The 65,991-nt window shown below is 38.4% G+C and overlaps 1 protein-coding gene across 2 annotated transcripts; it reads left to right on the forward strand.

Annotated features, from left to right (window-relative positions):
- The first annotated feature begins 19,684 nt into the window (after window positions 1-19,684).
- Window positions 19,685-57,349, forward strand: LOC127831821 (neprilysin-like). Of its 2 annotated transcripts, none has more exons than XM_052356896.1 (22): window positions 19,685-19,842; window positions 25,277-25,422; window positions 26,417-26,449; window positions 27,821-27,982; window positions 29,469-29,552; window positions 30,616-30,830; window positions 31,413-31,592; window positions 32,791-32,901; window positions 33,184-33,323; window positions 34,547-34,640; window positions 43,874-44,002; window positions 44,484-44,582; window positions 44,985-45,062; window positions 45,493-45,596; window positions 45,869-45,927; window positions 46,260-46,311; window positions 48,683-48,750; window positions 50,568-50,698; window positions 51,781-51,846; window positions 53,932-54,030; window positions 54,492-54,568; window positions 56,571-57,349. In XM_052356896.1, exons 1-22 carry the CDS (start codon window positions 19,781-19,783, stop codon window positions 56,668-56,670), a joined length of 2,289 nt encoding a protein of 762 aa, XP_052212856.1. In that variant the 5' UTR covers window positions 19,685-19,780; the 3' UTR covers window positions 56,671-57,349. The 2 variants fall into 2 exon arrangements, with proteins under 2 accessions (XP_052212856.1, XP_052212855.1); XM_052356895.1 differs by lacking the exon at window positions 19,685-19,842 and adding an exon at window positions 20,969-21,088.
- The last annotated feature ends 8,642 nt before the right edge of the window (window positions 57,350-65,991 follow it).

Here is a 65,991-nt window from a genome sequence, read left to right on the forward strand (position 1 = left end):
GTGTTTCTGTTTATAGCATAAGTGTAAATTTCAATAGCCCAATAATCTGTGTTGCATATGAAATATGTAGCCCAATAATTAAACAATTAAACATAATTCAGGAGGTCGCCATGGTGTAATGGATATGGTGTCTGCCTAGCTACCCTGAGGTCATGGATTTGATGCCCACTGTGGGAGAATTCTTTAGATCTTCCCAGAGACAACAAGTACTGTTTCTAGGCCCAGGAAACGGACTTGAGAGCGTTTCAATAAGCCTGGGGCTTTCAATGCAATGGAGCTAAAATAAATAGGTTTAAACTAATAAACATACTTTGTCCATTTTGTTAAGCAAAATCTATAATTTTTCCTTTGAAAACAAACTTTTTCTCTTTATTTTCTACGTTATTTGTGAATGTAGATGAAAGTCAGGTTAATGTGTCTAAACAACTTGATCCATCACTGTTGCTAAGTAGCATTGTACTTTCACTCTCACTGGGTATTCATGTTATTAAATCCCCCCCACTGTGAAGTAGATGGGGTGTATACTGGACTTACCATGAATGTCTGTCTGTTTGTTAGAAGACAAACAGGTCTGATAAAACTCATTACAAATTTCAACCTTTAATCTTTTGTAAATTGTTTCTTATGACATGATGTTTTGCATTTACTCATTTCTATCATCATTTCTGATAGATGGCTTTAATTTGTTTGTATAAATGATTTTAATTTAATTTGTGAAGACTACTAGGAAAATAACTTTGAAAAATCACTTATCTGAAACCACATTGTCCAGGTGGTGTCTTTTTTGGCCCCATACAAGGGTTTTTCTAGAGAAATACTGAGACATTCTTGTAGAACTGTACCAATAAAAAAGTAAATTGAGGAACTGTTCTTGAATACAGCACAGTTCAAACGTTCTTATATGAAAAATTAATTATTATTTGATAATTTTGACTCCCCTACATAGTGGTTTGGAGACATATTTATGAGCCACAGTTTGGATGTTGGTTGGTGAGTTTGTTGGTTGATTTGTCCATATTTTATAATCTTATTGTTCATATCAAGACAGCTAAAACGTGTCAATTGCTTAAAGCTGGACAGTTGGAGCTAAGTATGTGCATATTGCTTATATGAATATAGTAAAAGTCGTATTTGTGTCAAAGGTAAAATCTTGTCCATTTTTTTATTGTTATTTTGTAAGACAACAAGTTCACCACTAAATCTCCTGGACCAGTTTCACTTGATCCCTTAGACCAGTACCACTAGCTCCCCTGGATGAGTACCACTAGACCCCCTGATTGTCTACCACTAGATCCCTTGGACTAGTACCACTAGATTCCGTGTACCAGTATCGGTAGATCCCCTGGACCAGTACCACTAGATCCCTGGACCACTACCACTAGATCCTTTGGACCTGAGTACCACTAGAAATCCTGGACCAGTACCACTAGACATCCTGGACCAGCACCACTAGACCCCCTGGATCACTATTACTAGATCACATGGACCAGTACCACTAGATGCCCTGGACATGTATCATTAGACCCCCTGAACCACTACCATTTGATCCCTTGGACCAGTTCCACTAGATGCCCTTGACCAGTATCACTAGCTCTCCTGGACCACTACCACAAGATCTCTGATCTAGTACCACTAGACCCCCCTGACCAGTACCACTAGATCTCTGGACCAGTACCAGTAGATCCCCTTGATCACAACCACAACATCCCCTGGGCCAGTATAACTAGATCCCCAGGGCCACTACCACTTGATTCCCTAAACCAGTACCACTAGACCCCATGGACCAGTACCACTAGATCCTATGGACCAGTACCACTAAACCCCTGGACCAGTACCAGTAGATCCCCTTGATAAGTACCACTACATTCCCTGGGCCAGTATCACTAGACCATTGGACCAGTACAACTAAATCCCCTAGACCATTAACACTAGATTCCATGAACCAGCACCACTAGACCCCATGGACCAGTACCACTAAATCCCCTGCACCAGGACCACTAGACCCCTGGACCAGTACCACTAAATCCCCTGAACCAGTACCACTAGATTCCCTGAACCAGTACCACTAGACTCCTGAATCAGTACCACTAGATCCCCTGGGCCAGTACCACTCGACTCACTGGACCAGTACCACTCGATCCCCTGGAACAGTACCACTAGATCCCCTTGGATCAGTATAACAAGATCAACTGGACCAGTACCACTAGACCCCCTGTACCAGTACCACTAAATCCAATGAAACATTAACACTAGAGCCCCTGGACCAGTAAAAGTAGACCTGCTGGACCAGTACCATTAGAACTTGATCCACTGGACCAGTACCACTAGATCCCCTGAACGAGTTCCACAAAATCTCCTTGGCCAGTAACACTACACCTCCCTAGAACAGAACCACTAGACCCCATGGACCAGTAACATAAGACGTCCCTAGAACAGAACCACTAGACCCCCAGGACCAGTACCAATACACTCCTACATCAGTGCCACTAAATACCCTGGACCAGTACCACAAAATCCCCTGGATGAGTACCACAAGATACCCTGGAGCATTATGACTAGATCTCATAGCCCAGAACCACTAAACCCCCTTGAACAGTTTCAATAGATCCCCTGGACTAGTACCACTAGATTCCTTCATCCATTACCATAAGATCCCCTGGACCAGTACCACTAGATCCCCTGGACCACTACCACTATATGCCCTGAACCAGTACCACTAGATCCACAGAACCAATACCAATAGAATCCCTGGACCATAACCACTAGATCCCATAGCCCAGACCCACTTGACCCTCTGGAGCAGTTTCAATAGATCCTCTGGACTAGTACCACTAGATTCCCTAAATAAATACCACTAGATCCCCTGGACCAGTACCACTAGATGTCAAGGACCAGTACCACTATATACCCTGAACCAGTACCATTAGATGCCAAGGACAAATACCACTAGACCCTCTGGACCAGTACCACTAGATCCCCAGGACCAATGCCACTAGATCCCCTGGACCAGCACAATTAAATCTCCTAAACCAGTACCATAAGACCCCCTTGACCAGAATATTAAACAGGACCCCTGGACTTAACCTCCAAACCAGTACCACTAGATCCCCAGCACCAGTACCACTAGATCCACTAGACCAGTACGACTACACCTCTCTAGACCAGAATGACCTGACCCCCAGGACCAGTACAACTAGACTCATACTCAGGGTAGTCTGTACTGCATACCAAGTTTAGTCTGTACTGAATACCCTCAGTTTTCTCTTCCGCCTACCCAGATTTGTCTGTACTGCATACCCAGAGTAGTCTCTTCTGCATACCCAGAGTAGTCTGTACTGCATACCAAAAATGGTCTGTTCTGCAAACCTAGATTAGTCTATACTGCATACCCAGATTTTTCTGTACTGCATACCCGGAGTAGTCTGTACTGCATACCCAGAGTAGTCAGTACTGCATACCCAGAGTAGTGTGTACTGATTACCCAGAGTAGTCTGTACTGCATTACTAGAGTAGTCTGTACTGCATACCCGGAGTAGTCTGTACTAAATACCCAGAGTAGTGTGTACTGAATACCCAGAGTAGTCAGTACTGCATACCCAGAGTAGTCTGTACTGAATACCCAGAGTAGTCTGTACTGCATACCCAGAGTAGTGTGTACTGCATACCCGGAGTAGTCTGTTCTGCATACCCAGAATAGTCAGTACTGCATACCCAGAGTAGTGTGTACTGAATACCCAGAGTAGTCTGTACTGCATTACTAGAGTAGTCTGTACTGCATACCCGGAGTAGTCTGTACTGAATACCCAGAGTAGTGTGTACTAAATACCCAGAGTAGTCAGTACTGCATACCCAGAGTAGTCTGTACTGCATACCCAGAGTAGTCTGTACTGCATACCCAGAGTAGTCTGTACTGCATACCCGGAGTAGTCTGTACTGCATACCCAGAGTAGTCAGTACTGCATACCAAGAGTAGTCTGTTCTGCATACCCAGAGTAGTATGTGGTGCATACCCAGAGTAGTCTGTACTGCATACCCAGAGTAGTCTGTACTGCATACCCAGAGTAGTATGTACTGCATATCCAGAGTAGACTGTATTGCATACCCAGAGTAGTCTGTACTGAATACCCAGAGTAGTCTGTACTGTATACCCAGAGTAGTCTGTACTGCATACCTAGAGTAGTCTGTACTGCATACCCAGACTAGTCTGTACTGTATACCCAGAGTAGTCTGTACTGCATACCTAGAGTAGTCTGTACTGCATACCCAGACTAGTCTGTACTACATACCCAGAGTAGTCTGTACTGCATATCCAGAGTAGACTGTATTGCATACCAAGAGTAGTCTGTACTGCATACCCAGAGAAGTCTGTACTGCGTACCCAGAGTAGTCTGTATTACATACCCAGAGTAGTCTATACTGCATACCCAGAGTAGTCTGTACTGCGTACCCAGAGTAGTGTGTACTGCATACCCAGAGTAGTCTGTACTGCATACCCAGAGTAGTCTGTACTGCAAACCTATAGTAGTTTGTACTGCATACCCAGAGTAGTCTCTACTGCATACCCAGAGTAGTGTGTACTGCATACCCAGAGTAGCCTTTACTGCATACCCAGAGTAGTCTGTACTGAATACCCAGAGATACCCAGAGTAGTCTGTGCTGTGTACCCAGAGTAGTCTGTACTGCATACCCAGAGTAGTCTGTGCTGCATACCCAGAGTAGTCTGTACTGCGTACCCAGAGTAGTCTGTACTGCATACCCAGAGTTGTCTGTACTGCATACCCAGAGCAGTCTGTACTGCATAACTAGAGTAGTCTGTACTGCATACCCAGAGTAGTCTGTTCTGCATACCCAGAGTAGTCTGTACTGCATAGCCAGAGTAGTCTGTACTGTGTACCCAGAGTAGTCTGTACTGCATACCCACAGTAGTCTGTACTGCATACCCAGAGTAGTCTGTACTGCATACCCAGAGTAGTTTGTACTGCATACCCAGAGTAGTCTGTACTGCGTACCCAGAGTAGTATGTAATGCATACCCAGAGTAGTCTGTACTGCATACCCAGAGAAGTCTGTACTGCATACCCAGAGTATTCTGTACTGCATATCCAGAGTAGTCTGTATTGCGTACCCAGAGAAGTCTGTACTGCATATCCAGAGTAGTCTGTACTGCGTACCCAGAGTAGTCTGTACTGCGTACCCAGAGTAGTCTGTACTGCATACCCAGAGTAGTCTGTGCTGCATACCCAGAGTAGTGTGTACTGCATACACAGAGTAGTCTATAGTGCATACCCAGAGTAGTCTGTACTGCATAACTAGAGTAGACTGTATTGCATATCCAAAGTGGTCTGTAATGCATACCAAGAGTAGTCTGTACTGCGTAACCAGAGTAGTCGTCTGTACTGCATACTCACAGAAGTCTGTACTGCATACCCAGAGTAGTCTGTATTGTATACCCAGAGACGTTTGTACTGCTTACCCAGAGTAGTCTGTACTGTATACCCAGAGTAGTATGTACTGCATACCCAGAGACGTATGTACTGCATACCCAGAGTATTATGTACTGCATATCCAGAGTAGTCTGTATTGCGTACCCAGAGAAGTCTGTACTGCATATCCAGAGTAGTATGTACTGCATATCCTGAGTAGTCTGTACTGCATACCCAGAGTAGTCTGTACTGCATACCCAGAGTAGTCTGTACTGCATATCCAGAGTAGTCTGTACTGCGTACCCAGAGTAGACTGTACTGCATATCCAGAGTAGTCTGTACTGCATACCCAGAGTAGTCTGTACTGCATACCCAGAGTAGTCTGTGCTGCATACCCAGAGAAGTCTGTACTGCGTACCCAGAGTAGTCTGTACTGCATACTCAGAGTAGTCTGTACTGCATATCCAGAGAAGTCTGTACTGCATACCCAGAGTAGTTTGAACTGCCTACCCAGAGAAGTCTGTATTGCATACCCAGAGTAGTGTGTACTGCATACACAGGGTAGTCTGTACTGCATGCTCAGAGTAGTCGTCTGTACTGCGTTCCCAGAGTGGTCTGTAATGCATACTCAGATTAGTCTGTGCTTCTATCCAGAGTAGTCTGTACTGCATACCCAGAGTAGTGTGTACTGCATTCCGTGAGTAGTCTATACTGCGTACCTAGAGTTGTCTGTAATGCATACAAAGAGTAGTCTGTACTGCGTAACCAGAGTAGTCGTCTGTACTGCATACTCACAGAAGTCTGTACTGCATACCCAGAGTAGTCTGTACTGTATACCCAGAGAAGTTTGTACTGCATACCCAGAGTAGTCTGTACTGTATACCCAGAGTAGTATGTACTACATACCCAGAGTAGTCTGTAATGCGTACCCAGAGTGGTCTGTAATGCATACCCAGAGTAGTCTGTACTGCATACCCAGAGTAGTCTGCTAGGCAAACTCAGAGTAGTCTCTATTACATACCCAGAGTAGTATGTACTACATACCCAGGATAGTCTGTACTGCATACCCAGATAAGTCTGTACTACATACCCAGAGTAGTCTGTGCTTCATACCCAGAGTAGTCTGTACTGCATACCCAGAATAGTATGTACTACATACCCAGAGTAGTCGGTTCTGCATACCCAGAGCAGTATGTATTGCTGACCCAGAGTAGTCTGTACTACATACCCAGAGTAGTCTGTACTGCATACCCAGAGTAGTCGGTTCTGCATACCCAGAGTAGTATGTACTGCATACCCAGAGTAGTCTGTACTGCGTTTCCAGAGTAGTCTGTTCTGCATATCCAGAGTAGTCTGTACTGCGTAACCAGAGTAGTATGTACTGCATACCCAGAGTAGTATGTACTACATACCCAGAATAGTCTGTTCTGCATACCCAGAGTAGTCTGTACTACATACCCAGAGTAGTCTGTACTACATACCCAGAGTAGTCTGTACTGCATACCCAGAGTAGTATGTACTACATACCCAGAATAGTCTGTTCTGCATACCCAGAGTAGTCTGTACTACATACCCAGAGTAGTCTGTACTACATACCCAGAGAAGTCTGTACTGCATACACAGAGTAGTATGTACTACATACCCAGAATAGTCTGTTCTGCATACCCAGAGTAGTCTGTACTACATACCCAGAGTAGTCTGTACTACATACCCAGAGTAGTCTGTACTGCATACCTAGAGTAGTATGTACTGCATACTCAGAGTGGTCTGTACTGCATGCCCAGAATAGTCTGTTCTGCATTCCCAGAGTTGTCTGTACTGCATACCCAGAGTAGACTGTACTGCATACCCAGAGTAGTCTGTTCTGCATACCCAGAGTAGTCTGTTCTGCATATCCAGAGTAGTCTGTACTGCATACCCAGAGTAGTCTGTACTGCATATCCAGAATAGTCTGTACTGCGTACCCAGAGTAGTCTATACTGCATACCCAGAGTAGTCTGTACTGCATATTCAGAGTAGTCTGTGCTGCATACCCAGAGTAGTCTGTACTGCGTACCCAGAGTAGTATGTACTGCATACCCAGAGTAGTATGTACTACATACCCAGAATAGTCTGTACTGCATACCCAGAGTAGTCTGTACTGCATACCCAGAGTAGTCTGTACTGCATACCCAGAGTAGTATGTACTACATGCCCAGAATAGTCTGTACTGCATACCCAGAGTAGCATGTACTACATACCCAGAATAGTCTGTACTGCATACCCAGAGTAGTATGTACAACATACCCAGAGTAGTCTGTACTGCATACCCAGAGTAGTATGTACTACATACCCAGAATAGTCTGTACTGCATACCCAGAATAGTCTGTACTGCATACCCAGAGTAGTATGTACTGCATACCCAGAGTAGTATGTACTACATACCCAGAATAGTCTGTTCTGCATACCCAGAGTAGTCTGTACTACATACCCAGAGTAGTATGTACTACATACCCAGAGTAGTCTGTACTGCATACCCAGACTTATCTGTACTACATACCTAGAGTAGTCTGTACTACATACCCAGAGTAGTCTGTACTGCATACCCAGAGTAGTATGTACTACATACCCAGAGTAGTCTGTACTGTATACCAAGAGTAGTAATTACTACATACCCAGAGTAGTCTATTCTGCATATCAAGAGTAGTCTGTACTGTGTACCCAGAGTAGTCTGTACTGCATAGCCAAAATAGTCTGTACTGCGTACCCAGAGTAGTTTTTTCTGCATTCCCAGAGTAGTCTGTGCTGTGTACCCAGAGTAGTCTGTACTGCTTTCCCAGAGAAGTCTGTGCTGCATACCCAGAGTAGTCTGTACTGCGTACCCAGAGTAGTCTGTGCTGCATACCCAGAGAAGTCTGTACTGTGTACCCAGAGTAGTCTGTACTGCATACCCAGAGTAGTCTGTACTGCATACCCAGAGTAGTCTGTACTGCATACCAAGAGTAGTTTGTACTGTATTCCCAGAGTAGTCTGTACTGAATACCCAGAGTAGTCTGTTCTGCGTACCCAGAGTAGTTTGTACTGCATACCCAAAGTAGTCTGTACTGCGTACCCAGAGTAGTCTGTGCTGCATACCCAGAGTAGTCTGTACTGCATACTTAGAGAAGTCTGTACTGCATACCCAGAGTAGTCTCTACTGCATACCCAGAGAAGTCTGTATTGCATACCCAGAGTAGTCTGTACTGCATTCCCAGAGTAGTCTGTACTGCATGCTCAGAGTACTCGTCTGTACTGCGTACCCAGAGTGGTCTGTAATGCATACCCAGATTAGTCTGTGCTGATATCCAGAGTAGTGTGTACTGCATTCCGTGAGTAGTCTATACTGCGTACCCAGAGTGGTCTGTAATGCATACCCAGGGTAGTCTGTACTGCGTACCTTGAGTAGTCGTCTGTACTGCATACTCAGATAAGTCTGTATTGCATACCCAGAGTAGTCTGTACTGTATACCCAGAGAAGTTTGTACTACATACCCAGAGTAATCTGTACTGCATACCCAGAGTAGTCTGTACTGCGTACCCAGAGAAGTTTGTATTGCATACCAAGAGTAGTATGTACTGCATATTCAGAGTAGTCTGTTCTGCGTACCCAGAGTAGTCTTGACTGCATACCCAGAGTAGTCTGTACTGCATACCAAGAGTAGTAATTACTACATACCCAGAGTAGTCTATTCTGCATATCAAGAGTAGTCTGTACTCTGGGTACATATTATGTAATTTCATCTGATGTATTTCTTAACAAGTCTATCTTCTTTAAATACAGATTTTATTATTATTATTATTATAGAGTAGTCTGCACTGCATACCCTGTGTAGTATGTACTGCATACCCAGAGTAGTTTGTACTGCATACCCAGAGTATTCTTTACTTTATAACCAGAGTAGTATGTTCTGCGTACCCAGAGTAGTCTGTACTGCGTACCCAGAGTAGTCTGTACTACATACCCAGAGTAGTATGTACTGCATACCCAGAGTAGTCTGTACTGCGTACCCAGAGTAGTCTGTACTACATACCCAGAGTAGTCTGTACTGAATACCCAGAGTAGTCTTTACTGCATACCCAGAGTAGTCTGTACTGTATACCCAGAGTAGTCTGTGCTGCATACCCAGAGTAGTCTGTACTGCATACCCAGAGTAGTCTTTACTTCATACCCAGAGTAGTCTGTACTGCATACCCAGAGTAGTGTGTTCTGCATACCTAGAGAATATGTACTGCATACACAGGGTAATACAATACACATTGTAAAGGATTATATTATTGTCATAGATTTGCGATACCTGTACTTGAAAAAGCTACATATTGTTATGTAATAAAATTCGGAAAGTGCTGTTGTTTAATTATCAAACATAGTTTAACTATGTCGAATGTCAACTGATACGATGTCAGAATATTTTATTTTTTTAGCGACAATGACGTTAAACTTTAAATAATTATTGTAGAGTTTAATTAAAACGTGTCGTTTTTCTCAACGGATCGCTTAATTGAGGAGTAAGTTTTATAAGATATTTTGCCAATTGTTTTAGATAGCTCACATCGGAATTGAACTAAAATGATTGTTAAACATCTACGACAAACGTCTAGAATAATATAATCGTATTCAGACTTTAATAACTTTAGCTTTATCTTATTAAATATGGCTCCTTGTCTTGTCCATAAATACATCAGTATAATTAGAGAACATTAGAACAATCCTTCCTGTTTGTTTGTGTATTAAACACAAAGATATAACTATTTAGATTGATTAATCATTGAACATCTGATAAATTGGGCGTTGCCAGTAGAAACAATAAAAAGTGTGCTTTCGTGTTTGTTCAACGTGTTTACCTGGTTTATTGGCAGTATGACATTGTTCAATGATTGCTTCGTGACGGTGCTTTGGTTATGTGTCTTAGCTGTAACAATACGTAAAACGCCAGAGAAATGTGCGCGTGATTAATACGGGTTGTCGACTGGATTCATTACTGACGTGGACTGGGAGGCGGTTTGGTGAATGAATTATTGAGGAAGATGACGTTAGTAACTCTTACACTGTCTGAACTGGTCTATTGCATAATTATGCAGCTAATGATCTAACTCACAACGGCCGGCTTGCTCACTTGGTGGAGCGCTGGACCACAATCCGAGGGTCACCGGTTCGATCTCCGGCCATTCCACATAACTTGTGTGGGTATTGTATTCCTGTATACGGTCAATGTCCTCTTACCTCTGATTTAAGCAGGGCATGTACTGGAAAAAGAACTGGCATAAGAATGTGCCCTTAGTGCTATTTAAGCAGCTAGTCCAGTAAAAGTATGAGTTGGTTAAATGAACGTGATATAAAAAAATCATGTAAAAAACGGCAAAACAAACTTTAGAGTAAGATGTTTATTTTAAACAAAAGCGCATAACTTAGTCTTCTGTACTGAAGCACATATTGAACATGTATATACTTGGTATATCAGTCACAATTGTCGAGTGAAGGCGTCTGCGGGCGTGCATTTGCAATAACACAAATGACCTCCATGATGTGACAGTGTGTCGCGTGTAAAATCCGTATTCATTCATCAAAGATCAATGTCACTCTTAAAGGTTAATGGTAAAATTTGGCCAATAGACAGCTAGTTCAGACAGTATTGTATTATTCATATAGACATTTTAAATCGCACAAAAAAATGTGCATAACAAGCAGACGATGTGTCATATGTAAAATCCGCGCCCTTCCAAACTTAAAGGTCTTATGTTAAAGTTGGCAATAATTAGCTTGTCCAGACCATAAGTACAGCATTTATCTTGCAAATTTAACGTAATTTACAACAATGCCATGTTGAAACTGTTTACCATGTATAAAACAACTTCCAGACTCAAAGGTCAAGGTCATACATAAAGGTCAATTGTTTTAATGTGCAGTAAAACAGCTTCCTTGGACTATTCCTTCGTCATTTAACATGCAATTTAAAACTTAGACACTCAAATATTAATTTGGTAGAGACGGTGTGCCATCCCTGGGTAAAGGTCGAGGTCACACCAAATGCCAAATGAAACACATGCGCAGGATTCACATTGTAAATATGGGCTGTTCTATTACTCGCGGAAAAGACAAATTAAGTTAACTCGTGGGAACGAAACAAGTTGTTCGTAGTGACGACATTATGAACCACTATTTAGTTAACACAGTTTGAAGAGCATTTCATATCGCGAAATCTGTCCAGCTTTCGTTGTCCAAAACTATATTAGCCTCCCTTGTATAAAAACATGTGTCAAACGATATGTAAAGTCGATAAACGTGTAATGGTTGCCATGGTGTACTGTATGGTGTCCGCCTAGCGACCGGGAGGTCATAGGTTCGATCCCCACAGAGGAAGCGTTCTTTAGATCTCCCCCAAAGACACCAAGTACTGGTTCTAGTCCCAGGGAACGGACACGAAAGCGTTTCAATACGCCTCAGGCTTTCGATGCAATCGAGCTAAAATAAATAGGTTTAAATTAAACGTGTAATGTTTAGAATCAGGACGCTTTAAGGCATCGCATGACTTTTGACCAAATATGTTGTTTAAGTGCACCAATGAAAAGCCAGAAAGTTATTTTACAACTTATATAACTCTGTATTCTCTGTAATTGATACGATTCGGGATCATTTGTTTCAGTATGTTTAAAATTAACGTTTGGAAAAAAAAATTCCGTCACGAGACCGTCGAAATAGTATTAATCCAGAATTTCAGACCCGAAATTGTTAGGTAAGAATTCGGTGTGTGTTTCACTGATAATTCAATATTTATATTTCAAATAGAATTAAAGTCGCTCTAAATACTTTCCATCTTACAATCATATTGCACGACATACTTGAGTATATAAGAACGTGAAAAAAATCTATGGTATATTTCATGTCACATTTTAATATATCTTTTAATCCTAAATGCATCAATGTTCCTTCAAAATGAGCCTCGGTGTGTTCTGCTGATGCGTAATATTTTTTCGAACCATATTTCGACAATCCTTTCTCGGTGTTGAAATATGCAGTACAAAATATGTGTCAACTACGATTACTGAGACAGTTTCCATACCAAAGTTACACAGCTCATAGCATCACATCAGCAGTCATCGACGGCGTTTGTTTTTTACGTCAGTTATACATATATACGGAAGTGCTTGGCGTTAATTGATTGGGATCAAAACAACCTGTACGTACAAGCCAAAACATACTCGCAATTGCCAATGGTACAGATACAATAATTATATTTGCGCATATAAATGTTTATACATTTAAAGGTAAAAGACTAACACCTGTAACGTTAATTAAACATACCGGTAGTCACGATTTATAGTAAGCTAACATACCGGTAGTAACGATTTAGAGTTAACTTACATACCGGTAGTAACGATTTAGAGTAAGCTAACATACCGGTAGTCACGATTAAGAGTAAACTAACATACCGGTCCCGATACCGGTAGTCACGATTTAGAGTAAACTAACATACCGGACGGAAGTCACGATTAAGAGTAAACTAACATACCGGTAGTCATGATTTAGAGTAAACTAACATACCGGTAGTCACGATTTAGAGTAAACTAACATACCGGTAGTCACGATTTAGAGTAAACTAACATACCGGTAGTCACGATTTAGAGTAAACTAACATACCGGTAGTCACGATTTAAAGTAAGCTAATATCCCGGTAGTCACGATTTAGAGTAAGCTACCTTACCGGACGGAAGTCACGATTTAGAGTAAACTAACATACCGGTAGTCACGATTTAAAGTAAGCTAATATACCGGTAGTCACGATTGAGAGTAAGCTACCTTACCGGACGGAAGTCACGATTTAGAGTAAACTAACATACCGGTAGTCACGATTTAGAGTAAGCTAACATACCGGTAGTCACGATTTAGAGTAAACTAACATACCGGACGGAAGTCACGATTTAGAGTAAACTAACATACCGGTAGTCACGATTTAGAGTAAGCTAGCATACCAGTAGTCACGATTTAGAGTAAGCTAACATATCGGTAGTCACGATTAAGAGTAAGCTAACATACCGGTAGTCACGATTTAAAGTAAACTATTATACCGGTAGTCACGATTAAGAGTCAGCTAACATACCTGTAGTCACGATTTAGAGTAAACTAACATACCGGTAGTCACGATTTAGAGTAAACTATTATACCGGAAGTCACGATTTAAAGTAAACTAACATACCGGTAGTCACGATTTAGAGTAAACTAACATACCGGTAGTCGCGATTTAAAGTAAGCTAACATACCGGACGGTAGTCACGATTTAGAGTAAACTAACATACCGGTAGTCACGATTTGGAGTAAACTAACATACCGGTAGTCACGATTTAAAATCGAGTTGCTTCGATACATTTCGATACGTTTAGTGCTAGTACGTTTGTTCGGATGAATACTTGTAGTGTTATCTGAGCGGAATACTTGTAGTAATTTATGCATCACTCTACAGGCTATGCTTACTACCATTAAGCCTTACAAACGTATAGCCGCAATAAATTGTGTAAACAGCTGAAACTGTCACACTCGACTGAGAACAAGTGAAAATCTTGGATTTAAAATAAATTATTATGTGTGTGCTACCATTAAAACTACCTAATAAATAATGGGTTGTCTAATCTCGATACCACAGCGTTTTTCTGTCATAAATCACGATGAAAGCAGTACGTTAACACAACAGAGGATCGTTTCCAATGCTTTTATGAACAAAAAAAACTAACATGTCAAGACGTTTGCATGAAATCACAAATGTTATATTATATCAGTCCGTATCTATGATATATAAGCTGTATAAACAATATTGGTTGCTAATCATGATATACTAATTATTAATATACCAAACATCCTGATTGTAATGATAGTAGATCTTAATTAATCAAAGCGCTGATGGAACTGTCAGTTGTTGGCTATTACGTAACATTGGGCACAGCGCACTCTTTTTACAATGTATGTAGATACATAAGTTTAAATTGAATATACTAGACTCGGCTGGTTTAATAATATTGTGTCTTATCGCAAATATGTATAGTGGTTAAATATTCCAAATCAAGAATACAAGTATTTGACTGCTATAACCTTCGTATAGTATTTATACTCTGAGGCCCATCTGTCGAACCATTGTAACGGAGAGTTGATTTTGGCACCCATGCTTTATGTTATCTATTATTTATGTTTAATGTGAAAATGACGGCTACCACCATTTATTTTGCGTCGTTTCATCTTAATAACTCGCCAATAAGATCAACAGTCAACTAAGTACATGGCATTATATGTTTACAGGTTGAACGTTTTAAATATCCAAAAATATACCAAAATGAAGCTTATAAATTGTCTTTTTTAACATGGAATGAACAGGTGTTAAACAACCCATGTTCATCTACATAAATATCAGCGAGAACGTACGATAACCGGAAAAACAATTGAGAGCTATTTAATTGTAACTGAAAGATTTTCAATTCTGATTTGGTCTTATGTTGATTGTTTTAGTTTACAATCGGGACTTTCCGTGTATGTTTTAGTTTACAATCGGGACTTTCCGTGTATGTTTTAGTTTACAATCGGCACTTTCCGTGTATGCGCATGGAGTAGTTTCTTTGGCATCAGAGTTAAGGTGGTCCTAACACTAAACATTGACCATCTCAGTATTTGACGGAAAAAAATCTATAAATTAGTCGAAGTTATTGTACAACGACTTTACATTTGAACTATAAATAAACGACAAAGTATGACACATGAAAATCTAGAAGCCAGAAATGTCAATATAATTGTCAATGTGTGCTAGTGTCATTTATTTTCATTAACAATCAAAAGTGTAAGAGGTGCATTAGATGAATCGTTTAACAATGTCATATACGAAGCAAAGTGGAAAAGAAAATGTAATTGTGATGTTAATTTTCTTTTAAAATTCGATGACGATGGACTTAAACTGAGGATTCTAATTTCACTGGGTTGTGTTGTTGCTACCAGCAAAGAATGTAAGTTTTCGACGAATACTATCTCCGCTAACTAATAAAATGGCATTAAAATCTGCATCCTTCGTAATTTTCTAAGATTCATACCTGTACAAACAAAATATAATTGACGTCTTTATAGCAGTAAACTTGAGTATTACGAGATGGTTTATGATATACAAGCATAACCATAAAATGATGCGCATCCTGTATCGAATGTGCGGCCAGTATCAAAAGTGCAGTACTACGACAGACAGTTGATTTGCAAGTGACCTTGCAATCTTTATAATCTGCTTGTACGAAGCTCATAAAGCGTGTACATTTGTATTGTATTTACACTTGGTATATACGATTTAGCCGCTACGCAATTGCGAGGAATTTTAAGAGCGTCTTGTTTCACTTTGGCGGTATATCGATTAAGTGAACACTTGTTAAGTTGCAAACTGAACATGTAAGCGAAGGGTATGATGATATGCCGCACTGCTCACACATTTAACATATAAATGCACTTCGTTCATCGGTACTTAGCTATTTCGTTTGATACTTATATATCCGTGAAATTTAATTCTACAGAAACTGTTAGATTTTGAAACAAAAATCTTGCCGACGAGTGCTTGTGTTTTTAAATATTCAATCACTATAAAAACCTGTTGATAAATCTTTTGTACCCTCAATATCCCTGACTGAGAAGAGTCGTGCGCCCATATCATGAAAATCAATGTATTGACTAATTATAACACGGGAATAATTGTACTTTTCACGTGTGCATGTGTTTGTGAACTGTTATCTTATTGACAGAGCAAAACAGACCATAAAATATTTTTTTGGCTTAAGCATAAAAAGCTCATCGTCATTAAAAAAAAGCATATACAATAACAACATGCGTGTGAAGTAATATTGAATTTCGAAGATGAAAATTCTTAAGAAATAGACAAGATATAAACATGTTTTCGTGATGAGGTGTTTACATAGTGACCACACACAGTTTAATAATTGCAGCACATATAACATTATCATTCCACTGGTTTGTTTTTTCACAAAATAGTATAATTATATAATACATTAATATGAAAAACATTTCTTTGAATTTCAAATCATTCAAACGAAACGTTGCTACTTTTCTTAACATTATTTTGTTTTAGTTATTAAGTACTTCAATAACTTTAACATGTTTTGACGGGTTCTATATTGTTTTTATAATTAATGTAATATGTTGCTAAAACATGCTAAAATATGACGTGATGAAAAATAATTGCTTTAAAAATTATCAAGTTTAATTGCAAACAGGTCGATGTGTTTGAACTTAATTAATTACATCAGGTTCTGAAAACAATGAGTAAATTAAATAAAAAGATTCCATGTGTTCATAAAGGTATTAACTGTTCAATTACATTATTAATTTGGTACAATATAGCTTGGACTATAAATTACAGTGTTTTTATACAGTCTAAATCATAATGACAGTGCACTTAACCCATTTATGCCAAGCGTCTAGAAAAAGGCCTTGGCAAACAGCGTAGACCCAGATGAGACGCCGCATGATGCGGCGTCTCATCAGGGTCTGCGCTGTTTGTTTTGGTTTGGTTATCAAAAGGGCAAAAGCACAACAGATTGTATATTTATACTAAACGCAATTATATCAAAAATAATAAACTCAGGTCAAAAATTATACACCATTTTTATCGACTATCAACAGTGCTATGATAAAATCAATCACACACTACTTTGGCAAAAATTGATATCGGAAAATGTGAGTTCAAAAATGATTAACGCTCTAAAAGCGATGTATAGTATCGTAAAATCATTAACTAAATTCAATCATAACTTGTCCGACCCATTCTCGATACACCAAGGAGTGAAACAAGGTGATTCCAGTTCATCACTGCTCTTCATGATGTTTGTTAATGACATGTTGGAGAACATAAATACAGATTTAGATGGTTTATTCACTATAGACGAGTTGAAATTATTTCTTATTTTATATGCTGACGACCAAATTTTATGCGCAACGTCACCAAACTCACTACAACACATGTTAACAGACATAGAAGCATACTGTAATGCATCGAAATTAAAAATAAATACAGCTAAAACAAAAGTGATTATCTTCGAAAAAGGAACACATTACACAAACATCGATATCTTTCTGTATGGTGAAAAACTTGAAGTCGTTACTTCCTTTAATATATGGGGGTATACTTATTTAAAAATGGTAACTTTAACAGAACGCAAAAATGCATAGCAGACCATGCGTCAAAATCAATGCACCGACTTTTCTCAGTGCTCAACATGTATGAATTTAGCACAAAAAGCAAACTCAAACTCTTTGATATCTTAGTAGCATCAATTTTGAATTACTCGTCTGAAATATGGGGTAGTACACAGGCGAAAGATATTGAAGCCGTACACACGAAATTTTTAAGGAAATTACTGTGTGTAAATTAATCAACCAACCATAGCGCGTTGTATGGAGAATTAGGAAGAATACCCTCAAATGAAATACGAAAAATAAACATCATTAAATACTGGTTTAAACTACTATCATCAAATGAGAGTAGCTTGATCAAAATTACATACAATATGCTAAACACGATACGGACAATGGACATACATACAACACTCAAAACTGGGCATACCATGTTAAATCCATTCTCGAAAGCATCGGCATGTCCGAATTATGGATAAACCAAAACATATTCGAATCTCAATTTATACAATGCAAACAACGAATATTAGACACTTATACTCAAACATGGCACGCCGATATTAACAGCTCTACCCGTCTCTCTACGTACTGTTTATTCAAACATAATTTATCTTTAGAAAGAGGTTTAGACCAAATTAATGAACCAAAATATAAAATTGCCCTAAGCAGATCATCGCATAACCTAGAAATTGAAAGGGGGCGATACAATAATATCGAAAAAGAAAACCGTAAGTGCAAATTATGTAATATGAATACTGTAGAAACTGAGAACCATTTCTTACTAGTTTGCCCCATGTATACGCACCTAAGAAGAAAACTTTTAAAGTCACAGTACTGCAGATGGCCAACAATTTCAAAGTCTGATGTCCAGTGAAAATAAAACTATACTTATTAGTCTAGAAAAGTTTATATACGAAGCTTCAAATTTACGACGCCTACTAGATACGTAATTGGTCTTTTAGAACGTAACAACCCTTTAACATTTTTCCATCTTTTATTTCACGCAGAACATACCTTAACTCAAATTCAATTTCTCATTCCTTATAAATTTGAAAAGCATTATAAACAATGCTAATTTGTTTCCGCTCAACTTGTTGTTTCATTTTGGATTTATTTTTTAATGGCTAAGCCATTAATAATTTATGATATTATATCAACTTTCAGAAATTGTTATTTTTTATAAATATCTATAAACATAATTCTCGTATTGAAATTATTTAATTTTTAATTATTTCTATAACTTGTTGATGGATACTAACTTAATTTTCAGTGAATGAATACTGTACTTCTTAACATTACATTGTTGTCAATGTTGAATTTATTTTTTCAAACGAATATATTATTTATTTTTGCACTCATACCATGTGTTCAATTTAACACTTAATCCACATCTGTCATGACTTGTATTACTTGTATATATAAAATGTAAATGTGTAGGCTAAGAGCTTGTATAAGCTTTATTTGCTGAAATAAATGTTGTTGTTGTTGTTGTTGCTGTTGTTTAAAGGAATTTCTATAAGAAATATTATAAACGAATAAATAAATATCCTAGACATCCCTAATTTTGGAAATAAATTGATCCAATTTAGAAGGTTGGGAGAGTCCACTAGAGTCCACTAGGCATAAATGGGTTAATAAGGAGTTGTGTAGCTTCTACCAATAACCTGGTTTATACCACACGAAGCACCTGGGAAATCGACCTCTAGTTGGTTGCATGTGATAACCAAAGCTTGTACCTACTGGTACGCGACACTTAATTAGCTTCATTTTGTTGATTACCTATTGTTACTCAAATTTTAAGTATGCTTCAGTTGCCACATCCTCTAAATTTACAACCCGATTGGACATTTATTGGCATATATAAAATTGAAATATATTTGTATATGACCGTAATACGTCAACCGGTTTCAATACAGATGTCCTAATCGTGTTTTAAATAAACATTTCAACGATGTCAGAGAAGAAATATTGCTGAAAAGGCTCGTGGTATTTTGTTTAAGAGTTCAACATCATATGTAAACATATTCATGAACACGCGCAATAGAATGATCGCCGGGTGCAATATCCATCAGGGCAGATATTTTTTAATGAAATACAGTACTTGTATTTGAACGAACTCTTATTTAAATTGAAATTAAAGTAGTCCGTTGTCAGAGTGAAACAAGCGCTCGTGGAATACCATGGACAATAAGGCGTATGTCAACACAAACGGAGACCATGGCTTAGCCACCAAGCCTGCCGCGTAAATATAAAAACCATTATAATCATGTTATATTTTATAGTAGTATGTTATATTAATACAGTATAATATACTTATAACATAATGAGCTTGCGTAACGTACTACCTCTACTTCTTCTGCTAATACAACGTCTACCATTACTATAACTAAAATTACTCCAATTACTACTACTACTACTACCACCACCACCACTACTGCTACTACGAGTTCTACTACGACTACTACAACTACTAGTTCTACTACTGCCACTAATACTACTTCTACTTATAATGCTACTTCTTCTACTACTGACTTCTGCTTCTTTTCTTCGTTTGCTAATGATGATAGTAATAATAATGAAATAATAAAAAACTCAAGAAGACGAATTATTGTTATTATTGTTAATGATATAATAATTATTAGTTTTATAATAATAATAATAATTATTATTAAATAATAATTATTATTATTTATAACACATTTTATAAATTATAATATTAGTAATTATAGTAACGGTGTAATTATTCAAACAAGACACAACAAAGGAAATAAGGATTACAGTAACAGTGATGTCGAAGTAAATTGTTCTTTCGAAAGTGTTCCAAAATCTGTAACAAAACATCCGTGCCGTCGTTTGGAAATGCACTTGGCTCAGTTCGCGCGCCGAATAAACAAGCAGACCCTTTTCTTACAACACTCAGACATTCAATCCGTGTAAACATCTCCGACCGAGAAACCGCGCCGTTTATTGTTTTATGACAAGGAATGACTTTACCAGACTATTTGTTTTACTGTTAATTAAGACACTAAGTATTTGTTGATCACCTCACTCGATGTTAAATCCATTACCGGTCCTGTCCGAGTTTGGCGGGAGGTCGGGTTACGTCGGATATAGGGGCCCGGAAAGGTACTACTGTCTTATTAATTTCCGCTACCACAAGCGCGAGGAGTTGATTTACAATGTTTCTTACGACGCTTCCATTATTTTTTTGTTTTGCGTTTGTCGTGAACCAAGCAAATGTCATTGCATTTCTGGAATAGCACACCTGTGTCAAATTAACGTATTTTTTTTATATCTTATTGATGGTGTAGTTGTTCGTGCAAGAAAATTGATAATAAATAAAAAAATTGTCATAACACAATACAAAGCATTTCAGATAACATTGTATTTTACATTAAGAAATAATGACATAAAATGACGGAAAAAAACTTCATCCCGACGATTGTAAATGGCGAAAATGGACTTAATGTTTCACGGAATACTATAAGGTACGTCAATTAAATCATTGATGATTTATGAGAAAACTATATTCTGTAGCAATAAAAATGATGCTTAAATATATATTTAAATAGTTAACGCAGTTCTATTCAATCAAATGAAGATAAAAATACATCGGCTGTTTTACTTTGATTTTTTTTCAAGAAATTGCTTATATAAATTAAAAACTTTTAAATGTAATAAACCCGCGCGTTAAAGCGCGATATAAATACAATGTTGACACCAAAAATGATATTTTAATGCGAAATCGTATAGCAAGTTTGCTTTTCAGCAATGTGCCATTTTATTATAATTATACGTTATATTGTTATCACATGTTTCCTTACATTGTTATTTTAAGATCGTTAACATAAGAATGTTTTCAAATTACTGTTTTCATTTTTAAAAGTACTTTTGAGTTCATTTCGAACACAAGTACTAAAATGAAAAAAAAGGCATGCACTTAAATACAGACATACAAACATAGTCGCCACATTCTGTGCTGTCTTTGTTTCTGCACATGTCCATTTAAGAATCATTTGGATGTTTTATGCTTCTCGTTCATGCCGAATTTCACGGACCATCAACTGATCATTTCAAGAGGATGTATCTTCTGTTTAAAGTGATAAAAGATTCAACAATTGATTAAACATAGTTGGATTTCACGCTCCTTTAAATAGTGTAAACCGTATAAAACTTATATTGTTTTATTGCGCCCTCGCTGTCCATCGTGACCAGAATCCGATGTTTTTCACCGAAGAGTTTTGTTTATATTCACTATTGTTAAGCAGACATTTTTTGCGAGTTAGACGGTTGTTGTTTTTTTAAACGGTCAACGGTATAAAAGCCAACATTTGCATGTGTGGTTTGGTCATATCCTAGACTAAATGAAAATGTATTTTTTCCGCTTGTCGCTCTTAATCTGTCTGTCACTTATATTTGTCAAGATTTATTTCGTTCAACGGCCACTGTTTTTACTATGAAATGTCACCTGAGTGGTTGTGTCGTACGAGTGGTTTCAATGTATGAACATTGGCAGTTGGAGGGCGGTATGGAGCAAAAAATCACGAAGCGCGTATCAATTGACTTAGTAAAAAACACATCCATATAACCACTGTGATTGTGCTAAATATGCTTATGATACTGCCTTTACAACCGGTATGTAGCATAAAACAATCTTCTTTCAATGATTAGAGTTGGAAAAAATTGCAGAACTGATTTAAAAAACATATAACGCGCCTTTCGTTTTTCTTCCATGAGTGGCAGTCGAAACTACACAGTGGCACAAGTAATGGATAGCTTTTAACAATCACTATAACAAATCAAGGACACATGATTTTACTAAGAGATTATTAATGGCAACATAATGTACATGTGCTTGGAAGAAATGTTCAATAAATATGGTCAAATATATGGTTGTGTTTTTATGCTGCGCTTTTTGCTCGCCCATGATTAGTTTGAAAATGGCACAAAATATATTTGTTAGTCTCGCTCGCGACAATTTTTGGATGACGAAATTCGTCAAACAATCGATAAACTTGTTGTGGCCTAATTGGATTCAGCATTATTTTCGCCTGATATTTATGGCATGTCTAATATTATTAACGCCTCATATTCATAGCTCGTGTAACGTAACACATTTATAGATAACGCCTTAACGTCTAACGTAATTCATGAAAAACTCCCAATTCCTACAAAAAAAATCTACAAAATGACCCGATACATCAATTCGCTTAATTTGTTTCTTTAAAACTAGGAGCGTATATTGTCTTATCTAGAGTCCGTGTTTAAAACAGTGTTTTTTACAAATTTTCCACAATTCATCCACCCATGACGCTCTGACACTTCTGTCGAGCATGCACAACATGTGGCATGGTTATATTGTCCTGAACGTGCAACCGTAAGAATTATATTAATATTACAGAAGCTATGTATAGTTCAACACAAGCTGGTTTCGCACATGCAATACACGTATAACAAAAGTATTATATCACGCAAGGCCAACGTTTGCTTTGCCATCAAATTAACCCCCATCCTGGTTCCCCTTAATATAAAGCATTCATGGGACGAGCTATTTATGGGTGTAATAACCTGACCTTTGTAGCCTAATTGAACTTGAATGGACCTGTATAAGGGTATGGAAGAACATTAAATCGGCTTTCATCTTATAGTATTTTTATATATTGAATAAATGTGGCAATAAGTCATCACATCGGGGGTTAAAATACAGGACTCCGAGCAACAAGGTGTGATAATTTTGTGTATAATCAATTTAAATTAGCCGTTGAATGATTTCACTGAACGTTGATATTTTCTAAATGGTGTTATAAAGTATTTTAATAGAAAAATATAAAATAAATACTTAGAATTTATTCAGAGACTTGTCTTGTTTATAAGAAATAAAGCAGTTAACGTTTGACATTCAATTACGGTACACAATGAAGGTGATTGTCGTATTGGTGTGTCCGACTGTTTGCGCCTTCAAACCCGCGTATTTTGCCTTTTTGTTGTGTTTTGACACACGTCAAGCCTGCTTACATGCAAGGACAGAAATCAGAGGTGCCGACGCGCCAAAACATGGGCACAACTATGAAAATCTTTTCGTCGTTTCCACTTCTGAGCCTGATAAGCTGCATTATTTTCTATGTTTAATATTTCTTTCCATCACTTCTCAACGCAACTGCTATCGATGCTGGTTGATTCAGAATTGTAAAAACTGTCCTGACCAACATTAAACTGCAATAAATAGCTATTTTATTAAACAAATGATGTAGAAAGGTTTATGATGTAATTGACTTCGGAAAATGGCGTTTTTATGTGTGGAAGATTGACATAACTATTGAAACGCGTATGGTAGCAAGACACGTGCCAATGAATACCAGTTAGGCAGGAAATGTTTTTAGATTTGTTTCTTGATTTGGAAATATATTTCATTCAAACGTTAATCCATATACAATATATTTGAACGAAAATGTAACGAAGATTAAAGGGACTTGTTAACATATTGTCAAAAGGACGTTTTTTATAGATCATAAAATCCTGTACAGATGGGAGCGAAATAACACTAATAGCGTAGACACACTGTATTTGAAGGGGTCTTTTCACGGTTTGTAAATTGACAAAATTGAAAAAAATTATTTCTTATTCGCAACTTTTCGTTTTAGTTCTGATATTTCAAATAAAACAGTAATACTGAACATTTACCAAACTCTAAAATATATATCATATGAATGTTTTGACGATTTAAAAACCTAAAAATTATAAAGTGTTGCAACGCGAACTGATTGAATGATTTGTAGAGTTCTGTTGTTGTCGTTATATATTTGATACAACGAGGATTGCTTCTATAAATTATAAAATACTTCACTCATTTATGTCTAGTGGACTCTCCCATCCTTCAAAATTGGATCAATTTATTTCCAAAATTAGGGATTTCTAGTATACTTATTTCTATATTTAGAATATTTCTTACAGAAATTCCTTTAAGCAAACAGCGCAGACCCTGATGAGACGCCGCGTCTCATCAGGGTCTACGCTGTTTGTCAAGGCCTTTTTTCTAGATGCTAGGCATAAATGGGTTAATCTAAAGGTCACTGGTTCGAGTCATGGACAAACCATTTCCTTGTTATAACGGGGCTTGATAGTTCCGATGTTTATATATGACGATTAAAAGAAGTTACTAAACACATACAAAATCTCTGAACAAGTCAATTTAACTTTATGTATGGTTTGTATGTCTTTAAATACACTCGATCATGTTACACTTATTACCGTTTTCAGGGTATATTTTTGTGCGTTTTGAAAGACGAACTCTGTAAGATCAACGTGTACAAATACCAAATAATAAGGACTCTTTGAAATAATCCAATTTGTTAAAGACGTTAGGATCCCAGAGGATTATCAAGCTGCTTACAAATGCAATAGTTAGCGGCGCTTTGTCATACAGAAACAGGCGCTTCAAAATGCGAGTATATGTCATTATTACTTTCATTGGACGTAGAGCTATTCTGAACAGGAAAACAGGTTACTGCCGATTGTTCAATGTGTTGTGTAATATGTCAGGCGCGGAACGAATACATCAACGGCTCGGCAAGTATATTCGTTATTTTATTCTAAGCCTCAGCTGAAATATTGCGCAACGATAGAGCAGGAACCTGCTATTACATAATCAATGCATTGTGCAACCCTTTTCTTCTCAGACCTGAGACCACCTTCGGCTCGTGGAAGTCTCGCGGCGACGTGAAGAAGGTCCTCATCGTGATCAGCGTGGTCAGCGTGCTCGCTGTGGTGGCCCTCGTCATTGCCCTGGCCGTGGTCGCCTCCCGCAAGGACGATCCCCTGCCTGGTACGTCCTAGAAAGTACCGTGTTCGTTAGGGCCATCGGTATTTTGACATTACATGTGTGACTGAGGCACGCTTACATTCGTGCGACGGCGATTGGGCTTTGCTAACGATGTTAATATTATCATGTGGGATTGTCGGTGAATATGCGATTGCGCTATTATCAGTTAACTCCCCTAACCTCATCAACGTATTAAACAAGAGCAACGCATAACGGGTGCCAACGCTCAGCTGCTGGTGAAGTTTTAAATAAATGAAAGCTTGTCAGAATTTTTTTAGAGGTCACAGTGACCTTGACCTTTGACCTAGTGACCCAAAAATGGATGTGGCGTGTAGAACTCATCAAGGTGCAGCTACATATGAAATTTCAATGTTGTAGGTGGAAGCACTTTCATTTTAGAACCAATGTTCAAAAGATTAACAAAATGTTAAGGTTTTAGCACGACGTGGACGGCGGAAAGACACGACGAGCTGGTTATGACAATATCTCGGGTGTCCGAGCTAAATGAGCTCTCCTATTATTGTGTAATGTCAACATGGTGCAGATCTCGATTATCGCGATGACCTTTCAGATCACCACGTTACTTGAATACAAACAAATATGCTGCATGCCTGCTAAATATCGACCATTCAGTTCTGCTTAAAGGATTGAACTATCATTTAACTGATGAAAGAAAGAAGGATGAAGTAATATTAGTATGATGATAATGATGTAGCTGTTATTAGTGACGATAACGTTGTAACATGATTTAATAATCTCTACATTTATTCTCGAATACTTCATATTGCTTAATTTAAAACTAAAAGACTCAGCATGTGTACTTGTTTGTTTTATTTATTTTGATTGAGTTTGAGCTAAATAATAACGTTTTTGTCCTTTTTGATCGTTGTGTAAATTCTGATAAAATGTTATGGGCATGCTGCCGCTGCAGCCCCAGCTGTTTGCCGTACCAACTTCTGTAATACCATGAATACCCGTTTTTTTTTTACTTTTTCAGAGGTGTGCCAGACAGCAGACTGTGCGCTAGCAGGTATAGTATATGTGTCTTGTTCTGAGAAAACTGGACTTAATGCATGTGCGTAAAATGTCATCCCAGATTAGCCTGTGCAATCAGCACAGGCTAATCACGGGCGACACTTTCCGCTTTTATGGTATTTTTCGTTTAAAGGAAGTACCTTTTTACCGAAAATCTAGTTTAAGCGGAAAGTGTCGTCCCTGATTAGCCTGTGCGGACTGCACAACCTAATCTGAGACGACACTCTACGCACATGCATTATGCCCAGTTTTCTCAGAACATGACACATATTATTCACTGTATATGTCATTCAAACAACCGTTTACGTGGCATTCGTGTGACAGACATAAATAAAAACAATCTCCATGATCGTCAATAATAATAGATCAGGACAAACATAATTTTAAGACGCATAGCTTATTATATAGTATATCCCCGCTACTACTCCCGGTAAGGATCATGGTATACTTAACTGTATATGTCTTTCACAACAATTATATGTTGTTTCATCGAGCAGAATGTTGCCATCCATGTATGTAAGTCATATAATTATGTCAAATATCTCACGTTATCACCCCCCTCCCCCCCCCCCCCATCTGCTTCGCTTCCTCCTCTCCTCATAGCGACTCGCATCATAAAATAATTGCCCTATATTTGTCAAATAACAATAAAACAATACGTCGAAATACTGGAGTAATAATACTCCAAGTGCCTAGTCCTGAAAAGTTATCAAATTTCTCACGCTATATCATGACCCACTTCCATCACAGCGGTCCAAATCATATAAAAAGCGTTATGAGAAAACTGGGCATAATGCATGTGCGTAAAGTGTCGTCCCAGATTAGCCTGTGCAGTCCGCACAGGCTAATCAGGGTCGACACTTTCCGCCTAAATTGGATTTTTGCTAAGAAGAAACTTAAATTTAACGAAAAATTTCATAAAAGCGGAAAGTGTCGTCCCTGATTAGCCTGTGCGTACTGCACAGGCTAATCTGGGACGACACTTTACGCACATGCATTATGCCCAGTTTTCTCAGAACACAAATCATATATTAATGCCTGATAGTAAAAGTTATGCGCCTCGATACTGGAATATACTTTTTCAAATGCAAGTGTATACCCATACTTACAATAAAACAACTATATGTCGAAATATTGAAGTATATTCAATGAACTCCAAGTGCCTAGTCCTAACCGGCGATCGAATATCATGCGCTAAATCATCACCCACTTCCATCACAGTGTTGTGGAATATTTTAAATAATAGTGTACTGCTTGAGAGCAAGTTGTATATCGTGATACTGGACCAAACTCGATGATATGCCAGTGTATAACCCAACATGGCGATCGACTTTCTCACGATATATTATGTCCCCGTTCCCCACAGCGGCCCGGATACTGGAAAACGTGGACCCCAAAATAAACCCCTGCGACAACTTCTATCTGTTCGCATGCGGCGCCTGGAAACGCAAGAACGTGATCCCCGAGGACCGCTCCAGCCAGAATGTGTTCGGCACGCTGCGGGACAGCGTCCAGGTTATCAACAAATGTAAGTGTCTTGGAAAAACCTGGCTTTACCCATTTATTCCTAGTGGACTTTCCCATCCTTCTAAATTGGATCAATTTATTTCCAAAATGAGGGAAGTCTAGTATATTCATTTCTATATTTATAATATTTCTTACAGAAATTCCTTTAAGCAAACAGCACAGACCCTGATGAGGCGCCGCATCAGGCGGCGTCTCATCAGTGTCTACGCTGTTTGCCTATGCCTTTTTTCTAGACGCTAGGCATAAATGGGTTAGTGCATGTGCGTAAAGTATTGTCACAGTCCGCTCAGGCTAATAAGAGACGACAGTTTCCGCTTAAAATGGATGTTTGCTAAAATATACGTCCTTTCTACAAAAGAAACACATACAAACGAAAAGTGTCGTCCCTGATTAGCCTGTGCGGACTGCGGACTCGACGATAATAAAACAAATTCAACCATGGGCAATTACTATGTTTTATGTTGGTTACGTTTGTTGTTGTTTTTCAGCTTAACATTCTTTAATTACTTATTTTATTACTGATAATTACTTATTTGAAACTCTATAATATACATGTACACGCATGTAAATGTGTGTATATTATAGAGTTTCAAATAAATAATTGTATAACATTTAAATATGCAATATTTAAACTATACGCATACCTTATATATCAGACAACTTAACGCTCTGTTGGGAGCTCAATCAGGTATAGATTTTAGAGACCAAAGGCGAGGTAATACTTAGCATACGTTTGTACATACTATATCTAAATTAAACTGTAGTACATTGGTCACTTGAGGCTAAATACTCAGTAGGTGTGTGCATAATGATATGAGTCGTGTTCTGAGAAAACTGGGCATAATGCATGTGCGTAAAGTGTCGTCCCAGATTAGCCTGTGTTATCCGCACAGGCTAATCAGGGACGACACTTTCCGCATTTATGACATTTTTCGTTTAAATGAAGTCTCTTCTTAGCAAAAATCCAATTTAGGCGTAAGGTGTCGTCCCTGATTAGCCTATGCAGACTGCACAGGCTAATCTGGGATGACACTTAACGCACATGCATTATGCCCAGTTTTATCAGAAAACGACTCATATTATTAGGGTGTGGTACTAAGTTAAAAATCTCTGAAAGTACACGTATGTTATAATGCTCATATTGACCTTGCAAACGTATTTCGTTCAAATCTTAAATTAACTCGTCAAATGGACAAACCGGTAGTATTATCTACACTGAACAAAGCGGTCTATGAAAGTCAGGGCTTAATCTACCATTCGCAAAATTAGCCAAATGTTACATATTGACACACTTTGAAAAAGAAATTTATTTTTTGCTACAATATTTCTTTTCATAAAACCGCCAAAATAGCCAAAATAACACGATTTTTTGCCTTGGCGAGGCAAATGTTGCTAAACAAATTTAATCGATTACTCCAACACGTTCTGGTACGGCAAGTCCCTTTTTTCCTTTTTTTACTCTAAGCGGTCGGGTTCCTGTGTTTCAGATCTGTTGGAGGACACGAAGATGTACCATGGTATTGACGCCGTACAGAAGGCGAAGGATCTGTACGCCTCCTGCGTAGACACCGGTAACAACACTTGATATTGTACAAACGAAAAAGGGTCGTGCTCTGGGAAAAAGCGGGTTAATGCATGAGCGTAAAGCGTCGTCCCATATAAGTCTGTGCTGTCCGCATACGCTAATCAGGAACGACACTGTCCGCTCTATGGAAGTTTCCTTCAAAAAGAGTCTCTTCTAAAAGAACATTCACTATAGTCAAAAATCATTTTAATTGATTAGCCTGTGCGGACTGCACAGGCTAATTTGGGATGATACTTAACGAAGATGCATAAAGCTCCGTTTTTCCGATAGCGCGTCTCATATAATGAGGTATATGCGCCTTATATGCGGCGTCTTGTGTAAGGCCGTATTAAAAAAGAACGAAAATCAAATGTCGTATGTGTAGCCCGACTAACCGAGGAAAGATGTTTAATGTGTTTTATTTCCAGCATTTGGTTTCTACAAGTCGTACTTAAATTAACATTCAATTAAGTCAACTTTAAGCGATATAAAAAGCATTGGAAGTAAGCAGTTGTCATATTTTTTCTTTCAAAGAACAATACATGCACATCTTTTAATGTAACCTTAAAACCAATCAATTTTTATAAGTAATAACTACTAAGATTCCATTAATATGATATAGTTCATACACTGTTTTCAAACGCTGCATACTTGTATGATCCATAATTTCTTTTTTCATTTTTTGTCGGTAAGTATTACAAACAAGTCTTTAGTATGTTAGATATATATGGTTACAAGAACAGACATCATAAAACCACTTGGATGTTCGTACTTATGAACTTGTTTACTAAAATGCAAATTATTTGAAAAATCAGAAAATATATCAAGCTCATTCCTGTTTGGTTAACTATAACACTATATTACTATATATAAATAACTGCTATTATTATATCTTGTAAAACATGACACTTACAGTGATACTTTGTGTTCTCTTTAAAGCATTCTCAGAATTTTCTTATTTGTATAAAATAGTATACTTGTTGTAATATACAATCATGAATAGTAGATACCATGTTCGCCTTCTTTTCGTTATATGTGTGCATTTGAACGGGTGTACTTCGATTCTCCAGCAACTATCGAGACTCTCGGCGAGAGTGTGATCACACCCCTAATGAACGAGTTCGGCGGCTGGCCGGTCCTGGGTACAAACCCCGGTGGTAACTGGAACGAGGGCGCATTCAGTCTGACTCGCTTGTTGACGTCACTGGTCAAGTACAGTAACGAGCCACTCATCAGCATTTACGTGAGCTCGGACGTAAAAGACTCGGAAAATCACATAATATACGTGAGTTTACAATATGTAATACTGTACTATTGAACATTCGGTCGCGCAATCATATGTGGATGTATTGCTTTCATTTTAGTAAAGAGTGTTTTGTTCAATGAAAATTAATAAATAAATTTAAATTTATTGCTGTACATGTATAATAAATATGCTACGAAAACACCGTGTGTTTTTAGATTTGGCTACACATTGCATACATCCAGTGGTGTATCAGAGTTTATCCAGTACCTAACGCCATGTCTTCACCGTACCTATACAAAATATAAATATTATATGTGCAGTTCGTTAGCTTGGCTTTTTTTTCTAATGGTATGGACTACATATTGTATGCAAGGTTTCTTCTATATTACTATCGTTTTTACGCAAATAAATGCCTTTATTTAAAATACTAAGATGTTAATGCCTAGCGTCTAGAAAAAAGGCCTAAGCAAACAGCGTAGACCCGGAATTTCTGTAAGAAATATTCTTAATATAGAAATAAATATACTAGACACCCCTAACTTTGGAAATAAATTGATCCAATATAGAAGGATGGGAAAGTCCACTAGGCATAAAAGAATTATATCCATTATGGGTCTTCAGCTGGACCAGCCTGAATTCGGCCTCCCAGGTCGCCTGTACTACCTGGATCCAAAACTGACACACATGCGCGACGCGTACGTCAAACTGGCAACGGCAGTGGCTAAGCTGCTGGGAGCGGATAATGCGACAGCCTGGGCGGACATGGGTCGCATGCTGGAACTCGAGACCGACATAGCGAACGTATGAATGTATCCCGTATATTTATTTTGAAATCAAGATATACATCATCAACAAAAACAAAAGCAACAGAAAAAAACAGACAGAAACACTTTTAAGCAATGAAGCTTTCACATGCGCACTGCCTATATAAATCCTTGAATTTTGTATCGAAATTAACGTATAACAAACAGAAAGTTCACGGAAAGCCCGCTTAAATGTATTGAGTAAAGAAATATCCATTCTCCAGCTTAGGCATTATAACCAGGTTTTTCTAAGGAAAAAACTGGTTAATAGATTGGTGAATGTCGACGGGCGGGCGGGCCAATTCTTCCGAGCGCAACTCCTCCTTCATTTCTCAACGGATTTTAATGAAACTTTCACAAAATGATTGTCACCAAGTGCCCTGGCGCTTAATGTCGGGATTTTATGATTCGGTCGAAATCAAGGTCGCCACGAGTAAAAAAAGATTAAATTTTACACAAGGGGGTAACTAGGAACAATTAGTAACAATGCACACTTTGAATTGTCTCCCTTTATCATACTTTTTTCAAATTAAAAACCTGGTTTTGTGACAATTGTGTCCTTTGTTCTATAAAATATTGTCTTTACTTCGTCCCAAGAAACTTATCTTGTAGTCGTATAGCCTCTATTCAAACAAAATCATTGAAACCGCGTTTCGCTTCCATAACAAGGGAAAGAAAGACGTAATTTGTAGCTGATTATATTACATCAATGCATCATACGTATGATTTTTCGAGGGACCATACCTGCTATTCTCTTATCTCCCTATAACTGTAGATGTTATATAATGCAAATGCCAAGCTCTGAATATTTGCAACTTGTAGGATAATTATAATTGAAAGCTATTCATAATTGTAACTTGGAAATAGAAAATAAAACTAATGCATAAATGTAGTTATAATGCACAGATACATACAAACACATTATCTTTATATTTAAAAAAATGCACTATTCGTTATTGGCCTATAACCTAGGCAATTAACCACTACCACTTTTCGTTATTGGCCTATAACCTAGGTCTTAATGCTCTCCGAGTCGTTTATGCAATAACATACGAGTTTTGCTTAATAAAGCCTAACATATGTGTTTGTTTATTATTTTCCTATAAAAAATTAATTCATAATTAGCAGTAAAATGTTGCTAAGTAATAGCCATGAGAAAAGAGCATTTCAATGACATCGGTATATCTAACCGGTAGATCTCCATGGCGGCGGAAGACAGACGTGATAATGAGGCTCTGTACAATAAGATGCAGATAGGGCAAATGGCGGCCAACCTTTCACAGCCGGCTTCAGCAGCCAAAATACAGGTGAGAATCTCAATTCCTGGCTAATACATGTACATATTCTGAAAAGACGATGTCAGCTATGATACGTGTTTTTAAGACGATGCAATCTACGATATATGTCGTTTAGGGATTTCAATTACGACATATGTTGTTAATACGAGTCTAGCTACGGTGTATGTTGAGAGCATGGTATAACTACTAACGATGTTGTTAAGAGCATGTAAGAAACGATTGATATTGTAAAGGAAAACGATTGTTGCTACCATTTTTACTCAAGGCCCTGGTGTTTTGCACATGCTTTAGTTCGACTGGCTGCAGTACATCCGGGGCGTTCTTGACCTTGATGGTGTCAAAGTTGCTGTTAATGAGAGCGAGCCAGTGGTGGTACGGGCCGTGCCGTACTTCCAGAAGTTGTTTGCTGTGTTAGAGAAGTACGAAAAAAGGTATGTATACATTTTATCACTTACATGTTCATAACTCCATACTCATATTAATAGAGATTGCATTAACAGCGGAGTCTGCATCCGGCAATTTGCATGCCCGGAACAAACATATTTTCCGTATCTGTACCTACTTAATAAAGAGGAAATCTACCAAATGATAAATCGTATGTCAGTTTATTGATAAACATGGGTATAATGAACGCCGGTATAAACCAAACAGCTGTTTTTATGAATGGCCACACGAGCCATGTTTTTTGTGTGTTCACTGTTCAGTGGTATCATCATCGGGATAGTATCGGTTGAAAACGTAATTGTATTTTAAACGCTAGCAGAGAAGACTAGTGTAGAGGAAAAACAGTTAACCCATTTATGCATAGTGGACTCTCCCATCCTTCCAAATCGGATCAATTCATTTCCAAAATTAAATATGTGTAGAATATTAATTTCTATATTAAGAATATTTCTTACAGAAATTCCTTTAAGCAAACAGCGCAGACCCTGATGAGACGCCGCATCATGCGGCGCCTCATCTGGGTCTATGCTGTTTGCCAAGGCCTTTTTTCTGGACGCTAGGCATAAATGGGTTAAGCTACTAAAAAATGAATGTATGTTTTATCTTTAGGAGCACTGACTTGAATAAAGTCACCAATCTACAATATGATTCCGAAAAAAATCGAAATTGCTTCTATTTCACAAGCGTTTCTCTCGATAAATCTTTACCTTTCTCAACAAACAGTTAATTATTCACAATAGATTCTCTTATGCATACACACAAATCCTTCATTGATTGATCCGCTGTGTGTTCCATGTAAATAATATAAATACATTTTTGAAATCGACAGAATAAGATGCCAAGCAAACTGTATCACAAACCTATGAAATTATGCAAAGCTGAAGCATTTGAATCTGCATCGGCACATGTGGAATAAATCGATTATTATCTTATTGGTCGTGTTTAAGTTGGATCTCTTTCTTGTCGTTTCTTCTTATATCACCGATAACTGGAAAACTCATTTCTCCGCGAGCGAAACGGAAGACTAATACATCGATTGTATTACTGGTTCATTGCCTTTAGAATAAAGAAACAATTCCTCCAATGCAGATGTCCGAACAAAACTAATAAACCATATTTTCAATATTCTAACGCTGCTTGAATTTAATATTTCTTGAACATATATTTCGTTGTTTTTCTGTATCTCCACAAGTGATTGACTTCGTTTTAGGGAAATCGCTAACTACGTGGTATGGGCAATTATGATGAACAGGATCAACAACCTGCCCAAGCGTTTCACCGACCTCGTACAGGACTATAACGAGGTAAGTCAACAATCTGCACAAGCGTTTAACCGACCTCGCACAGGACTATAATGAGGTAAGTCAACAATCTGCCCAAGCGTTTTACCGACCTCGTACAGGACGATAACGAAGTAAGTCAACAATCTGCTCATGCGCTTAACCAACCTCGTACACGACTATAACGAGGTAAGTAAACAATCTGCTCAAGCGTTTTACCGACCTCGTACAGGACTATACCAAGGTAAGTCAACAATCTGCTCAAGCGTTTCACTGACCTCGTACACGACTATAACGAAGTAAGTCAACAATCTGCACAAGCGTTTAACCGACCTCGCACAGGACTATAACGAGGTAAGTCAACAATCTGCTCAAGCGTTTTACCGACCTCGTACAGGACTATACCAAGGTAAGTCAATAATCTGCCCAAGCGTTTCACCGACCTCGTACAGGACTATAACGAGGTAAGTCAATAATCTGTCCAGTGTCCAAGCGTTTCACCGACCTCGTACACGACTATAACGAGGTAAGTCAATAATCTGTCCAAGCGTTTTAACGACCACATACAGGACCATAACGAGGTAAGTCAACAATCTGCACAAGCGTTTCGCTGACCTCGTACAGGACTATAACGAGGTAAGTCAACAATCTGCACAAGCTTTTTACGGATATCGTAAATGACTTTAACAAAATAAGTCAACAATCTGCCCAAGCTTTTTACTGAACCCGTACACGACTATACCGAGGTAAGTCAACAATCTGACCAAAAGCACTTCCGACGTCGTACATGACTATGACGAGGTCAGTCAACAATCTACCAATGCGTTTCACCGACCTCGTACAGGAAAATACCGAAGACAGTCAACAATCTGCCCAAGCGTTTCACTGACCTCGTACTCGACTATAACGTGGTAAATCAACAATGAGTCCAAGCGTTTCACCGAACTCGTACACGACTATAACGAAGTTAGTCAACAATCTGCTCAAACGTTTCACTGACCTCGTACACGACTATAACGTAGTAAGTCAACAATGTGCCCAAGCGTATCACTGACCTCGTATACGACTAAGACGAGGTAAGTCAACAATCTGCATACTAGTAATCGCTTCAGTGACCTCGTATACAACTATTACAGGGTAAGTCAGCAATGAGTCCAAGCGTTTCACCGACCTCGTACAGGACCATAACGAGGTAAGTAAACAATCTGCCCAAGCGTTTTACCGACCTCGTACAGGACTATAACGAAGTAAGTCAACAATCTGCCCAAACGTTCCACCGACCTCGTACAAGACTATAACGAGGTAAGTTAACAATCTGCTCAAGCGTTTCACCGACCACGTACAGAACTATAACGTGGTTAGTCAACAATCTGCTCAAGCGTTTTACCGACCTCGTACACGACTATAACGAAGTAAGTCAACATTCTGTCCAAGCGTTTTACCGACCTCGTACACGACTATAACGAGGTAAGTCAACAATCTGCTCAAGCGTTTCACCGACCTCGTACACGACTATAACGAGGTAAGTCAACAATCTGCTCAAGCGTATCACTGACCTTGTACACGACTATAACGAGGTAAGTCAACAATCTGCTCAAGCGTATCACTGACCTCGTACACGACTATAACGAGGTAAGTCAACATTCTGCCCAAGCGTTTTACCGACCTCGCACACGACTATAACGAGGTAAGTCAACAATCTGCTCAAGCGTTTCACTGACCTCGTATACGACTATAACGAAGTAAGTCAACAATCTGCCCAAGCGTTTTACCGACCTCGTACAGGGCTATCACGGGGTAAGTCAACAATCTGCTCAAGCGTTTCACCGAGCTCGTACAAGACCATAACGAGGTAAGTCAACAATCTGCTCAAGCGTTTTACCGACCTCGTACACCACTATAACGAGGTAAGTCAACAATCTGCTCAAGCGTTTAACCGACCTCGTACACGACTATAAAGAGGTAAGTCAACAATCTGCCCAAGCATTTTACCGACCTCGTACACGACTATACCGAGGTAAGTCAATAATCTGTCCAAGCGTTTTACCGACCTCGTACACGACTATAACGAGGTTAGTCAACAATCTGCTTAAGCGTTTCACCGACCTCGTACAGGACTATACCGAGGTAAGTCCATTATCTGTCCAAGCGTTTTACCGACCTCGTACACGACTATAAAGAGGTAAGTCAACAATCTGCCCAAGCGTTTTACCGACCTCGTACAGGACTATAATGAAGTAAGTCAACAATCTGCTCAAGCGTATCACTGACCTCGTATACGACTATAACGAGGTAAGTCAACAATCTGCCCAAGCGTTTTACCGACCTCGTACACGACTATAACGAGGTAAGTCAACATATCTGCCCAAGCGTTTTACCGACCTCGTACAGGACTATAACGAGGTAAGTGAACAATCTGCTCAAGCGTTTTACCGACCTCGTACACGACTATAACGAGGTAAGTCAACAATCTGCTCAAGCGTTTTACCGACCTCGTACACGACTATAACGAGGTAAGTCAACAATCTGCCCAAGCGTTTTACCGACCTCGTACACGACTATAAAGAGGTAAGTCAACAATCTGCTCAAGCGTTTTACCGACCTCGTACACGACTATAACGAGGTAAGTCAACAATCTGCTCAAACGTTTCACTGACCTCGTATTCGACTATGATGCCGTTAGTCAACAATCTGCTCAAACGTTTCACTGACCTCGTACACGACTATAACGTAGTAAGTCAACAATGTGCCCAAGCGTATCACTGACCTCGTATACGACTAAGACGAGGTAAGTCAACAATCTGCATACTAGTAATCGCTTCAGTGACCTCGTATACAACTATTACAGGGTAAGTCAGCAATGAGTCCAAGCGTTTCACCGACCTCGTACAGGACCATAACGAGGTAAGTAAACAATCTGCCCAAGCGTTTTACCGACCTCGTACAGGACTATAACGAAGTAAGTCAACAATCTGCCCAAACGTTCCACCGACCTCGTACACGACTATAACGAGGTAAGTTAACAATCTGCTCAAGCGTTTCACCGACCACGTACAGAACTATAACGTGGTTAGTCAACAATCTGCCCAAGCGTTTTACCGACCTCGTATAGGACTATAACGAGGTAAGTCAACAATCTGCCCAAGCGTTTTACCGACCTCGTACACGACTATAACGAGGTAAGTCAACAATCTGCTCAAGCGTTTCACTGACCTCTTATACGACTATTACGAAGTAAGTCAACAATCTGCCCAAGCGTTTTACCGACCTCGTACAGAACTATAACGTGGTTAGTCAACAATCTGCCCAAGCGTTTTACCGACCTCGTATAGGACTATAACGAGGTAAGTCAATAATCTGCCCAAGCGTTTTACCGACCTCGTACACGACTATAACGAGGTAAGTCAACAATCTGCTCAAGCGTTTCACTGACCTCGTATACGACTATAACGAAGTAAGTCAACAATCTGCCCAAGCGTTTTACCGACCTCGTACAGGGCTATCACGGGGTAAGTCAACAATCTGCTCAAGCGTTTCACCGAGCTCGTACAAGACCATAACGAGGTAAGTCAACAATCTGCTCAAGCGTTTTACCGACCTCGTACACCACTATAACGAGGTAAGTCAACAATCTGCTCAAGCGTTTAACCGACCTCGTACACGACTATAAAGAGGTAAGTCAACAATCTGCCCAAGCATTTTACCGACCTCGTACACGACTATACCGAGGTAAGTCAATAATCTGTCCAAGCGTTTTACCGACCTCGTACACGACTATAACGAGGTTAGTCAACAATCTGCTTAAGCGTTTCACCGACCTCGTACAGGACTATACCGAGGTAAGTCCATTATCTGTCCAAGCGTTTTACCGACCTCGTACACGACTATAAAGAGGTAAGTCAACAATCTGCCCAAGCGTTTTACCGACCTCGTACAGGACTATAATGAAGTAAGTCAACAATCTGCTCAAGCGTATCACTGACCTCGTATACGACTATAACGAGGTAAGTCAACAATCTGCCCAAGCGTTTTACCGACCTCGTACACGACTATAACGAGGTAAGTCAACATATCTGCCCAAGCGTTTTACCGACCTCGTACAGGACTATAACGAGGTAAGTGAACAATCTGCTCAAGCGTTTTACCGACCTCGTACACGACTATAACGAGGTAAGTCAACAATCTGCTCAAGCGTTTTACCGACCTCGTACACGACTATAACGAGGTAAGTCAACAATCTGCCCAAGCGTTTTACCGACCTCGTACACGACTATAAAGAGGTAAGTCAACAATCTGCTCAAGCGTTTTACCGACCTCGTACACGACTATAACGAGGTAAGTCAACAATCTGCTCAAACGTTTCACTGACCTCGTATTCGACTATGATGCCGTTAGTCAACAATCTGCCTAATCGCTTCAGTGACGTCGTACAGGACTATGACGAGGTAAGTCAACAATCTGCTCAAGCGTTTCACCGACCTCGTACACGACTATAACGAGGTAAGTCAACATTCTGCCCAAGCGTTTTACCGACCTCGCACACGACTATGCCGAGGTAAGTCAATAATCTGTCCAAGCGTTTTACCGACCTCCTACACGACTATAACGAGGTAAGTCAACAATCTGCTCAAGCGTTTCACCGACCTCGTACACGACTATAACGAGGTAAGTCAACAATCTGCTCAAGCGTTTTACCGACCTCGTACACGACTATAACGAGGTAAGTCAACAATCTGCTCAAGCGTTTTACCGACCTCGTACACGACTATAACGAAGTAAGTCAACATTCTGTCCAAGCGTTTTACCGACCTCGTACACGACTATAACGAGGTAAGTCAACAATCTGCTCAAGCGTTTCACCGACCTCGTACACGACTATAACGAGGTAAGTCAACAATCTGCTCAAGCGTATCACTGACCTTGTACACGACTATAACGAGGTAAGTCAACAATCTGCTCAAGCGTATCACTGACCTCGTACACGACTATAACGAGGTAAGTCAACATTCTGCCCAAGCGTTTTACCGACCTCGCACACGACTATAACGAGGTAAGTCAACAATCTGCTCAAGCGTTTCACTGACCTCGTATACGACTATAACGAAGTAAGTCAACAATCTGCCCAAGCGTTTTACCGACCTCGTACAGGGCTATCACGGGGTAAGTCAACAATCTGCTCAAGCGTTTCACCGAGCTCGTACAAGACCATAACGAGGTAAGTCAACAATCTGCTCAAGCGTTTTACCGACCTCGTACACCACTATAACGAGGTAAGTCAACAATCTGCTCAAGCGTTTAACCGACCTCGTACACGACTATAAAGAGGTAAGTCAACAATCTGCCCAAGCATTTTACCGACCTCGTACACGACTATACCGAGGTAAGTCAATAATCTGTCCAAGCGTTTTACCGACCTCGTACACGACTATAACGAGGTTAGTCAACAATCTGCTTAAGCGTTTCACCGACCTCGTACAGGACTATACCGAGGTAAGTCCATTATCTGTCCAAGCGTTTTACCGACCTCGTACACGACTATAAAGAGGTAAGTCAACAATCTGCCCAAGCGTTTTACCGACCTCGTACAGGACTATAATGAAGTAAGTCAACAATCTGCTCAAGCGTATCACTGACCTCGTATACGACTATAACGAGGTAAGTCAACAATCTGCCCAAGCGTTTTACCGACCTCGTACACGACTATAACGAGGTAAGTCAACATATCTGCCCAAGCGTTTTACCGACCTCGTACAGGACTATAACGAGGTAAGTGAACAATCTGCTCAAGCGTTTTACCGACCTCGTACACGACTATAACGAGGTAAGTCAACAATCTGCTCAAGCGTTTTACCGACCTCGTACACGACTATAACGAGGTAAGTCAACAATCTGCCCAAGCGTTTTACCGACCTCGTACACGACTATAAAGAGGTAAGTCAACAATCTGCTCAAGCGTTTTACCGACCTCGTACACGACTATAACGAGGTAAGTCAACAATCTGCTCAAACGTTTCACTGACCTCGTATTCGACTATGATGCCGTTAGTCAACAATCTGCTCAAACGTTTCACTGACCTCGTACACGACTATAACGTAGTAAGTCAACAATGTGCCCAAGCGTATCACTGACCTCGTATACGACTAAGACGAGGTAAGTCAACAATCTGCATACTAGTAATCGCTTCAGTGACCTCGTATACAACTATTACAGGGTAAGTCAGCAATGAGTCCAAGCGTTTCACCGACCTCGTACAGGACCATAACGAGGTAAGTAAACAATCTGCCCAAGCGTTTTACCGACCTCGTACAGGACTATAACGAAGTAAGTCAACAATCTGCCCAAACGTTCCACCGACCTCGTACACGACTATAACGAGGTAAGTTAACAATCTGCTCAAGCGTTTCACCGACCACGTACAGAACTATAACGTGGTTAGTCAACAATCTGCCCAAGCGTTTTACCGACCTCGTATAGGACTATAACGAGGTAAGTCAACAATCTGCCCAAGCGTTTTACCGACCTCGTACACGACTATAACGAGGTAAGTCAACAATCTGCTCAAGCGTTTCACTGACCTCTTATACGACTATTACGAAGTAAGTCAACAATCTGCCCAAGCGTTTTACCGACCTCGTACAGAACTATAACGTGGTTAGTCAACAATCTGCCCAAGCGTTTTACCGACCTCGTATAGGACTATAACGAGGTAAGTCAATAATCTGCCCAAGCGTTTTACCGACCTCGTACACGACTATAACGAGGTAAGTCAACAATCTGCTCAAGCGTTTCACTGACCTCGTATACGACTATAACGAAGTAAGTCAACAATCTGCCCAAGCGTTTTACCGACCTCGTACAGGGCTATCACGGGGTAAGTCAACAATCTGCTCAAGCGTTTCACCGAGCTCGTACAAGACCATAACGAGGTAAGTCAACAATCTGCTCAAGCGTTTTACCGACCTCGTACACCACTATAACGAGGTAAGTCAACAATCTGCTCAAGCGTTTAACCGACCTCGTACACGACTATAAAGAGGTAAGTCAATAATCTGCCCAAGCATTTTACCGACCTCGTACACGACTATACCGAGGTAAGTCAATAATCTGTCCAAGCGTTTTACCGACCTCGTACACGACTATAACGAGGTTAGTCAACAATCTGCTTAAGCGTTTCACCGACCTCGTACAGGACTATACCGAGGTAAGTCCATTATCTGTCCAAGCGTTTTACCGACCTCGTACACGACTATAAAGAGGTAAGTCAACAATCTGCCCAAGCGTTTTACCGACCTCGTACAGGACTATAATGAAGTAAGTCAACAATCTGCTCAAGCGTATCACTGACCTCGTATACGACTATAACGAGGTAAGTCAACAATCTGCCCAAGCGTTTTACCGACCTCGTACACGACTATAACGAGGTAAGTCAACATATCTGCCCAAGCGTTTTACCGACCTCGTACAGGACTATAACGAGGTAAGTGAACAATCTGCTCAAGCGTTTTACCGACCTCGTACACGACTATAACGAGGTAAGTCAACAATCTGCTCAAGCGTTTTACCGACCTCGTACACGACTATAACGAGGTAAGTCAACAATCTGCCCAAGCGTTTTACCGACCTCGTACACGACTATAAAGAGGTAAGTCAACAATCTGCTCAAGCGTTTTACCGACCTCGTACACGACTATAACGAGGTAAGTCAACAATCTGCTCAAACGTTTCACTGACCTCGTATTCGACTATGATGCCGTTAGTCAACAATCTGCCTAATCGCTTCAGTGACGTCGTACAGGACTATGACGAGGTAAGTCAACAATCTGCTCAAGCGTTTCACCGACCTCGTACACGACTATAATGAGGTAAGTCAACATTCTGCCCAAGCGTTTTACCGACCTCGCACACGACTATGCCGAGGTAAGTCAATAATCTGTCCAAGCGTTTTACCGACCTCGTACACGACTATAACGAGGTAAGTCAACAATCTGCTCAAGCGTTTCACCGACCTCGTACACGACTATAACGAGGTAAGTCAACAATCTGCTCAAGCGTTTTACCGACCTCGTACACGACTATAACGAGGTAAGTCAACAATCTGCTCAAGCGTTTTACCGACCTCGTACACGACTATAACGAAGTAAGTCAACATTCTGTCCAAGCGTTTTACCGACCTCGTACACGACTATAACGAGGTAAGTCAACAATCTGCTCAAGCGTTTCACCGACCTCGTACACGACTATAACGAGGTAAGTCAACAATCTGCTCAAGCGTATCACTGACCTTGTACACGACTATAACGAGGTAAGTCAACAATCTGCTCAAGCGTATCACTGACCTCGTACACGACTATAACGAGGTAAGTCAACATTCTGCCCAAGCGTTTTACCGACCTCGCACACGACTATGCCGAGGTAAGTCAATAATCTGTCCAAGCGTTTTACCGACCTCGTACACGACTATAACGAGGTAAGTCAACAATCTGCTCAAGCGTTTCACCGACCTCGTACACGACTATAACGAGGTAAGTCAACAATCTGCTCAAGCGTTTCACCGACCTCGTACACGACTATAACGAAGTAAGTCAACAATCTGCTCAAGCGTATCACTGACCTTGTATACGACTATAACGAGGTAAGTCAACAATGTGCTCAAACGTTTCACTGATCTCGCTATGATGACGTTATTTAACAATCTGCCTAATCGCTTCAGTGACGTCGTACAGGACTATGACGAGGTAAGTCAACAATCTGCTCAAGCGTTTCACCGACCTCGCACAGAACTGTGACGAGGTCATTGCATGCTCTTTAACGGCTGCACCCAAGGTACGTATTTTCAATGTCATAAGTCGTCTTTCTATAATTGATTTGAGAATGAATGCAATGGATGCGTGACGTTGGTTTTATTTTGAATGAAAATTATGTATATATTTTTTGCATATCACTATTTTAGCATGGTCTTAACAAATGCCGTATCGATCGATTTTTTTGTAAATGCATGTGGCAAACGGAAATTTTTATTCGGAAATCACCCCAATGATCGATGTGCAACGTTCCTGTTATTAAAACGGTGACTTTTTTATTATGATTTTTTTATTTAAAATCACTTCTTTAAGATTCTTAAATGAATCTTTTCTGAAGTAAACAAACTATTTTTTCAAAACATTGCAATTCATATATCTCACATTTAACTTCAATAATAGTGTCTGTTAACTGACTCGGTAAAGAATCTAAATCAGAACCTAATCCTCGTTTTTAGGTGGTGTTTGGCCAAACGACATCTCGCGCCAGGTGGCGTCAGTGCGAGGACTACACCGTGGGGCAGATGGGCATGGCGGTGGGGCATATGTTCGTCCGAGAAACATTCGATGAGTCCGCTAAGGCAATTGTACGTACAAAGAGGTTACAGTTAAACCGGTCTCAGGCTCAACTGGTCTAAGTCGAACCGGTCATACGGACGTGTTTGAAAAGACACGAGTCGTAATGATTTGACAAATCATAAAACTAACGAAAATGCAGACTTGTTATGTCTGTTTACAAATAAACAATTTTCAGACAAACATCTCAATTATGCATGGTAGGCACTGTTTCATTTGATAACAAAACAAGTTAGAAAAGAGTCACAAACTCTTAAACGGCTATAATACTAGGCATTCATAATTATTATTGAAATCCTTCTAAAATAAATTTCCGACGATTTCAAATTATTACGAGAAGAACCGTCTCCACAACCTTTAGTAAGGGCATGTTTTGTTACGTAGGATCAGCATTGGCGATATATAGGAGTGTATTTTAGGCATCACTTAAACGTAAAAATTTAGTTTTATGCTTTTTTGTTTCAAATGTGTGGTGCAAACATCATCTTGTAGGCCCTGGATATGATCGATAACATTCGGAATGCTTTCAATGAGCTCCTGGATGAACTGGACTGGATGGACGGAAAAACAAAGGTGGCCGCCAGAGAGAAGGTACGATGCGCATTTACAGTGTACGATTATTTCACCTGTACGCGCCACTTATGATTAGCGTATTGTGCATAAGAGTTTTGAGCTCATGGGTTGCCAAACTGTTTCATCATAATGCAACTGGTACAATTTCTCCAGTTGCAGTTTCATTTATAAGTCGTTTTTCGTGGATGTTTATTGTATTATCATTTTGTTTTAAACTGAAAAATCGTTTTTATATATCATAATATCAGCCAGACGCCAACCGTCGCGCCTCTTGAAGGAACGGATATGCGCAAGTAAAGCATTTATAAAAAAAACACATTAATAATTTTGTAATTTTGAGTCACAATCGATGCCGAGCGTTACTTTAGCTTGAAGACGTGCCATTTTTTCCGAAACTGAAATGTCTGCAACTATGTGCAGGCTCGGGTCATGAAAAACTGGATTGGATACCCGGATGATGTGATTGCACCGGAGAAAATCAACAAACTGTATGAGAATGTAAGACCAAGTTTATTTAAAAAAAAAGAAGTCGAATTCATAAGAAGACAAGTTAGATTAATTTATCATTTATATTTTAGTGAAAATGACTTTTTTGTTTCCAATTTATGTATATATGAGTCGCGTTCTAAGAAAACTGGGTTTAATGCATGTGCGTAAAGTGTCATCCCAGATTAGCATGTGCAGTCCGCACAGGCTAATCAGGGACGACACATTCCGCTTTTATGGTATTTTTAGTTTCAAGGAAGTCTCGCCTTACCGAAAATCAAGTTTAGGCGGAAAGTGTAGTCCCTGATTAGCCTGTCTCATCTTAGCTGATTAGCCTGTGCGGACTGTTTAGGCTAATCTTGGACGACATTTTACGCACATGCATTATGCCCAGTTTTCTCAGAACAAGACACATATATATTGGTTCTTAATGTTTGTGCAGGTAACAATAGTTAAAGATAAGTACTTTGAAAATGTGCTCAACAACCTGAAGGGTGCCGCGGTCGTTGGCTTGAGGCCTTTACGGGAGAAATACGACAAGAACGTGTAAGTAAACTATGCGTATTTATAAGATATATATTATAGGTCGCTAACATCAACCCGATATTAGTTATTTGATCATGCAGTACACGCTTTATTTGTTTTCTATATACACGTTTGCTTTCGTTCGTTTTTGTACGTGATAAATGATAAAATAAGTGAAATATGCGTGTATCCATCTAAACCGATAGTAAGAATAGAGCTGTGGTCTGTCATTGGTATTGAGCTACAACGTATGCACATGCTCAATGATCATTGATTTCTTCGTGTACCAACAGCTGGACCACCCCACCTTCCACGGTTAACGCCTTCTACAACTCCATTCTCAATGCCATCAGTAAGTACCTGGGGCCTGATTCATGAGATATCGTTGTTAATAGTTATAAACGTTGAACACAGTTTTCTTTTCTTTTTTGAATTCTTTGTTCAACGTACATGTACTATGTAATTATGTGTATGACAAGCTTAAGTAAATGTTAATGACATGTTACCATCAACGCTGAGGATAGATCATATCAATAGCTTGTGAAAGAAGTTAGTAAACAACATATTTGCAATCGTTTATACCAGCCAGTCATTTTAAACGCTTTAAAAGTATATTGATTAATACTAATTTTGTTTGTCGTGCCTGTTTTTACTATAAATGGAAGTATGTTCTTCATGTTTCAGTGTTTCCTGCAGGCATATTGCAGCCACCTTTTTACAGCAAACATCAGCCTAAGTAATACATTAAGTCATGTTATTGATAATTTGGGTATGGTGTTTTTTTTTGTAAACAATATAATAACAAACGCATTTTTTAAAATAAAAATATAGGATCTGGTAAGAGTTGTCATATCATACCATATTTTAATAAACGAGTTTAGGAATTGTGTTAGTAAGCCAGCCTTTGGCGAGATTACTAACGAATTTCCTGGACGAGTTTAATAAAATATGGTATGAAATGACAACTAGTGTCAGATCTTTTTTATCACATGCTTTTAAATTAGCAAATTAAATAAATATTTGCGCAAGTTTAATAATAAATCCCAAATATTGTTTACATTTCGTGACATCATTTGACATTGCAACGTCATTTCAGCAAAATAACAAAATGCGATTGGTCAATGGAACGAAAATAAGCCAATGAAAACGCTTAAAAAGTATATTACACATGTGCAAGATCAAAATATTCGTAATGGTCATATTACATGGGAAACAGGGTATGGCATGTGATAAACTATATTTATACCTTTATATCACACATGACTTATGGGCTAATGCAATATAAAATACAAACTATTGGGCACTATTTCCGTTTTTCACAGTGTGAAAGCTGACCTGTATTAATCGACCGGGAAAGTGGACTACTTAATTGTCTCACTTTCCTAACGTTCTGTGCGACATTGTATTGGAACCACCGTTCTTGTTAAGACGAGCCCCATACACTTTCTGAAATGTGTACGTCATACGATGTATTCATGTGCGTCTTTTCAAAGCATGTAATATGTATACATTTTATGCAAATGTACCAGTTTCAAATCAAATCGTTGTTTCCAATGTTTTTTCGTAGCGAGGTATATAATTAACAGAATATTACACGACTGTGGTCCTCCGCTAAATTGCTTGTACTCGTTAATTATGTGATATCGAATTGCACTCGCCCCAATCATTGCGTCTATAAAATACTGTTTGGACCATCGTGATTACACATTAAAATCCAGAGGGCGACGATGCGATAGTGCGATAGTACGATGGCGACAATACGATAGTACGATGGCGACAATTCAATAGTACGATGGCGACAATGCAATAGTGCGATTGCGACAACGCGATAGTACGATGACGGCAATTCGACATTGCGACAATACGATGGCGACAATTCGATAATATGATTGCTACAATGCGATAATACGATGACGAGAGTACGATAACGCGACAGTACGATGGCGACAATGCGATAGTCATATCGTACTGTCGCCATCGTATAATCGAATTGACGCCATCGTTCTATCGCGTTATTGTACTGTCGTCATCGTATTATCGCATTGTCGCCATAGTACTATCGCACTGTCTTCATCGTAATGTCGTACTATTGTCGTCATCGTACTGTCGCATTGTCGTCTTTCGCCTTCCGGTACACATGCGCACATCGTATTCTTTCCTAGATGGAACCACTTTTAAAAATACTTTACAGTTCGGCATATAATTTGTCACCGATCGGGTTTTAGTCTTATTTCATTATAACTGCAACCTCTTTCAAAGAACATATTTATAAAGTCATCCATTTTGTTTCTGCGATTAGAATAGTTTGTGTACCGGAATGTGATAGTCGACAATGCGATAGAACGATGGCGACAATGCGATAGTGCGATAATAAGATGACGACAGTGCGACAATACGATTGCGACAGAGCGATAGTACGATGGCGACAATGCGATATCGCGATAATACGATTACGACGGTGCGACAATACAATGGCGACAATGCGATAGTACGATGGCGACATTACGACAACGCGATAGTACGATGTCGACAATGCGATAGTACGATGGCGACAATGCGACAACGCGATAGTAGCACTTTCGTACTATCGCATTGTCGCCATCGTACAATCGCATTTTCGCCATCGTACTATCGCATTATCGCCATCATACTATCGCATTGTCGCACTCTGGATTTTAATGTGTAACTACGATAGCCCTAACGGTATTCCGTAATACAACCCACCAGTCAATGTGTCATGTAATATTTCATGAACGTGTGTAAAGATAGTCTATTTACGAGTTTCCACATTTATTTTCTTTCGTAAAATAAGGCCACTGACCTAAAATACACGTTAATATAAAATAGAACATCAAACAAACAGCAGAGATGAACAAGGGATCGTACCAAAATATTTCCGAAATTATCTTTGATTTTATGGCTGCTTTAATAATCACTATAAATAGAATCCAAATAATCGCACAGTACATCATCGATATAATCTATTGTTCTGCTAAAACAATTCCCGGACAAAATAATATTTTGATACTAAATTATTTTGATAATGCTTTATTTTGATAATTAAGCATTTTTTTCTTCAAGTATTTATATTACTGTTATTTTTTCAGGTCCATGAATTTCGGCGGTATAGGTGTTGTTATCGGTCACGAGATTACGCACGGCTTCGACGATAGGGGTGAGTATTCTTCACAGCGAGTCCATTGAGAGATAACCTCAAGATTGTTGTTTGAATAAAGCCTGTTTTTTTTAAACGAACGAATGTATAATGTTTCTGAAAACAGTCAAGTTTTTTACTCATACAACAAAGTTGTAAGGGATGGGAATATACTGGTTTCAGGTTGCCCGTGTGGCCGTCTTGCCGGATTCCCGTATGTTATAATTAAAAAAATAATTCTACTAGAGCCATTATTATAGCTTCTATGTGTTTAAAGTTATCCCCCTTTGTTTATTTTGATATTAAAGTTTGTCCGGAGAATACCATAAGAGGTATCAGTAGCAAACATCATTTATATATATCGTATATCGTATTAAGGTGTCGTGCATTGCATGAGAACCATATTAAGCGCTTGCTCCCATATTTTTAGATGTATCGCCCTTTGTAAAGTGTTATACTTCATTTGTGCCCAGATAATGTATTAAACACTGACAGAGGTGTCAGCATCAAACTTTATTAGTATATATACCTCATTGAGAGTATATACAGGTCACAAGTGCCATAACTTTTGCTTCTATAATTTTAGAGTTATTATTGTCCTTTATGTATCCTTACATAAAAATGTTGGCTAGTGCACACCTCAAAATCTTAAAGAGGTATAAACGTGAAACTTAATCTGGAGATATAACAAGTCGTATTTTGGGGAAGTGCAGTGCTTAAGATCAATAACTCAGTCTGCCACATTGTAGAGTTAATGCACTTAATGTAAGATTGTATACTCATTTTTTCGGAGTATTTCTTGACGACAATTATTAGCGATATCAACTAGAAACTTTATGATTGTAGTACAAAAACTCTCATACACATTCATTTTCAACCGGACATACGTTTTATGTAAATACTTTGCTTCCGGTGAAATGTTTTTTTGTTTTTTTTTTCAACGAACCAAGAAAATAAGATATAACTCGTAAATCTATAAAGAATGTTTAGTCTTTTCCATTTTTATATAACAAAATATCTTTCAATATTAATATTGAAAGCAACAAATCCAGATATTAAATGCAAACTTCAAGATCTTATTGAGTGGATGCCCAGAGCACAAGAGCCATTACTCTTGCTTCAATATTTTGGGTTACTTCCATTTGCTAATTTTTGTACATTTGCATTTTGGAATATCCTTTAAACTATACGTGGTATCAACTTCAATTTTCAGGTAGATATATTTTGACGGAATTTACAGTGAGCACACAGTGAAGTATTCACAAAAGAGACTGTTAAAGTTTATTTTGTGCAAATGTTTTATTTTGGTTATCCCATATACACAAAATGTCAATACCCAAACAACGTTTATCTTAACATGAACAATGAGGCTGAGGAACATGCCCAGTGAAAGATTATTAAATATGGCAGCTAAGGTTTCCTCCGAGTAGTCCACACAAAACTCATGATCATTCACAAGTTGACTTAATTGTTAAACCAGTATAGACCTTTTAGATGGGCATTACAGCTACACTTTAAATTCGTTCAAACCTTCGTTGTTTGTGTAATCTAATTAGTCATGAGTTACACGTAATAACACGTAGGATCATCAGACTTTATGCTTGGCGTCTAGAAAAAAGGCATTGGCAAACAGCGTAGACCCAGATGAGACGCCGCATTATGCGGCGTCTCATCAGGGTCTGCGCTGTTTGCTTAAAGAAATTTCTGTAAGAAATATAGAAATAAATATACTAGACATCCCTAATTTTGAAAATAAATTGATCCAATTTTAACGGATGGGAGAGTCCACTAGGCATAAATGGGTTAAAAAGACCTCATGAGCTTCAAAATATTCGCAGGTCGGCAGTACGACAAAGACGGCAACCTGGCTCATTGGTGGGACGAGACGATCATCGGGAAGTTCAAGGCCAAGGCACAGTGCATCGTTAACCAGTACGGCAACTTCACCGTGTCAGAGGCCAACTTAAACGTAAGAATTTGCACAAGTCTGCACGCGTGAGTGACTTATCTTATGGTACAAACTTGCCCACCGGTTAGAATGTCCACGGGTCAGAGGATCATTAAACCCCAAGTGCTTTTGATTGATAGATCCAAGGCGTGACCCCACTTTTGTTCATGTGTGTGCGTTTTGTATGGACGTATATGCTTTGTCTAGTTTGTTTTGTGTCTCAATGTTTGGCAATTTGTTCCTTTCTATATATAAAGGAACATATTACATAATAAGGTTTCTCTGCCCTGATGGTGCTGCTGAAATATCACTTTATATGTATATGAATTCCAAGGTTTGCGTAAGCCATCATTGGAATGTAAGAATTTCAATAGATGTGAAGCATATATGAACGTAAAAATGTATATGACTTAATGGCCAGCCAAAATGGACCATAAGAAGCTCAACAGGTAAGTGACGAGCAAGACAATTGAAACGTCCATGTGTGAAAGTCTACTGTTAAAACCAAACGTGTCAGACAGATATCAACACAAGGGCGGTTAGAATTCCCGTCTGTCAGAGGTCACTCGCGCGGTAAAAATATCAACGTATTTACCAACGTCACTTCCAAAAAATGTTTAATGTAAATTCACTTGGGTTCTTTCCTGTTTTATTATTATTATTAATGTGTATGTTAATGTAATTTTATGCTCAATACAGATGAAGATTGTGGTCTTAATCTGTGAAGATAGTAATGTTGTTTTTATTATGTTCTCACTGTCTGAACTCCTATCTTATACACGATGCATTGCTGTATATGAATTTGTATATTTTATCTAATTAAAATCAACTCGTCATTCAAATCGTTTGATCACTACATATGACCGTGTATACTTTATCTAATTGAAATCAATTTTCCATTCAAATCTCTTGATCATCCACTGACAAACGGAATCTACCAGAACGAGCGTTACATTTGTATTTTAATTAGATTTATTTGATTAAACATTTTTTTCTATACTTCTTCGCATAATTTAGCTACCGAAAAAAAAACAAGTTCGCTAGCAATTTGATAACTTAATCATTGTCAGTGTTTATATCATTCAACCGTTTGCTGTTTTCAGGTTAATGGCATCAACACACAAGGTGAAAATATCGCCGATAATGGCGGCCTTAAACAAAGTTTCCGTGTAAGTTTTTCTCAACCTTGGACATTTCTCTATCGTGCAAGGTCCCAGAATATTATTTGAAAGTGGCATGTTGAGAACGAAGTTCCAGCGTTTATCAATGAATTAAAAAAAAGATACAAAGTGTAAATGTTTGCTGCTTAGTTAACGATTTGATCAGTGATGTTTACGTTGGATATAGATAACTCTTTCATTTGATGATGGCTAAATCGAAAATGTACTTTTCCATTATTTGACCGGAATAAAAATAAAAATTGGTTTATATTGAGTTTTGAAAAAGATATAACTAGTAGGACTTGTATTTGTAATTGTATAATGTTCTTGCACATTGAATTAAAAGCACGGGTTTTAAGATATATGGTTAACAAAACTTTTAACAAGGGGCATTACGCTTTTTGGTCGATTTCATAAAAATACTGATTTGTATCCCTTGATGTATTCGTTTGGCTCGATTGGTCATTGTCGGCTCAGGTACTGTACTCCGGGTACTCGTAAGTATACTTAAATGTACCTCTCTACGGAAAATATACCAACACGTTCCCGGCAAATTTAGACTGTACACGAGATTTAATCCCACCAAAAATGAAATGTCGTAAAACGCGCTACGGAATACGTTACATAATTCAAATCAAATAAACCTGTGACAACATCTTTTTTAGTTTGAATTTCGATCATATAGAGGTCATTTAACAAAGTATTGACATAAATATAACTGTTACTAATTTCAAAAAAATAGCTGACAACGACCAATTTAGCGGTTTTTTAGAAATCCCGGGTTTCGGTATATTTTCCGTACCTGTGGTTCATTTAAGTATACATGTAATTAAGAGTACCCGGGGTACATTTAAGAAGTACCCGAACCGACAATGACCAATCGAGCCTAACTTAAAGACAGGGATCTCAAAAACTGAAAAGAAAACCACCATATATTATAACATTGAGATTGCATCCACAACACGTACTTACTTTAAGGATTAAGCGGCTTATAGATATGCTTTATTCCGGAAAAAGGCAATATGCCCATCATTCCACATAACACAAGACAAAGAAATGAGCCGTGTTCTGAGAAAACTGGGCTTAATGCATGTGCGTAAAGTGTCATCCCTGATTAGCCTGTGCAGTCCGATTTTCGGTAAGAAGAGACTTCCTTGAAACTAAAAATACCATATCAGCGGAAAGTGTCGTCCCAGATTAGCCTGTGTGGACTGCACAGGCTAATCTGGGATGACACTTTACGCACATGCATTAAGTCCAGATTGCTCAGAACACGACTCAAATATATAACCTGTTGATGGTGAGGCATGTTACGTCATATTGGATATCTGCACATAGATATGGTACGTCATAGATACGACAACAAGTAGCTTTGGTGATAACAAACGTCTTATACCAGAATGATTGGGTTTTTCGGAGAACGATGTAAATTCCAGCTTAATGACATGGAATTATATATTAAAAAGTGTAAATTTAAATATGAACATTATATTTCGAATATATTTCAAATATATGTTATATGCTCCAAATAGGAAGAATTATATATTTGTGATTTCAATTAGAGGTAACAACTACATGCTCCGACATGATTCAAGCATGACATATTTACTGGATTTGTAAAATGAATATATAATTACAAGCAACTGCGTCATATAGAAGATGGGCAGATACTTTTTCGAGATTAACATATTTGTATGAAAAAGCCAAAACCAGTTTTTCATAATATATTATAATATGTAATTGATATGGTGTACAAATTAAATGTAAAATGTACAAATAATATTAATATAAAAAATCTATTTAAAAACGATTTCTGATAATTTGTGTCGTCCTATTTTATAAAAAGATCTACCAACAAATTTAAGTGAAGGTAGACTTTTTTTAAACAAACGATCAAATAGATGTTGGTGACTAGCATGTCGCTAATACAACGACACCTGGACTACATGCAAATTGAAGAAAGTGAATAAAACCACTGGCACTATGTAATTCTTCCATAATACATTGAAGCATTTGCGCCTCGCAACTTTAATGAGCGCGGTTCGATGTTTAGTAATGTCGAAATAACACATGCCGTCTCTGTGTTTAATGCAGGCGTACCGCCGGTGGGTGGAGTCCGTCGGCAAGGAGGAGCCGTTACTTCCGGGCCTCAACTACACACACAATCAACTGTTCTTCATCAACTTCGCTCAGGTATAGTAAAAGTGCATTTTCACTTTTTGGGATTTGGATAGATAACTTTCTTACGACGAATACTGTTTTTCCAGTATACAGGTATTCTATAAAGTGTTGAAATGTTCTTTCAATTTTCAATGTTTGAGACGCAGTGTGCTGGTGAGAAAAAAATAATATCAACATATTTCTGGGCAAATTAAACCGGATAACCACATTAACAAATGGTATTTTCAAATTGCAGAGGAATATTGTTTCCAGTGCCTTAATCTTTACTCTGTTTAACAATGTGCCTGAAATTACAGAGGCATGATAATGAATAAGTTCCACGGTAGCCTTCTGTTTGTCTAGAAAAGTAAATGTGTTAAATTACTCAACCAATTCATCCTTTTAATTTAACACTAAAATATTAAGCCCACATATCTTTTCGTCGAAATTGGCTTTGACGATTTAGCGTCTGCAAATGTGCTTCTACATTACAGATCTGGTGCAACAACATGCGACCCCAGGCGGCGATCAGCGCTATCAACACCGGCGTTCACAGCCCTGGGGAGTTCCGGTAAGTTACGCTCTACAGAGAATCACGTAATTCGATATTGTCTTTCGTCAAAATTTCATTTCTGTCACATTTTCTAATTGCTGCTAGTTTATGGGTTTTATAAGATGAATATGAGAATAATATGGCAGCTGTACATATTTTTCGTAAACAAATTGGTCTTTTTACTTATTTGGCGAGTGGCAAAATAGTCCCTTGTAACCTCATTCATTTCAGTAGTTGGTATACAAAATAGTCCCGACTCACCTCATTCATCTCTCACTTTTTACTTAGAAAGTAGTCCCAAGTCACCTCACATTAATATCAATAGTTGGCTCAGAAAATAGTCCCAAGTCACCTCATTGATCTCAGTTACTAGCTAAGGAAGAAGTCCCAAGTCAACTTGTTTGAGTCTCGTGATTAAGGCAAAGCTGATTTGAATTTATTCGGAAAACCTTTGGCGTAATTGATTACGTCAGCTTAATTCGCAAAACAATATTCATGCTTGTTATTGTTGAACACTGTCGCGTCCGAGACCTACTTTTTTGTAATTTGTTTAGAATGGTTTTCAGTTCTTAATGGCTTTTCAAAACCTGTCAACATACTTTCGTATGAGTTGAACATGAACGACACTGATTAATTACTTAATTTACATGTACATGCACTATATTTATGATAATGATGCCCGAAACAAAGTAGTACATTTGATACTGGCATGACATATGCTATAAATAATACTTTAAAGAAAAATAATCTTATTGTCAAGAACAGATATGGTGTAAATTATAACTTTGCCCTTCTAATAGCTATTAATGTCGATTTAAAATGGAAGAGTGATCACATGAATCTTCGTAAGTAAATGGAGACATTCGCAATAATAAAACAAGTTGCCCAGAAATGTTAGCCATGCGTCTCTTTCTGAGAATTATTTAACCCTACGCCTATACTTGATATGTGTAATACTTTAAAGTAAACATTTATTCTTAGTATGTTTTTACATATTCAAACCTGGCCGGAGAAAGACTCTGCACTCAGAACATATTTATCGTCGATTCGTCATTTTGGCGCTGCAACTACTAAAATGTACCCCGGTTACTCTTAAGTATTCTTAAATGTACCCCGGTAACGGAAAATATACTAAAAAGTACCCGGCTTATTAGACTGTCACCGAGTTTTATTTCCTCCCAAAATCCGTAAAAGGCGCGAACAAAACTCTCTTTCAACAAACCAGCCACAACATGCTTTTTTGAATATGAGTTTCGATAATATAGAGGCCGTTTTACAAAATATTGACCTAAATATGAACATAATTAATTTGATTTTTTTAGCCGAGAACGATAAATTAAGCGTTAGAATTCCCGTCTACGTTTTAGTATATTTTCCGTACACGGGTCACATTGAAGCATTCTTAAGAGTGCCTGGGGTACATTTTAGTAGTGGCAGCGCCAAAATGACAAATCGATGATAAATATGCATAATTATCTAGTCAAAACGTCATTTGGCTTAAAACTTACAACGTCATGAGTGAAACTCTGAAATACCATGGTATTCAATACTGTGTTGTCTACTGAGATAAAACACACGCAATCCAAATAAATGAGAGCTGATTTAAGGATTAAATGTAAACGCAAAATGTTGTTAGAATGTGTTTTGCAAGGTTAATCTTAAATGTAATGTTTCTTTGATACACCAGCGTCCGTTAAACTTTGTTTTAACCCATTTATGCCTAGCGTCTAGAAAAAAGGCCTTGGCAAACAGCGTAGACCCAGATGAGACGCCGCATGATGAGGCGTCTCATCAGGGTCTTCGCCGTTTGCTTAAAGGAATTCCTGTAAAAAATATTCTAAATATAGAAATAAATATACCAGACATCCCTAGTTTTGGAAATAAATTGATCCAATTTTGAAGAAAGGGAGAGTCCACTAGTCATAAATGGGTTAAACTTTGTTCTCGCGTCTCAATCCTGCCATTGCTACCCCCCTCCACCCCCCCAAAGGACTTCCGGCATTGCATTCGTCTTTTCAAGGGTGATCGGCACGCTACACAACTCGCCTGACTTTGCAGCGGCCTTCAAATGTTCCAACAAGCAGTACATGAACCCAGAAAAGAAGTGCTACGTGTGGTGATCTCGGGACCGAACTATATATATTGGTGTAAGATAATTATGAAGGCGATCCGGAAGTGTTCCGTTAAGTGATCGCGCACCTGAATGTAGAAAACAACTAACACACATGAACTATTGTACATAGTTTTCTGTAAATGTAAATACGTATCGATGTCATGCATTATATAGACGCTTCCCAACAGTGCTACGTGAAGTGATCGCAGATCGTAATGTATAAAACAACTTACTCAAAAGTAAAACGTGTTCTGAAGATGACATACGAATCTGTGAAAATGTCTTACAGCGAAAAAAAAGTTACATGTTATTTGTTTTGAGACGATTCCGTTCGGTTGCTTGTCATGATACTGCTTTGTTAAGACGTTTAAAACGTATGTTACTTTTAAACACGTTCTTGAACACGAACAACAAGCTTTCTATCATTGTCCATGATCGTTGCACAGGTATCATTCTAGAATAGAAAAGAAGTGTCCTTATATACGGAAACTGTGACTTCAATAGAAAACATCTTTATGTATCATATTTTACGCTATATCTCATTGTTGATTGTATATTTACACGTAAATATGTTAACGTATATTATAAACAAAATATCGTATTCGAGACATGTATATCGTATGTAGCAACATGACGCAATGTATATTTCTATTAGAATGGATTAAAAATAAACGTATGGTTATAAATTCTGATGCTCTAATAGCGCTCGTTTTCCTTTGGCATTATCCTAATTTTGTCACTTGAATGACCTTATCTCGTGACCGCGTGACATGTGGTTTACTGTCTATCGAAGTAAGCTTTTGTGTTAAAGTGGTCCCAGCCAGTGTTTGGCTGGTGCTTACCCTACCGGACCGCGGCACCCCCATCACCGCCTCCACACGACACAAGACCACACACACACATTTGAACTATTTCTAAAAAAACTTAATAGCTTGAAATGCAGCTATAATTCAATATTCAGCTTAAGTCAAGGGAGTAAACTTGGGAGGAGCACTGAGACAATAGCCATGCTCTAACATAACGCGGCCTTGTGCGCTGAAAGACCCCGAAATCTTCGAAACACATACGCTAGTTTTGTCTTTGAATTTTAAATGCAATTACATAGTACTTTCAGTTCTTAAAGGGGCCTTTTCACAGATTTTGGCATGTTTTTTTAAATTTGTCATTAAATGCTTTATATTGATAAATGTTAACATTTGATATGAAAAGCTCCAGTCAGAAAACACGAATAACATTTTTAAAAAAAAGGTAACCCTCAGCAGGGTGTATTTTATTCTTTATATAAGCAATCCTCATAGTTTGACAAAACATAACCACAACAACAGAACTCTCCAAATTATTAATTCGTTTCGCGTTGCAACGCTTTATAATTTTCGGGTTTTTAAATCGTCAAAAGATGCATATAATGGCTATTTTAGAGCATGGTAAATGTTCAGTATTACTGATTCCTCACAAATATCATAACTAAAACGAAAATTTGCGAATCTGAAACAACTTTTTTCAATTTTGTCTATTTATCTATAAACGTGAAAAGACCCCTTTAATTCCGCAGTCGTTAGAATTCAGTCATGTTGCTTTCAATTATTTCACTTTTAAACTATTAATTATATTTTAAGCGGTAAATATAAAACATTAAATGTGTTACCAGCGTTACGCTCTGTGACAAACGAGTTATATTGTATATCCAAGCAATAAACCTGTCAGCCCACTATTGAACGCTCGGTTCGCAGCGAACGTTCGCGAACCGAAGCGAACCCTCTCGGGAGGTAGTTCGCTAGCGAAACCAAGATGGCGGACATATAAGTTGTCGTTGTTGTTCAGTGTAACCAAAGACCTATAGATTACGTAATCTATAGGTCTTTGGTGTAACTTCGATATTTTTTTCTATTTTTTGTAGTACATAGAATGAATTGAAGTATAAACACAGTGTATAGGAGGTTTTGGGGATTCCGATAATGACGTCAAGTTTGCGCGTGCTCAAATTTTGGCCGTCAACACTGCGGCCATTCTGCTATTGTTTGCGTTTGATGAACCGCATCGTGATAAGGTTTCAATCATATTCGCGATCCTTTTTAAGAACAACAAAATACTCAGAAATTGAAATTCTTTCAGATTAAATAGAATCCAATGAACGAACACAAATAATGACGAAAACAAACAACAATTTGATTGATTTTATGTAATCAACATAAAGAAACTGATTTGAACCTATATGTCTGTAAAAACTTACCTTGTTACAGATTAACTACATCCTCTTGATACATGTAAATGTTTTATTTAATTGTTCACACCAATGTTGACACTCTTTATTTCAGCATTTTTAACCACCCAGTGTTAAATTGCCCCTTTGTTATTCACAAACCGATTATCTCGATATGATCGGATACTGTCCAGACAATTACTAAGAAAACAGGGTGTCATAAACCCAGGGACCTATACTTGTATATCTCTGTATGTGGTCATAGACCGCATGTGTCTGGTCATTAAACACGATTTATGATACCTCCATGTCATCTATTGGCATGTCAAGCCAAAAACTTTACAGTTGCTTTAATAAAATATTTGAACATATTTTAAGAATAGACGTACATTTGTCCGAAATGGATCAACAGGAACTATTAAGTATATATATATATATTAGCCAGTTTAAACCAGAGACCTACGTCTCTGTTTAAACATAACAATAAAGTGTTTAATAATAACAATACATTAAAAATATTGTGGAAATTTACTGCTACACAATTAACGTATTTAACGGGTACTTGCAAATATAACGTTTAAATGTCGCGCGTTACTGCAGTGTTCGAAACATCATCGTGAAAGCAAGCAATCGCGTTTGATCATAATATGGCTATAAAATGCTTGGGTAAAATAAGTGTATAGATTTATGGTATAATAAAATGCCAGAATTGTATCGCTCATTATCACTACAAAAGAGTTTTCAATATACATATACATTCAAAGACAGTTCAATTCGCAAAATATGCATGTGTTTTTTCCATTTGAATGCTAAAATTTATTAATATTTTCATTAAATGTAAACGAAACGAAAATTCATTCAATGTAAAAGAAAATTACAACTACATTTGAAGATTGTAATGTATTGCGCTATTTTAGGGCTTTATTTTATAACTGATTCAATGCACCTCTTACACTAAATTTCGATCGCTAATGAAAAATAACACTCGCATCCACACCACTTATAATTATAATAAAACTATTATAGGTTTTATTATTTTTGAAATATCTTTTATTTAAGTCTTAATCTAAAAAAGAATACGGGTATTTATAGTTTTGTATTATGAAATTGTCAGTTATTTAGTCTTCCGACGACCTTTCCTCTGATACAATGTTGTTATTCGCGATTTCCTCCATCAAAATCGCAATCAATTTTTCTGGGAGCCGCCATCTTGAAACGTTCGCGCCGAACTGATCGTTCAATAAGACCGAATCGGAAACGAACGATCATTGGCGAACGTTCGCTGTAACTGAACGCACTACTGGTTTGCTATAAGGTCAAACGACACTGGTAATGTTTTCACAAACGGTATATTTGCCCGATATGTCCATCTTGTACATCCGTCCCATTGTCGTGCGATCGGACACGAGCATCCCGATGGCGACCCGTAATGCTTGTCCGTAATTTCGTAATTTATGAAACGTTGCTTTGCGCTTTGACAATTACAAGATTACAAGTGCCGCCATCTGAAATGGGCTGATCTCTTGTTCAGATCCGTTGCGATACGATACGACTATGGTTGAGATATTTTTCAAGAGATAATCAGTTCTGTAAACGAAAGCCGCGACTGGACCCGACTGATGTTAATACAGACCTACTTAGCTTCAGAACAAATAGACGTTTAGAACAAAAAATGTCGTTTGTTTCCAGTAAATGAATAAAAATGCTGAAAAATAGGGAAAGTAAATAGGCTACTGTATTTTCATTTTGTACGATTTCATAGTTAAATAGGAATATGCACGTGCGTGAAGAATCTTTACCATCCTCAATTTGTCAAAATTGAGTTAGTATAGTTGATTAAGAGTACATGATCACATGTAGCACATATTATAGTAAACGTCATATTTGATTGTGTGAATATAATGGAATTTAGCAAATATGCTCAAAAACTAAATCTTAAATACAAAAAATAGTTTAGGTTCGGTCGGGTTAGGGAAAACTAACAACTTTTTTCTACGGCTTTTGAACAAAATGTTTACAAAAAATGAAGGGTATGTTATGTATGCAAACACTGAATAAAAGTGAATATAATACCTAGAAGAAAAAAAATATAGATGATGAAACTACGCAAGTATGCTTAAAAAATTGCGTCGTTATTAAAATTTGTGTTACAATGTTTAGTAAGGTGGAATCAGGACGTTGAATGTAAGAAACTGTAAGAAATAAACAATCAACACATTATAAATTTATGTGTTTCTCATCCGCAATAAATTGAGTCCGGAATACCGGTAAAGATGAAATCTTATTGTAAATGGGTTAACAGAAGTTCCAGTAAAGAACGGGGGAACTATTACTATTTTAGCTAATTTCTTTCGAAAGGAAACCTCTGATGATGTATTTCGTCGCTGTTCTTCGAAAACCGCGTAAGTAAATTATTACAACTTTTCAATAGGCAAAAAAAAAAACGTTTTCGAAAACTGCGTAAGTCCATTTTTAGAACTGAACCAAATATTAAAGAGAAAACTGCGTAAGTCCATTTTTAGAATTAAAATGACAACTACAGGCTTTATATTTTCATAAATAAAACGTATGCCCATTTTGATTAAGACTATCTAAATTAATATATTTTAAAACTTAAAAAATATTTAAAAATGTTTTTTGAAAAGTTGGAAAAATTGACTTACGCAGTTTTTGCAGAAACAATTAGTGCACCAATGAGTGTTCAGGATTTTCTCACGTGCTCATAACTATGCCTTCCAATTGGATATGAAATCCAGTATTTTCGCAGAAAATGACCCGTGAACCCGCCGTTCTTATAAAAACAAATAACATTTTGCGCCAAATTTGACTTACGCGGTTTTCGAAGAACAGCGACGATTTGCTATTTTAGTTAAGAGTAATATTAAACGAACATATTTGTAAAACAAAAGTATTGATTCAATTCAATTATAGATTTTTTTCTATAATTGAATTTATCATAATAAGTCAGGTATTTAATTTTAAGCACATATACGCATTAACAAATAATAGAAGAATAATTCATTATTTTTAACTTTGCAACAGGTCGTTTAACCGAAAGCTTACAACCCATGTAGTTGGCAAATGAATGTAAACTGACAAGGAAACAAATATATATCAGGAAAGTCAGCCAAAATTACTGAATGCATACACAAATTGAATGCCGTGTTCGCTTTATTTGTAAATGTGACATCTTAGTCAGTTTGGTTCAACAGGTGTATAATTCAAGTCCCACAGCACATCAAATAAACGTCGGTAATGTTTAAAAAAATAATGATGATGATTATCTGATGTTCGGTGAGCCATCTTTTTAGTCATAACTTCAAATCAACTCTAGCGAAAGAACATCTGACGAAACCCGCCCACTAAAACAAACAATCACTAATTCAATAAATAGGCGAAAGAAATGCAAGTTGAGACAAATGCTAATCCCAGTTTTTACCATTTATGATTTAAGCATATATATAAAACACACGTCACCAAAATAGGACGTTTTAAATGTTTCCGTCGAAAAAGAAAACCGCAAGCGCGTAAACTGACTGCAAAATATATTGCCTCCGTTATGATGGATGTTCACCTAGGTAGTATATCAGCGATATCGCTAATAAAGTTACAGCTCAGACCGTGGGAAAGTTGTGGCTTTAAGAGACGCAACATTTAATGTCGTTTGGAGCGACATGTAATCGCGCTCTCTGTTTGCGGTCGTAAATCTACCGAATGCGAGTGATCAATTCGGTCTTTTAAAGATAACGCGCCATGTTTGCTTTGCGGTTAATCCAAGAGTCTTATATTTAAGAACTCGCATAAACAAACATCAAATACTCAACATTCACAGTGTGAGTATTTTTGCTGCGGCATTTTTACGCCCGCCAGCGCGGATGTCTGGAAAAATGACTTGACGCGACAAATAATTTATAAATCTAACCAAACGGCTATGGCCATTTTGCGACAAATGTATTACGAATACTCAAATTTCAGATGTAAAATAATAACTGTAAACGAAAATGAAACATTATTCGCTTCAGTCTTAGCTTAGCGGGTCATGAGGTATAGTCTCGCTAATGCCTGATATCTGACCCCGGCTTCAGAAAGTAGATTTGAAAAGCGGACATGATACACCATTTCACCAAGGTTAATTATTGCTGTCAAAATGCCGGGTTTCAGGCGCCAGCCCGGGTGCGACCATGGTCATGAACCGTTGAGCGACAGGGGGGTCTGGCGCTCCGGTCACCTGCTTTGTGTGACAAAACATAGGGACATTGAGGGAGTTGAGACTTAACCCATTTATGCCTTGTGGACTCTCCCATCCTTCTAAATTGGATCAATTAATTCCAAATATAGGGATGTCTAGTATAGGTATTTCTATATTTAGAATATTTCTTACAGAAATTTCTTTAGGCAAACAGCCCAGACCCTGATGAGGTCTCATCTGGGTCTACGCTGTGTTCCAAGGCCTTTTTTCTAGACGCTAGGCATAAATGGGATAAATTTTCAAGATCACAAGCAATACGTTCAATTACAGCGACCGAATTGCATGTGTTTTCGATGAACAGCTTACCGAAAAGATCAGTTTTTCTTGCGTACGCATCAAAGGATATGTAAATAACGTAATGTAACACTACGTAAACTGGACGGAATACATATAATGTTTAATTTGGGTTACAAGCGCCCTCTGTGCAACGCTGCTTAGGATATCAAAATTGATCCATTAATATTAACATTAACAACTTGTCCTGACAAAACGAAACTTCATAAAACATAGCCATAATTATTCGAGCTTTAAAATGGAAAAGACTTTTAGTATGCAAGAAAAGTCGCTATTAATGAATATTAAGGTGGAACTATTGTTTATGGAGTTAAGTGAACTTAAATTTTTATGCAATCATCGCTTACTATGCCGACCATATACACATGCCCTAAACTTGCACATATCGCATTCGAACCGGGCTCTTCTCAATTAAGTTGTTAAGACAGACGTGCTTTTGATGAAAGATATAATGGGCCTCGTTCAGGGGATACTGAGCTTAATGAATGTGCGTAAAATTTTGTCCCAGATTAGCCTATGCAGTCCACACGGGCTAATCAGGGACGGACACTTTCCGCTTTGGGAATTTATCTTTCAGAGGAAGTCTCTACTAAACGAAAATCCTGTTTAGGCGAGAATTGTCGTTCCTGATTCGCCTGTGCGGACTGCTAGGATTAATCAGGGACGACACTTTACGCACATGCACAAAATAAAGTTTTCCAAGGACGAGGCAAAAGTCATCGATGCGGCTTTGTTAGCTGCTACATAATGAAAACGTGCTGCTAAGCAGTTTGGCGTTGCATCCTCGACGGGCCGCTCTTGTAACTGTTCACGTTTTCAGCTCATTAAATTTTATTTATGGAGAATCCTAAAACGCATATAATTATATCTGATAAAAAGCGAATTATAGTATTTTTAGCTTTACATCAGCAATTTGTCAATACATTTCCACACCAGAAAATTTCATACTACTTGCGTCTTGATTGACATCTGTGGCGCGTGGGTCTAATTATAGACAACCGTGTGAAATCTCCTCCTTTTAAACTCGATATAAGGTAAGATAGACTGGCTGTTAACGTTTAAGACTGTATCGTCTCTACCACGCAAGGGTTGACTAAACATTATGTCCCATCTAATCCATGCGCGATGCATATTGTTATTGCGAAATATATGCGTTTATTATCATACGTTTCGAAATAACAACTACAACGTCTGCCCAGGCTAATCTGGTACGTCACTTTACGCACACGCATTAACCATTTTATGCCTAGTGGACTCTCCCATCCTTCTAAATTGGACCAATTTATTTCCAAAATTAGGGATGTCTAGTATATGTATTTCTATATTTAGAATATTTCTTACAAGAATTCCTTTAAGCAAACAGCGCAGACCCTGATGAGACGCCGCATTATTCGGCGTCTCATCTGGGTCTACGCTGTTTGCCAAGGCTTTTTTTCTAGACGCTCTATGCATACATGGGTTAACATACATTTGGAAATAACAACTATAACGTCTGCACAGGCTAATCTGTTACGTCACTATACGCACACGCATTGAACCCCGTTATCTCAGAGTAAGGATCATTATTATGTGTGACTTTTCTCCGTCCGTACGCCTGGTATTCATTGCTTGCAGTTATGACCTTTCTTAAGACATTGACAATATATATGTGTATATATATAAACGATGTACTTTGTATAAGTCTCGAATAAAAAAAATCTGTCTGTCTGTCTGTGTGTCTGTCTGACAAGATAAATGAGCCACGGGAATGCAACGCTGATTGATGAAATAGCGAGATAGATGTGTCTGCCTGAATATTTCATACCGTTTTGTTTTATTGAACTAAACATTAGGCGGTCTACACAGGACATAACAAGACACGGGGTCGCGTTTGGCAGGAAATGTAGCCTGTGATTCTAGATCTTCCCATAACTCACATGAATTAGGAGTTATGTAGACATTTATTGAGCTAACATGGATTTTTTCGAAATCTTAGAAGACTTGTAAGATGGTTTTCTTTGGATAGAACAGGATGTAGAAGAAGCCCCGTTCCAGACTTTACCAGTCTCTAAGGACCCGGTGTGAAGCAGATAGTAACGTCTCAGGTCAAATACGAGTTTGCATATTATGGTTTGGAGAGCGATCGAACATACGAATCATGAATGCTAGCGCCAGAATGTAACAATACGACCCGGCAGCTCGCTTATTCGAGACAATTTGAGTGGCGTTCTGAGAAAACTGGACATAATGCATGTGCGTAAAGTGTCGTCCCAGATTAGCCTGTGCAGTTCGCACAGGCTAGTCATAGACGACACTTTCCGCTTTAATGGATTTTTTAGTTTCAATGAAGTCCCCCCTTACCAAAACTCAAGTTTAGGCGGAAAGTGTCGTTCCTGATTAGCCTTTGCGGACTGCACAGGCTAATCTGGAACGACACTTTAAGCAAGTGCATTATGGCCAGTTTTCTCAGAACGCGACTCATTTAGTTAGATTATTGATCGTTGAAATCGGTTGTTGCAAACCAATATCGCTGGGTTGTAGAGCTACATTGCAGCTTGACCCAATTCCTCGCAGAGATTGGACTTTTTTCTAAAAATATATCGTCT

The sequence above is a fragment of the Dreissena polymorpha genome, chromosome 5 (genome assembly GCF_020536995.1).
Source record: "Dreissena polymorpha isolate Duluth1 chromosome 5, UMN_Dpol_1.0, whole genome shotgun sequence".
NCBI classification, from domain to species: Eukaryota; Metazoa; Mollusca; class Bivalvia; order Myida; family Dreissenidae; genus Dreissena; species Dreissena polymorpha.

What these genes read in the sequence shown, in the direction of transcription:
- LOC127831821 (XM_052356895.1), top strand. Translation starts at nt 21,015, where the DNA reads ATGACGGAAAAAAACTTCATCCCGACGATTGTAAATGGCGAAAATGGA. An exon ending in TCGTACAGGACTATAACGAG is followed by an intron (nt 34,641 to 43,873) that starts GTAAGTCAACAA and finishes CCTCGTTTTTAG; the next exon opens with GTGGTGTTTGGCCAAACGAC. An exon ending in ATGAGTCCGCTAAGGCAATT is followed by an intron (nt 44,003 to 44,483) that starts GTACGTACAAAG and finishes ATCATCTTGTAG; the next exon opens with GCCCTGGATATGATCGATAA.